General features: G+C 42.9%; 1 protein-coding gene across 7 annotated transcripts; it reads left to right on the top strand.

Annotated features, from left to right (window-relative positions):
- The first annotated feature begins 32,082 nt into the window (after positions 1–32,082).
- On the top strand, positions 32,083–60,797 carry CLK4 (CDC like kinase 4). Of its 7 annotated transcripts, XM_058440202.1 has the most exons (14): positions 39,789–39,876; positions 40,686–40,751; positions 43,251–43,309; positions 44,365–44,587; positions 45,714–45,804; positions 46,200–46,266; positions 49,286–49,402; positions 49,490–49,656; positions 50,243–50,337; positions 50,588–50,717; positions 54,960–55,042; positions 58,046–58,125; positions 59,489–59,579; positions 59,666–60,797. In XM_058440202.1, the coding sequence occupies exons 3-14, from the start codon at positions 43,257–43,259 to the stop codon at positions 59,804–59,806; spliced, it is 1,338 nt and encodes a 445-aa protein (XP_058296185.1). In that variant the 5' UTR covers positions 39,789–39,876; positions 40,686–40,751; positions 43,251–43,256; the 3' UTR covers positions 59,807–60,797. The 7 variants fall into 7 exon arrangements, with proteins under 7 accessions (XP_058296182.1, XP_058296184.1, XP_032014711.1 ...); XM_058440199.1 differs by lacking the exons at positions 40,686–40,751; positions 43,251–43,309 and adding an exon at positions 32,083–32,183 and having other exon boundaries at positions 39,716–39,876; XM_058440201.1 differs by lacking the exons at positions 40,686–40,751; positions 43,251–43,309 and adding an exon at positions 34,209–34,311 and having other exon boundaries at positions 39,716–39,876.
- The last annotated feature ends 10,971 nt before the right edge of the window (positions 60,798–71,768 follow it).

Below are 71,768 nucleotides of genomic sequence, written 5' to 3'. Positions count from 1 at the left end.
ACTCTAGCTGACAGAGTAAGACCCTGTCTCAAAAAACAAAACATAAGCATAATATACCTAATACTAATATCAAATAAAATTTAAGGGCTGGGCACAGTGACTCATGCCTGTCATCCCAGCACTTTGGGAGGCTGAGGCAGGTGGATCACCTGAGGTTAGGAGTTCAAGACTAGCCTGGCCAATATGGTGAAACCCCATCTCTACTAAAAATACAAAAATTAGCCAGTCGTGGTGGCGCCCGCCTATAATCCCAGCTACTCGGAAAGCTGAGGCAGGAGAATTGCTTGAACCCAGGAGGTGGAGGTTGCAGTGAGCAGAGATCACACCACTGCACTCCAGCCTGGGCAAGACAGAGTGAGACCCTGTCTTAAAAAAAAAAAAAAAAAAAAGCGACTTTAAGATAAAATATATTGTTAAAGACAAATATTTTATAATTATAAAAGGATCAATTGACTAGGAAGACGTATCAGTCATAAATATGTATCCATCTAATAACAGAGCTTCAAAACACATGATGAAAATGGAGAAGATCGAGAGAGGAACTTCTGAAATGGCTGAGTTAGGAGCTCCGCCCATCATCTCCACAAGAAGCAACAATAGAACTAGATAAAATTGGCAAAAACAGCTATTTAAATGGTGAAAATGTACCAAAGGCGAACAACAAATTGAGAATCATTTACTCAAGAAAATCTACTGACGCTTGGTCAGAAGATAGAGCGTCTAGGAGTTCAGCAGTCACTGCTCCCCTTCCCCCTGGTATGGACGCTGTGTCCAGCCGCAGGCCAGGACCTCAGGATCGGGAGCTCTCCTGTCTGTCCAGATGGGCCTGCCCATGTGTAGCAGAGCATGGAAAACTCAGTGCCTAAGGGTGCTGTAAAAAACAATAGGGATCTTCGTGGCAAACAGTCACATAAAGCCAACATTGCAGCTATCCTGAGGTCAAGATATTGGTTGGGACAAGCATCCAAATGGTAGGCCACCCAGGAATTTAACAGGGATAGCCAGTGGACAAGACAGCCAAGGAGGGACGTTTCAGATCCAACTTACCCCTGGGGGTCTGGAAAGATGTGTACGCACAAAGTCATGCTAGTTCAGGGCAAGTGAGGGAAGGCCCCAGTGATGGGTAAGTATGGGGTGTTAAAAGAAAAGCTTCAGCCAAATTAATTTAAAGAAGTTTAATTGAGCAATGAACGATTTGTGAATCAGGCAGCCCCCAGAATCACAGCAGATTCAGAGAGACTCCAGGGATGCCTCGTGGTCAAACAAATGTATAGACAAAAAAAAAGAGAAGCGACGTACAGAAGTCAGCAGTGAGGCACAGAAACAACAGGATTGGTTACAGGTTGGCATTTGCCTTATTTGAACACTTAGAAATCGGCAGTGAGCTACAGAAACAACAGGATTGGTTACAGGTTGGCATTTGCCTTGTTTGAACATTTAGCGATCTATGAGTGTTTGAAGTATCACCTCTGGGATTGGCCAAGACCCAGCCACTGTTACAGAAGCATACTCCCAAGTTAGGTTTGCAATCTTGTCTGCCTATTAAGCTAGGTTACAGTTTGTCCACAAGGACTCAAATATAGAGGTATGGAGTCCTTCTCAGGCCATATTTAGTTTGCTTTAACAGGGGCCTTTCAAAGAAGAAAAAATAAAAAAATTAAGTACAGATAGCAAATAAGCACATTAAAATATGTTGAATATCATTGGGCATTTGGGAAATGCAAATTGAAACCACAATGAGATATTACTACACACTTATCACAATAAAGTAAAATCCAAAAACAAAACACCAAATGCTGGCGAGGATGTGGAAAAGTTGGATTTGTAGTACACACCTGTTGGGAATGTAAAATGGTGCAGCCAGGCCAGGCGCGGTGGCTCTCGCCCGTAACTCCAGCACTTTGGGAGGCTGAGGCAGGTGGATCATGAGGTCAGAAGATCAAGACCATCCTGGCCAACATGGTGAACCCTGTCTCTACTAGAAATACAAAAATTAGCTGGGTGTGGTGGCATGTGCCTGTAATCCCAGCTACTCGGGAGGTTGAGGCAGGAGAATCACTTGAACCAGGGAGTTGGAGCTTGCAGTGAGGTGAGATCGCGCCACTGCACTCCAGCCTGGTGACAGAGCGAGGTTCCGTCTCAAAAAGAAAACACATAAAAAAGGTGCAGCCACTCTAGAAAAATAGTTTGGCAGTTCCTCATAAAACGAAACATGTATTTCCCGTACAACCCAGCCATCACACTCTTGGGCATTTCTTTCTGAGAGAAGAAAACTTGTGTTCATATAAAACTTGTACACAAATGTTGATAGCAGCTTTGTTTGTTTAAAAAAAATGAAATAACTTGAAGTCCTTCAATGTGTGTGTGAATGGCTAAACAAACTCTGGCATAACTATAGAGGAGAATACTTCTTAGCGATAAAATGGAATGAACTATTGATGTAATCACCAACCTGGGTGAATCTCAAGGCATTGTACTTACTGAAAAGAGTCAAGCTGAAAAGGTTACAAAGTGTAGGAGTCTATTTATATAACATTCTCAAAATGAGGAACTGTAGAGACGGAGAACAGATGAGTTCTTGCCACAGGACAGGGACTGAGGGAGAGAGAAAAACTGGCTAAGATGTCATATAGTTAACAGTATTGTACCAACGTCAGTTTCCCAAATTGGTTTTGTACTACAGTAATATAAAAATGTCACCATTGAGGGAAGCCGGATGAAGGACACAGAGATATCTATTTATTATTGCAAATTCTTCTGCATCTACAATTACTTAAAGAAATAAATATTTTTAAATCTCTCCCTGCAAAGGAAAATCCAAGTTGAATGACTTCACTTGCAAATTCTGCCAAATATTTGAAGAAAAAATATCAATCCCTTTGCAAACCTGTCCAGAAAACAAAGAACAGAACATGTGTCCACTTGTTCTATGAGACCAGTACTACCTAGTACAAAGCCAAAGACATCACAAGAAAACTATGCTAAAGATTAATATCCCTCATGAATCTACAAAAATTCTCAACAAAATACTATCAACCGGAACCCACCAACATATAAAGAGGGTCATTCACCATGACCAATTGAAATTTATCCCTTGTATACAAGGTGGGCTTAACACTCAAACGTCAATTAATGTAATGTATCATATTAATGGAATAAAGAAAATAAACCCATGATCATCTTAATAAAAACAGGAAAATAATGGACAAAATCCAACAGTCATTTATAATTAAAAACTCAACAAATCAAGAATAGAAGAGAACTCCTCGGCCGGGCGCGGTGGCTCGCACCTGTAATCCCAGCACTTTGCGAGGCTGAGGCGGGCGGATCACGAGGTCGGGAGATCGAGTCCATCCTGGCTAACACAGTGAAACCCCGTCTCTACTAAAAATACAAAAAATTAGCCTGTAGTCCCAGCTACTTGGGAGGCTGAGGCAGGAGAATGGCGGGAACCCGGGAGGCGGAGCTTGCAGTGAGCCGAGATCGCGCCACTGCAGTCCAGCCTGGGCGACAGAGTGAGACTCCGTCTCAAAAAAAAATAAATAAATAAAATAAATAAAAAAAGAAGAGAACTTCTTTAACTTAAAAGGGGACATATACCAAAAAACCAACTGCTGATATCATACTGAATGATGAAAGACAATTCTTTCCTCTTAAGGAAAAGTATCTGTTCTTACCACTTTCATGCAACATGGTACTAAAGCTTCTAGCCAGTGAATCAAGTGAGAAAAAAATATATTTAAAAAGAAAAGAAAGTAAAACTACCTTTATTTACAGAAAACATGATCATGTATATAGAAATCCTAAGGAATCCACCCAAAAGCATTAGAACTATAAATGAGTTTAGCAAGTGTTGTGAGTTGAAGTGCGTCCCTGCCCCGCACCCCGCCCCAAATGCCCTGCCACCCCAGTACCTCAGAATGTGAACTTACTTGGAAATAATGTCATTAATTAAGACAGAATCATACTGGAGTAGGGCAGGCCCTTAATTCAATATGGCTCCTTATAAGAGGAGATAAGATCTCGGCTCACTGCAACCTCCGCCTCCCGGGTTCAAGTGATTCTCCTGCCTCAGCCTCCCAAGTAGGTGGGATTACAGGCACCCACCATCACGCCTGGCTAATTTTTTGTATTGTTAGTAGAGACAGAGTTTCACCATGTTGGCCAGGCTGGTCTCGAACTCCTGGCCTCAGGCAGTCCTCCCGCCTTGCACCCCAAAGTGCTGGGATTACAGGTGTGAGCCAAGGTGCCCAGCCTCAACAGATTTCAAAAGATGGAAATCCTACAGAATATACCTCCGACTAGACAATGTTCAATTAAAATAAAAACAAGGTGTTATCTAGGAAAACCCCAAATATTTGAAAATTAAAGAATATACTTCAAAATATTCCATGAGTCAAAGAAGAAATCACACAGAAAATTAGAAGTGTTTTGTAGAATGAAGCTAAGACAGAGCTTAGAGGGGAATTTACAGCCATAAATGCTTTGGTTAGAAAATAATCTTTAAAATTCCTTTCTCTCTTCCCCTTCTTGTATGTCCATTTTTTATATGTTTCTCATTGTCCCACAGTTCTTAGACAGGCTCTGTCTTTTCCACTCCTTCTTCCTCTTTGCATTTCTCCAAGTGCACTGATCCTTTTCTCAGTCATGGCTAATCTTTTGATAAGCCCATCAAAGGCATTCTCCATTTCAATTATAGTGAGGTTTTTTTCTTTATTTCTAGCATTTCCTTTTGATTTTTTTCTTAAAGTTTCCATCTCTCTGCTTATATTACGTATGTGTTGGGAAAAGCTGAGTATTGGGAGAAGCTGAGGCAGGGCTTGCGTGTCTGACATAATGTAAAAGAGTCTTGGAACATGTCGGGGTCCAGGGTCTAAAACCCCTTGTGGCCTTTGGAACACCAAGCTCTGTGCTAAAGGGTGGAAGGCTGCCCTGTCACACCATAATCTAAGCCCAGGGCATAAAACCCCTCGTGGCTTGGATGGAATCCAGGGCTCCTGGCTCTGGAGTGTGTCTAGACTTGCTGGCTCCTTGCTCCTTGCCCTCCCAGGATCGATTGTATCTTGAATTAAAAGAACCTGCTCTCCATTATCTCAAGTAGCAGAGCAAATGCTAAACCATCACAGCTGTAAATCACGTAAAGCATGTGCTTAATGCAACGCGCCCTTTTGACGTCCACATTCTCACCACCTGTTTCTTTGTTGAATTACCAATAAACAGCACGGACTCCCAGAGCTCAGGGCCTTCACAGCCTCCATACGCTAGCGATGGCTTCGTGGTCACACTTCTCTCTCTCAGACTGTCTTTTTCTCAATCCTTTGACTCCGCTGGACTTCGTCGCCCCCACGACCTGGTGTTGGGTCTGATCACCCCAGTACATATGTGTTCTTGCATCTTGTCTCCTTTTTCCATTAGAGCTGTTGGCATATGATAGGTTTGTTTTTTTGTTTTTTTGAGATGGAGTCTGTCTCTGTTGCCCAGGCTGGAGTGCAGTGGTGTGATCTCAGCTCACTGCAAGCTCTGTCTCCTGGGTTCAAGCGATTCTCCTGCCTCAGCCTCCTGAGTCACTGGGACTACAGGTGCCCACCGCCACGCCTGGCTAACTTTTTGTATTTTTTAGTAGAGACGGGGTTTCACCGTGGTCTCGATCTCCTGACCTCGGGATCCGCCCGCCTTGGCCTCCCAAAGTGCTGGGATTACAAGCGTGAGCCACCGCGCCCGGCCTGCCTTCTAAAGTCTTAGGATTCGGTCTCAGCCTTCTAATGGGCCTGCCGCCCCTGGGCTGTGACCTTCACCACACTTCTCTGTTTTGTTTCATCTTCCCTTTCCATGAGGCAGGAAGGCTCGCGTGGGTGGGCACTAGGTATTTCCCTCCTTATTGCTCTAGTTACTGCTGCCACCCTTTCCCCGTTCTCCTTGTTTTCTGGAGTTCTAATAACATTTATATTGAACTTTTGATTGTGTCCCACATTTATGTTACACTCTCCTCTTCATTTAAATTTTTTTCTTTTAGTGTTTCACTATGGACACTTTCTATCATTCTATCTTCTTATTAGTCCCATATTCTTCTCTTTTCAATCTCTGCCATCTGTTCTATTTCCAATAAGTTCCTAATTATACATATTGTGTTTTTAGCTTTAAAAATGTCCATTTGACTCATATATGTATATATGAGTCATATATATAAATTCTAATTCTCTGTTGAAATTTACTGCCTTTCCATCTATTTTGTCATTCTTTTCTTCTGTTCTTCTAAACATATGATTATTTTAAAGTCTCTTTATGACCTGCGTGTCTGCTCCTAAGTCTGCTTTTATTCTCCTAGTCTTTATTCACAGGTTCTGTCTCTTTGCATTCCCATAATATTCACTAGTGCACTGGGCATTGTACATGAAAAACTGTAATAACCCCAGATGTCTTCGTCTTCCACCAGAGAGAGTCCGTCTTTCTTCCAGAAGGTAGACTGGGTGAAATCTGATCATCTGAGTTAAACAACAGACCGGGCTGAGTCAAATCTTTGTCGCAGTTCTGGCAAGATTCAGTCAGTGTCTGCTTCCTCCTGTTCTTTAGATTTGGCCTCCTGAGCCCAGTGCATTTGTGTGTTCTGGGGCTTAGGGAGTATGTGAATTTTTGCTTGGCCTCAGAGAGAATTGTGGCTTAGCTTTGTCTTTCCACTCATGCAGCTTCAGAGTTCTGCAAATCTCCCTACAGGGGGATCACGTTGCAACATCCAACGCTGGGCCGGCTCATCTGTCTCCTTACAGTGGCCTCTTCCCAGGCCAGACTTAGATTCTCAGCCTGTAGCTGATGCTAGATAACAAATGCTTCTATGGAAAAAGCATTTTTGTGATCAACAGCGTCAATTCCCCGTTCCGTTTAGGGCGCTCCACTCTCTCGTTTTGTTCTGAGACCCTGCCCTTCGCAGGCCTTTCTTACCTAAGCACCAAGAGACAGTGAGAAATTCCCCTCTGCTTTTTGGAGAAGAATGAATTTCTGCTTAGCTCTGAGAATGACAAATTTCCTTTCTCCTACAAAAGAACTAATTTTTCTTTTGCCATAGCAACAGGTTACTGTATGAGCCAGTGGAAAACCCATTCTAATTTATCAATAACAGGGTTTTTACTTATTTGCCGTTTACCAGTCCACACACTTCTGAAATGCAGCCAATCCATGATAGAAGGGCAGGCATCAGCCACAACCACAGTCTAGGCATCATGCTAAAATTCCGACAACTCCTAAGCACATCTGCCTCTGATGGTCCGCAAATCCCTGAACTCCAAACGAGATAGAAACCATTGTTCCTGACAACAGATTCCTCTTCACTGCCCGGAGGTCACTTAAGCCAGACTCCTGTCCACATGCCCTGTGGGAGAAAATGTGGGAAGCAGCTGTGTAGTGATCGCGAATATTTTTATCTAAGACAGACTGAACTCCAACTCAGTGGGCGTCCCAGAGTGTAGACAGGGCTATACTTTAGCCCAGCCTGGATCCCCAGCTCTGTGGCACGTAGCGACAGAAATGCTTAATCTGAAGTCTAAGGAATGCAGGTGGGTTGAAATTCATAACCCCTTTGAATCTATCTGCAAATTGTGTGTATATATATGTGCAGTTTTCTGGCAAAAGATTTCACAGCTTTTATCACATTTTTAAGAAGTTAGTGCTTCCAATGGCTAAGAATGTCTGCAAATGAATACATGAATAAGCATATCCTGCATCTGCATCTTCTAGGGTGCCACAAACATGGTTACTGAGTGTGGAATGCATTCACCCCTTCCCTTATCCATTCAGTCACACCGAGTGGCTCCCACTGTGAGTTCACAAGGAGAGGAACTTTGGGGTCTGGGCGTGAGTCGGATGTGTGCCCTGTCGCCGGGGAGCATCAGGGAATCTGAGATGGAGGCTGAGCAAGGGAGTGACTGGAGCAGTCAGAGGAGAGAGGAGAGAGGTGGACGATGCCCACATGAAGAGGAGGCAGCATTTGAAATGGGCTTCGTCAGAAGGAAGTCGGGATGCGAGGCGGATATTCCTGGCAGAGTGGGAAGATACAGCATCTGTTCAGGGAAAGGGGGCTGTTCTGTTGGATCAAAGAACATCTTATGTGTCAGAAAAAAGCAGGAGATGGATATGGGTTCGGAAGAACTGGATTCTAGCCCCAGTCTGCCCTAGCTTGTTGGGTGAGCTAGAGCCAGCCCTTCCCTCCCTGTGCCTCAGAGCCCTTCTGTGTACACTGGGGATGGTGGAGCATGCCACCACGACAGCTCTGTGGTCTGTCCACTCAAGACAGCAGCCTGGGGCTGTTGTTATTGCTATTATTACTGTCATTGCTCTTGTTCTTACTGCTGACCATGATGTCAGGTCTCCGTCAACTCAGCTCAGAAATTCTTGCTGTGACCTCCAATATGGTGTTGAAAAAAAAAATTCCTGTGACACCTCCACTTTGACGTCTAGCCATCTCAAGCTCAGTCCAGTCCAGAGCAGAACCGAGGATCTTCCCCAGCAGACCTGCTTTTCTTGTCCACAGCCTTTCCGGTCCCAGCTGGAGGCAAATCTGCTTTTTCAGTTGCTCAGGCTGTGAACACTCGTGCCCTCTGTTATTCCCACAAGCATCCAGTCTGTGAAGGAATGACGGCTGGACCTTCCAGATATTTCTCTTCTCACCCCATCCACTGCTCCCCATCTGGTTTAACCCAAGTCATTTCTCCCTGGCATTCTGTAACAGTCTCCTAGTGCGCTTTCCTGTGTCTACCTTTGTCCCTTAGTCTATTCCACGACATGCTCAGAGCTCTGCACATTCTCCCCTAAATCAAGCAGAAACCAAAGCCCTAACATGAACTTGCTCCCAGTTGCCTTTGAATTGCTCCTTGACCAGTCTCCCCTTTGTCACTTTAACCCCACGGGCTGCAGCTCCAACATACCAGGGACCGTTCCTCGCCAGAGCCTTTGCTGTAACAATTCTTTCAACCTGGAATGTGTGTCCTCCAGACGCACCGTGGCTGGCTCTGTGGCTCACTCCACGTCTTCAATCCTCGCTCAGCTCTTGCCTTCCCACAGACCTTCTCTGACCACCCATTTCCATGCTGTCACTGAACCTGCCCCTCATATTCTTAGACCCCGTTTGTCACTCCTCTTCTTCTCTAAGCCCTTATCACCTTTTAGCCTCACGCATTTTGCTCACGATTTATTTGCACCGTCTGTGTTGGGTCTCTTGCTAGGACATAAGCTAGAGGAAGAAGAGACATTTGTGTCAATCACCAGTGAGTCCCAGGCACTTGCAGGCTGCGTGGAATAAAGTAGATATTCAGCAAATATTCGTTAGAAGAGTGAATCAGTGAATGAAAAAGAGGAAACGGTTTAACAAGTGAATAATGGAATTAGAATATGACAAATCCCTGCACTTTACAAAGCTGTCCAGGAACAGCAGAAGTGAGTGGGAAGAGGCGTTTTCATGCTGGGACGATGCTCTACATGTTTCTTACGTCGCTGTGGCGCTCCATAAGACAAGGCGCACCTGTAGCTGCAGGAGCTACATTCCCAAAGGCCGGAAGACAGCAGTGCTTGGTGCACTGGGGGATGAACAAGGAAGTAAGCGTGGCTGCCCTGCAGTGGAGGGGAGAACGCTAAGAAATGAGGCCACGGGCTGTCAGGGCTCATGTTTTGCAGAGCCACGGTGTTATGGGTTGAATTGTATCTTCCCAGAATCCATATGTCAAAGTCCTAACCCTCAATATCTCAGAATGGGATCTTATTTGGAGATATGATCTTTATAGGGGTAATCAGATTAAAAGGACGCTATGACAAAACAAACAAAAATGAGGCCATTGGGGTTGGCCCCATATCCACTATGACTGTGTCCTCATAAAGATGGGAAGTTTGCAGATAGGGAGAATACCACGTGAAGATGAGGGTGGAGATCAGGGTGTTGCCTCTAGAAGCCAAGGAATGCCAAAGCTTGCCAGGAAACCACCAGAAGCCAGGCAGGAGGCGTGGAGCAAATCCCCTCTCACAGAAGGAACTGGCCCTGCCATCACCTTGATCTTGGACTTCCAGCCTCCAGAACCATGAGACAATACATATCTGCTGTTTAAGCCACACAGTTTGTGGAACTTGGTGACAGTGGCTCTTGGAAACAAACACACATGGCAAGAAGTTTTAGATTTCCTAGGCATGAGAAGGAGCCTCTGGAGGGATTAGGGGTGTGATATTTTATTGTTATTATTATTAGTTTGTATTGTGGTAAAAAAATGCAGAATATAAGCTTTATCATCTTCACCATTTCTCTGTGTACATGCGGTGCAGCAGTAAATATATTCACACTGTTGCACAACCATCAGCACCATCCATCTCCAGAACGTTTTCCTCTGGCAAAACTGCAACTCCGTACTTGTTAAACAACTCCCTGCTCCCCCTACCCCCAGCCCCTGGTAACCGCCATTCTGCTTTCTATAGAATGCTCTAAGCTAGAATGCTCTAGGTATCTCATATAAGTGGAATCATACAGTATTTGTCCTTTTGTGACTGTTTTTTTTCACTTAGCATCATGTCCTCAAGGTTTCTCCATGTTGTAGCATGCATCAGAATTTCCTTCCTTTTGAAGGCTGATTTGTTGAAAGATCATTCTGACTGCAGTGTGAGAACTGGTGGGAGGCAGGTAGAGCGGTTGGGCGGCCTGTCGGAGCAATCGTTGCTGTCTCTCCCTCTTCCCAGAGCCCGTTGAATGTGGCTATGGATGGTGAGTAGGGATGACAGCTCATCACTGCCCCTGCAGCTCCTTCCACCAGCTGCCTCTCTGGCGATGGGGGATATTCACGCAGGGTGAATTCTAACTCCCTCCTCAGACCAGCATCTGCAAGTCGATCTGGAATTTCCTAACCTGTGCCTGAGCTGCTGCAGGTCTCTGTGTTGCTGGCATGTGCCAGCTTTCTTTCTGGGGCTTGAATTGCTCACTGCCTTTAGCCTCCTGTGATGTATGTGACCACATCCCCACATGGCAGGTCCTCGTGGCATGAGCGTCACTGCATCTGCAGCTCCTTGGTCCCAGTGGGATCTGGAACATGGCACTTTGTCCCCTGAGGCCCAGCTTTCCTCATTCAGGCAGTGGGCCTGTATCAGCACTGATTCCATGTTAAAGAAGAATTTGTCTTGCTCGAGTGTAATTACTGCTTTGCTGAAGCTGGTAGACTTATTCACTAAAAACAGCCTCAAGAAAACAGGAACTTGAGCACAGATGAGAGAGAAATGCACTAACAATCCCGGGAGCAGGCTGCCTGGCAGTTTTCGACCACCAGATAAGAAGAGTCTGGCTGTGCCTGCAAAAGGTTATAAGACGCTCACCAAGACAGCAGTAATGAACTGCCTGCCTGGGGCTGTGCACATAGCTGCTGTTGCAAAGAATGCTTTGATCATCATTTGCACTTCCTCTAACTTCCCTTAAAAACCACTGATCTAGAGACACAACTCAAAGAAGTCTTTTAACACACGTCACTACCTCCTCCTGGATTGCCCACTTATCAAATAAAGCTAACTTTCTTTTACGGAAGCTTGTCTCCTGAGTTTTGGCCTTCAAGTGATGCGTAGCCCAGATGTCAGTTCAGTTACAGGTCCCTCCTCCTAGCTGGTGTCTTGTGTTTTTTTTTTTTCTAGGGTATTCTTTTTTTTTTTAATTTTATTATTATTATACTTTAAGTTTTAGGGCACATGTGCACAACGTGCAGGTTTGTTACATATGTATACATGTGCCATGTTGGTGTGCTGCACCCATTAACTCGTCATTTAGCATTAGGTATATCTTCTAATGCTGTCCCTCCCCCCTCCCCCCACCCCACAACCGTCCCCGGTATGTGATGTTCCCCTTCCTGTGTCCATGTGTTCTCATGGTTCAATTCCCACCTATGAGTGAGAACGTGCAGTGTTTGGTTTTTTGTCCTTGCGATAGTTTGCTGAGAATGATGGTTTCCAGCTTCATCCATGTCCCTACAAAGGACGTGAACTCATCCTTTTTTATGGCTGCATAGTATTCCATGGTGTATATGTGTCACATTTTCTTAATCCAGTCTATCATTGTTGGACATTTGGGTTGGTTCCAAGTCTTTGCTATTGTGAATAGTGCTGCAGTAAACATACGTGTGCATGTGTCTTTATAGCAGCATGATTTATAATCCTTTGGGTATATACCCAGCAATGGGATGGCTGGGTCAAATGGTATTTCTAGTTCTAGATCCCTGAGGAATCGCCACACTGACTTCCACAATGGATGAACTAGTTTACAGTCCCACCAACAGTGTAAAGTGTTCCTATTTCTCCACATCCTCTCCAGCACCTGTTGTTTCCTGACTTTTTAATGATGGCCATTCTAACTGGTGTGAGATGGTATCTCATTGTGGTTTTGTTTTGCATTTCTCTGATGGCCAGTGATGATGAGCATTTTTTCATGTGTTTTTTGGCAGCATAAATGTCTTCTTTTGAGAAGTGTCTGTTCATATCCTTTGCCCACTTTTTGATGGGGTTGTTTGTTTTTTTCTTGTAAATTTGTTTGAGTTCATTGTAGATTCTGGATATTAGCCCTTTGTCAGATGAGTAGGTTGTAAAAATTTTCTCCCACTTTGTAGGTTGCCTGTTCACTCTGATGGTAGTTTCTTTTGCTGTGCATAAGCTCTTTAGTTTAATTAGATCCCATTTGTCAATTTTGGCTGTTATTGCCATTGATTCGGTGTTTTAGACATGAAGTCCTTGCCCATGCCTATGTCCTGAATGGTATTGCCTAGGTTTTCTTCTAGGGTTTTTATGGTTTTAGGTCTAACATGTAAGTCTTTAATCCATCTTGAATTAATTTTTGTATAAGGTGTAAGGAAGGGATCCAGTTTCAGCTTTCTACATATGGCTAGCCAGTTTTCCCAGCACCATTTATTAAATGGGGAATCCTTTCCCCATTTCTTGTTTTTGTCAGGTTTGTCAAAGATCAGATAGTTGTAGATATGTGGCATTATTTCTGAGGGCTCTGTTCTGTTCCATTGGTCTATATCTCCATTTGGGTACCAGTACCATGCTGTTTTGGTTACTGTAGCCTTGTAGTATAGTTTGAAGTCAGGTAGCGTGATGCCTCCAGCTTTGTTCTTTTGGCTTAGGATTGACTTGGCAATGCGGGCTCTTTTTTGGTTCCATATGAACTTTAAAGTAGTTTTTTCCAATTCTGTGAAGAAAGTCAAACGGAGTCTTGCTCTGTCACCAGGTTGGAGTGCAGTGGCACGATTTCAGCTCACTGAAACCTCTGCCTTCTGAGTTCAAATGATTCCCCTGCCTCAGCCTCCCAAGTAGCTGGGCCTACAGGCATGCACCATCACGTCTGGCTAATTTTTTGTATTTTAGTAGAGATGGGATTTCACCATGTTGGCCAGGATGGTCTTGATCTCCTGACCTCGTGATCCAACCGCCTCAGTCTCCCAAAGTGCTGGGATTACAGGCGTGAGCCACTCATGTTAGTGATCATGGCCATCACTCAGCTGCTATCGAAAATGATCGGTAGGATCAGCCTGAAACCTACAAGGGCTGAGAAGTCATCTTTGAAGTTAGAAACAAAGAAGGGTTAGCAATGGTGGAGGACCTCGAAGTCAGCACTGGGGAGAGTGAATGGGGTAGACGCTGGGGAGGAAAAGCGGACTGCCCAGTGACTGCCACAGGAAAAGAGAACTTGGGGACCAGGTCTGGGGCCAAGAAGAGGACCTTGAATGGAGCAGCGGACTCAAGTGGCAGCTGTGGGAGGCTTCTAGGCACCAGGGCCTTCCTGGCTCCTGTGCTCAGCATTCTGCTCCTCAAGAACAGTCAGGACTGCCTGGGGTTCCTGGCAGCAAAGCTGAACTCCTCGGCCTCTCAGCCCCTCACCTTAACCCCTGTGGCATCTGAGTGACCCACTTATCTCCAGCCTCATCCAGCCCTAACCAGGCCCCTCTCTCCCTGTTGACTGGCCACCATCAGCTGAGGTTGAGCAGGCACAGGCTAATGCAGTAAGAGGTCTCAGTAAAGAATTAAGCATTTCACAAATGTGAGGAAGGAGGCTAGGTGCGGTGGCTCATGCCTGTAATCCCGGCACTTTGGGAAGTGAGGTGGGTAGATCCCTTGAGCCCAGAAGTTTGAGACCAGACAACATGGGGAGACTCAGTCTCTACAAAAATTAGCCAGGTGCAGTGACGTGTGCCTGCAGTCCCAGCTCCTACAGAGGCTGAGGTGGGAAGATCGCTTGAGCCCAGGAGGTCACGGCTGTGGTCAGCCAAGATTGCACCACTGCACTGCCACCTGGGTGACAGAGTGAGACTGTCTCAAGAAAAAAAAAATGCGAGAAATGGTTATTAGGATAATATATGCTCAATTCTGTCTACTATCAGTCTGCATCCTAAGACTTCAACCTCATCATGCCCATTTAGATGACACCAGGCAAAGATAATCAACACTCACCAAATATCAAGGGACGCATTTTGACACACATGAGCCCATTTCATCTTCGGAACAGTGCTACATGTTGACTATTATTACCTCCATTTGGCAAATGAGACAAAATGAGGTTCAGAAGTGTTTTGTGAAATGTCTAAGGACACGGACTAAAGTAAATCAAAGAACGCATATGTCGGCACCACCATCTGCCTAGCTTCAAAGTGTGGCCTGAATCCACATCACTGTTAGGGTGACCAGCCATCCTGGTTTGCCTGGGACAGTTCCATCTTTAGCACTGAAAGATCTGTGTCCTGGGAAGCCCCTCGGTCCCATGCAAGCTGGGATGGTTGGTCTCCCTAACAGTGTGCTGTTTCCAGGCTGATGACCGGATATGAAGGGGTGCAGAAAAGAGTCTACTAAGTTCAACACACAGTGAAAAGTACTGAAGCTCAGCAGGGCACAGGGGCTCACACCTGTAATCCCAGCACTTTGGGAGGCTGAGGCAGGCGGACCATGAGGTCAGGAGTTCGAGACTAGCCTGGCCAACATGGTGAAACCTTGTTTCTACTAAAAATACAAAAATTAGCTGGGCATGGTGGTATGCACCTGTAATCCCAGCTACTTGGAAGGTTGAGGCAGGATAATTGCTTGAACTCAGGAGGCGGAGGTTGCAGTGAGCCAAGATTGCACCACTGCACTCCAGCCTGGGCAACAGAGCAAGACTCTGTCTCAAAAAAAAAAAAAAGAAAAGAAAAGTATTGAAGGGCCGAAGGAATGCATGGCTCAGTTACTCAGGTATTAACAGCGTATTCTCTAGTGGGCTCTAGAGACAACAAGCAGAAGGAATTAGAGAAATGTGCTTCAGGACTCTAGGCGACCTGACTGTTGTCTAAAGATATGGAGGGAAAGAAGCAGCTCCCGCAAAAGAACAAGGCAAAGAAATGATGAGACTGTCTGCGACCTGACACGTGGCGCACCAACGAGTCTCAAAGGTTTTTGTTCTGAGCTCATGAGTTTTTGTTCTGAGTTCATGAGCCTCATGAGCATTGGAGTGTCCTGGATGGTTATGACAGGAGAATTCTCTCGTCCTGAGAGAATATAGATAAATCTTAAATAGAAACAAGATGTACAAGTATAGCAATGCTCCTTTTTTCTCCAAGTGCTCATGATTTGTACAAACATAGTCAAAGCTCCCAAAAATATGCTGTTCCTCAAACCTTCCTTCTTTATAACCAAATTTTGGTCTGGTCTCAGCAGGGTTATGTAGCATTTAGGAGCAAATACGCATCCCAGTAACCCCAGGCTGGAGGCCAATGTGGAGACCTCCTTGACCCCCATGGCCTTGCCCCGGTGCACGGGTTGGTGAGCAGGAAGGATGCCTGGACACTGTGGGACCACAGGCATGCAGAACATGGGGAACTTGGCCTCACAGAAGGTATCACAGAGGCTTCCAGCTGCAAAAGTGACAGAAAAGCTGACCACAGCCAGGAAGCAGCCCAGGACACAGGAGGAGGCAGTGACTGGCCCCTCACTGCCCTCCAGGCTGATGTGTCCAGGCTCAGATAAGGGCCTGCATCTGGGGAGAGAGGAGAGTTCACTAGCCACCCCCATAGAGCATCACGTGGACCAGGGAGCAGATGAAAATGCAGGAGTTAGAAGCTGTGGGTGCTAGGCCGGGCGCAGTGGCTCACGCCTGTAATCCTAGCACTTTGGAAGGCCGAGGTGGGCAGATCACGAGGTCAGGAGATCGAGACCATGGTGAAACCCCGTCTCTACTAAAAATACAAAAAATGAGCTGGGCAGCTGGGCGCAGTGGCGGGCGCCTGTAGTCCCAGCTACTCGGGAGGCTGAGGCGGGAGAATGGGGTGAACCCAGGAGGCGGAGCTTGCAGTGAGCCGAGATTGCACCACTGCACTCCAGCCTGGGCGACAGAGAGAGACTCCGTCTCAAAAAAAAAAAGAAGCTCTGGGTGCTATGAGCTGCTGGATGCTGCTCCCTGGCCTTACGGTTTTACAGGCCAGAACCCTGGTGAGCATCTTCTGGCATAGTGGAAACAGCTTCTGGGAATACGATTCCAAGGGTGGATGGTCTGGAGAGGCAGGTTGCTGTGGTAGGACTGTCAGAGGCGTCTGAGCCAGAGCAACTCCATGTTGAATACGGGCTGGGTAAAATAAGGCTGAGGCCTACTGGGCTGCATTCCCAGACGGTTAGGCATTCTAAGTCACAGGATGAGATAGGAGGCCAGCACAAGATACAGGTCAGAAAGACCTTGTTGATAAAACAGGTTGCAGTAAAGAAGCCTCTAAAACCCACCAAAACCAAGATGGCAACGAGAGTGACCTCTGGGCATCCTCGCTGCTACACTCCCACCAGCGCCATGACAGTCTACAGATGCCATGGCAACATCAGGAAGTTACCCTATATCGTCTAAAAAGGGGAGGCATGAATGATGTACCCCATGTTTAGCATATAATCGAGAAATAATTATAAAAATGGGCAACCAACAGCCCTCGGGGCTGCTCTGCCTATTAGAGTAGCCATTTTTTAATTTCTTTATTTTCTTGGTTTTTTTTTTTTTTTGAGACGGAGTCTCGCTCTGTCGCCCAGGCTGGAGTGCAGTGGTGTGATCTCGGCTCACTGCAAGCTCTGCCTCCCGGGTTCACGTCATTCTCCTGCCTCAGCCTCCCGAGTAGCTGGGACTACAGGCGCCCGCCACCACGCCCAGCTAATTTTTTGTATTTTTAGTAGAGACGGGGTTTCACCATGTTAGCCAGGATGGTCTCGATCTCCTGACCTTGTGATCCGCCCGCCTCGGCCTCCCAAAGTGCTAGGATTACAGGCATGAGCCACCACGCCCGGCCTAATTCCTTTATTTTCTTAATAACCTTTCTTTCACTTTACTGTATGGATTCACCTCAAATTCTTTCTTGTGTGAGATCTAAGAACCCTCTCTTAGGGTCTGGACTGGGACCCCTTTCAGGTAACGGGACCCCTAGTGAAGAGCAGGGAGCAGAGGACACAAAGGGAATGAGGTGAGGAGAATGTATTTAGGTTAGTTCAAAAGTCATTGCGGTTTTGCCATTAAAAGTAATGGCACCAATCTAATAGCTGAGAGACCAGCTGTGGCCTTTGACAATGGGAGTATCTCAGTGCTTCACAAAGACCCTCAGAACCAGGGCTGTGAGGAGAGAGAAGGACAGAGCTGCACAAGCTAGGTCTTCCCAAGGGTTCTAAGTCCAGGAAGGTGGTGGCCATGGGCAGGCAGCGATCCCTTGGCCTGCGGTGCTGGGCACTTCTCACACCTCACCAAACCTGGAAAGGACAACAGGGATGAGTTCAGAAATAGCATCTGGAGTCTGGGCATGGTGGCTCACACCTGTAATCCCAGCACTGTGGGAGGCCGAGGCAGGCAGATCACCTGAGGTCAGAAGTTTGAGACCAGCCTGGCCAACTTGGGGAAACCCCATCTCTATTAAAAATACAAAAATTAGCTGGGCGTGGTGGCAGGTGCCTGTAATCCCAGCTACTCGGGAGGCTGAGGCAGGAGAATGGTGTGAACCCCGGAGATGGAGCTTGCAGTGAGCCGAGATTGCGCCACTGCACTCCAGCCTGAGCAACAGAGTGAGACTCGGTCTTAAACCGTAGCTAAAGCAGCCCAACTTAAACGGAGTGTCTGCTCAGCTCTTCCTAATGCCTGCTGTTTCCTGTCTCCTCCTCTGGGCCTACAACCCACTTCTGTGGGATCATGCCCTTGAATCTTAATCTGCCTGTAACTCATCTCTTCAGACCAAAGACATCTGTTTCTTTTTATCTTTATTTACAGGAATATGATTTGATTATTTTGGATTTCTCTTCTTTAAACGCCTCGGTCTCTATGTAAAGTTACAGAAATCAATCCATTGCAGGCACTGTGCTGAGCTTTCAGGTCAACTGTCTCACCAAATACTCGTGGGAAGCCTGTGAAGGAGGCCTCAGGTGTCCCAATTTACAGACAAGAAAGCTGAGGCTCTAAAAAATGAAGGACCTCGGCCAGGCACGGTGGCTCACGCCTGTAATCCCAGCACTTTGGGAGGCCGAGGTGGGTGGATCACGAGGTCAGGAGATGGAGACCATCCTGGCTAACATGGTGAACCCCGTCTCTACTAAAAATACCAAAAAATTAGCTGGGCGTGGTGGCGGGCGCCTGTAGTCCCAGCTACTCAGGAGGCTGAGGCAGGAGAATGGCGTGAACCCCGGAGGCCGAGCTTACCGTGGGCTGAGATCGCACCACTGCACTCCAGCCTGGGGGACAGAGTGAGACTCCGTCTCAAAATAAATAAATAAATAAATAAAAAAGGACCTCATCCAGTCCAGCCAATGGCTACCCTTTGCTGTTAGAAGAAAGACCCGGGCCCAAAGATGCCCAGAGGATCCAAAATGAACTGGCCTGTCCAGCCTCACCCTGTACTTTTCTCTTCTCCCTCTTTATCCCAGCCTCAGACAGCAGCGTGTCCTTCCCTCTGCTTGGAATGCTCCACCCCAACCCATCCTTCATCCCATAACCCACGCTCTCCTCATTTTCAATGCGGCTTCCTCGGAAAAGCCTCCTAAAGAGCCTGATCAGGTGCCCTGGGCCACGCCCTCAACACCCACCATCCTATTCTCTTTTTCATCCTTAGCACCAGGTTTTGACCAGATACATATTTTATTCATGTTTGCCTCCACGCCTCCAGGAGAAAAAAGTCCACGCAAGCAGGAATTATGCCTTTTTTCCCTCACTGTATTTTCCCTAGCACTGAGCACAATGCCTGGCCTGCTAGTAGGTAATAATTATGATGTAAGTAATGAAGGGGTGAATGGATTAATTCTGTAGTCAGAAACGGCTTTTATTTCCAATTTTGACATTTAATGTACAAGTGAACTCACACAAGGGACATTTTCATTCTAAAGTTCAGTTTTATTATCTAAAATGGGGATCATAATACTGACTGTATAACATCAGCATATGTAGAAGACCCAGCAGAAGCTCTGGCAGGTATTAAACACCAGCAGCTGGCGGCCACCATCATTGTCACATCCATCATCTCCACTGTGACCATCGTCACAAAGGCTGCCTGCAGATGGGCACGGTGGCTCTCACCTGTAATCCTGGCACTTTGGGAGACCGAGGCAGGCGGATCACGAGGTCAGGAGTTCAAGATCATCCTGACCAACATGATGAAACCCCATCTCTACTAAAAATACAAAAATTAGCCGGGCGTGGTGGTGCACACCTGTAATCTCAGCTACTCAGGAGGCTGAGGCAGAAGAATTGCTTGAACCCGGGAGGCAGAGGTTGCAGTGAGCCAAGATCGTGCCACTGCACTCCAGCCTGGGTGACAGAGCGAGACTCCATCTCAAAAACAAACAAACAAACAACAAACAAACAAAATCAAAGGCTTCCCTGTGATTCACCAGTCAGGTCCAGCTCTCTCCCTCTCCTGGCTAAATTCTGGATCCAGTGCCTTCCCAAGTCTTCTGCCTGTTAGATCCTTTTCCACCTGAGATTCATCGTTCTCAGTTTGTGTTACTCTGACAACCTCAAATCACCTGTCCTGAAGATCACATTAATTAGGCACCAGCCCCATCTTCCCTCTGTGCACACAGGACCAGGAGGAAGACATGGACTCCCTAGAGCTTCCCTCCCTCGCCAGGCTGCCCACAGGAGGAGCCGACAGTCAGACATAGGCTTGGCCTCATAAAAATGAAACAATAAGGGGAGTTGGTCTTTGATACGCCAGGCTCTGGGGTTAGGTTTGGGGCATGTTCTCAGCATTAGTCATGATCCCACCTTTAGTTCCCAGGTGAGTAGGATCTCAAATTCTCTTCCTAATCCCACATCCAAACCTGCTCTCAAGGCTCTTGTTTCACTTGAAGTCCTCCTGATTCTGTAACAACCTACAGGGACACTTTCACAAGAGTTTTATAAACTCTGTAGTGAACAGATGGACGTTCAGACAGACAGATGTTTGGACCCATTGACATTCAGGAAGACAGGCAGGGGGACATTAGGACAGAAGAACATACATTCAGATAGACAAATGTTTTGAGACATGAACAGACATTTTGATAAACTGATGTTCCAACAGATGGGTGTGCCAACATGAAGATGTTCAGACTTAAGGATGGTCAGACCCGTGGATGGGTTCTCATACAAACACATTCAGAGAGATGGATGTTATGACAGATGGGAATTCCACCATACAGCAATTCCAACACATGCACATTCAGACACATGGATGCCCAGACGGACAGGCAGATGTTCAGGCAGACAGGTGTTTAGGCAGATGGACAGTTGCAGACAGATAGACATACAGAGAGACAGACACTGGAACATACAGAAAGTCATCTTGTCAGACAGACATTCCCACGTATGAGCATCTGACACACAGGATATCTTCTGTAGGCACGCCTATCTGCTGGAATGGCCTCTGTCTGCCCAAACTTCCATTTTCCTCACTGTCCTGTCATAATGTCTGTCTGTCAGAATGCATATCATCTGTCTGAACATCAGTCTACAGGAACAAGCATTTGAACATCCATCTGTCAAAACTGCTGTACATTGGCACACTCTTCTCCCAAAACACCTGTTTGTCTGAACATCTGTCCACCTGCAGACCTTCAGATGGATCCAGTCTGTCTATCAGATACTCAGCCTATCTGCTTGAAAAACCATCTGTGTGAATGTCTGTCTCTATGTCCACAAGTCCATCAGTCTGAATGTCTGTCATTTGTCTGAATGTTGTTCTGTCTCAACAGCCATCTGTCTGTCAGGGCATCTGGGCATCTGTCCAAATATCTATCTGTACATCTGGCCATGTGTCTGAATGTCCATGTCTCTGACACTCTGTCTGATGCCCATCATTCTGAACACCCCTCCATCCTCCAATAATGTCTGAATTTCTGTTTGTCAGAACATCCACCTGTAAAAACATGTGTGTGTCTGAACATCTTTGTGACTGAGCGAACATCTGTTTGAGCATCCACCTCTCTGAATGTTTCCTCCTGTCCATCTGTCCACCATCTGTCCATTTGAATGTCTTCTCAGAATGACTGTCTGCCAAAACACCCACCTGCCAGAACATCTGTTCACGTGTCTGAATGTCCATCAATCAGTATGCCCATCTGCCACAATGTGTGTGTGTGTGAATCTTTCCACCTGTCCCAAGGTCTGTCTGTCCAAATGTCTATCTGTCTGAATGTCTGTCCGTCTGTCTGAAAGTGATCTGTCTAAATGTCTATTGGCCTGCCCAAATGACCTCCTGTCTGAATGTCCATCTGTCCAAATATCTATCTGTTTAAGCATCTATTGGTCAACGTGTCCATCAGTATGAAGAGCTATCCAATCAACTGTGTGTCTGCATTTCTGTGTGTGAAAACACCCATCGGTAGGAACATCTGTCTGTCTGTCTGAAAGTCTCTCCTTTGGGAACATCCATTTACATCTGTCTGAACATGATTTTGTCGGAATATCCATACGTTGGAAAGTCCATCTCTGACCATCTGTGTGTCATAATGCCCATCTGTCAGAACGCTTATTTGACAGTCTGAATGTCCATCTGTTTCAACATCCATCTGTTGGAATGTCCGTCTGTCTGAACTTCTGTCCATCTGTTTAAATGTCAGTCCGTCCAAACATCTTATGAACATCTTCTGTTGGAACTTCTTGTGTGTCAGAATGCCCATCTACTGGAACGTCTGTCTGTCTAAACTTCTGTCCATCTGTCAGAATATCTGTCTCTCTGAATGGAACATCTGTCCATGTGTCTAATCATCTGTGTCTGATCATGCATATTTCTGATTCATGTGTCTGAACACCTGTCTGTCAGAATGTCTGTCCATCTGTCAGAAGGCACTTGTCTGTTTTTTATTTTTTATTTTTTGAGACGGAGTCTCACTCTGTCGCCCAGGCTGGAGTGCAATGGCACGATCTTGGCTCACTGCAACCTCCGCCTCCTGGGTTCAAGCGATTCTCCTGCCTCAGCCTCCTGAGTAGCTGGGATTATAGGCGCCCAGCACCACACCCAGCTAACTTCTGTATTTTTAGTAGAGACAGGGTTTCACTATGTTAGCCAGGCTGGTCTCCAACTCCCGGCCTCAGGTGATCTGCCTGCCTCAGCCTCCCAAAGTGCTGGGATTACAGGCGTGAGCCACCTGCCCAGCCAGAATGCACTTGTCTGAACATCTGTGTGTCTCTCTGAATGTCTGTGTGTCTGAACATCCATCCGTCAGTACGCCCGTCTGCAGGAAAGTCTGCTGAGGGGGGAATGTCTCAGTGGGGCCGTGTTTGAAGAGCACAGCACTCCTCAGTGCTCCGTGGCTCTGCAGCTCCTTTGTTTACTGTTCTGGACGGAGGGCTACCTCCCTTCTCTCACACATCTGGCTGCTGCAGGATTTCCATTTTTGCCATAGTGTAGGGTATGTGGCCACAAGGTGGTAATAAGTACTTTTTAGATTTAAGACCTGTTTTAATTTTTGTATGAATCGTCAGGATTCTGATTCAGGATTCTGTTTTACTGGTTTCCTTATATCACTTAAAAAAGCTGACCACTGGCACACAGTTCTGGCTGCCAAATCAGTTTGGAATGTGTCGTTACTGGAATGCAAAGCCGTACCTCACACTGGTCTCAAGTGGGCGAAAGCACCCTGGGTTAGTGCAGGAGGGAGCAGGCCTCCTCGGAACTGAGAGTGCACACACCGCGCCCACATGCTGCTCTCATCGGACTGTTCCCGGCAGACACACAAGCGATTAGGCACCAAAACAGCCAACAAAAATTGCCTCTATTGGAAGGGCATGGTTTACAGTTCCCAGATTCTTTTTTTTTTTTTTTTTTTTTTTTTGAGACAAAGTCTCACTCTGTTGCCCAGGCTGGAGTGCAGGGGCGCTATCTTAGCTCATTGCAACCTCCGCCTCCAGGGTTCAAGCAATTCTCCTGCCTCAGCCTACCAAGTAGCTGGGACTGCAGGTGTGTACCACCATACTCAGCTAATTTTTGTATTTTTAGTAGAGATAGGGTTTCACCATGTTGGCCAGGCTGGTGTTGAGCTCCTGACCTCAGATGATCCACCCACCTTGGCCTCCCAAAGGGCTGGGATTACAGGCGTGAGCCCTGCCTTTACGTTGTGTGCACCCAACCTTCACTGTGCTTTAACAAGTATTATTGAATGACTTTTGTTTTGTTTTGTTTTGTTTTGTTTTGTTTTGCTACAGGCACCAACACGGCTCACTGCAGCCTTGACCTCCCGGGCTCAGATGATAGTCCCACCTCAGCCTCCAGAGTAGCTGAGACTACAGGCATTCGCTGCCATACCTGGCTAATTTTTTTGTAGAGACCGGGTCCTGCCATGTTGGCCAGGCTGGTCTTGAACTCCTGGGCTCAAGCGATCCTCATGCCTTGGCCTCCCAAGTGCTGGGATTACAGATGTGAGCCACCTTGCCCAGCCTCACTTTTTTCTTTAACACTCCCAAAGGTCATTTCCCTAGTTGCTTCCCCAGCATCTACACAGTGGATGCTTAGCTGTGTGTGTGTGTGTGTGTGTGTGTGTGTGTGTGTAAAAGGGGCTGGTAAGGGATGTGTGTGTGTACGCGCATGTGTATGTGTGTGGGCATGTATGCGTGCGTGCCTGTGTGTGCGCATGTGTGTGCATGTGTGCATGTGTATGTAGAAAAGGGCTGGCAAGGGACAGCAATGGTTTTGTGGGTGGCCAGAGGAGGGAAGCAGGGAGCACTTTCCAACAGGGAGACAAGCGAGGGTCTCTGGAGGACGTGCATGTGGTCAGGGCCTGGATGAATGAGTAGGATATAACCACAGGAAGAACTGCCTGTTGGGCGACGGGGCCTGCAGGTGCCGAGACAGGGAGGCCAGTGGCATGGGACATATGACGGCGTCATCCAGTGTTCCCCGGGCCAGGAGAGGAAGGTGAAGAAAGGAAAGGAATAGGGAGGGAAAGCGGCAGAGAGGCGAAGCTGCCTGAGTGGGAAAGGCCTTGAGGGTCAAGCCGGGGAACTGGACCCCAGCCTGTGAACTGGGGTCAAGCAAAAGCTCCCACAGGACAAGAACAGGTTACAGGGGTGGCCAAGGAGGAGCAGAGCCTACCAACTTTCTAAAAAGGAGAGGAACTCTTAGCTTTTGGTGATGAGGCCAAGTAGAAAACCGGGCGTGGGGCTGCCACAGCTTCAAGAAGCCAGAAATCCAGTCTTTATAGTCAAAATTCCTGAATGAAAATGTCACCATCAAATAAAACAGGTTTTTTGGATCTTCAGTTCACACTCCCTCGGGCAGAGTTTTAGACGATGCAGACCAAAATGAAGGCTGTTGGGGCAGACATGACTTGATAGAGGTTTATTGGAAGCCAAATGTGAGGATAAAAGCAGGAAGACACACTAACAAAGTCACTCCAAGAAAGCTGGGCGTGTTCCAGAGTCCGCTACAAGGTGGAAGGCGTGGAAAGCTTTTCTAAGAAGGTTTAGGGAAGGTGGGGACTCCTCGTACCAGAGTTGTCCTTTTGCATTAGAGGTGCAACCCAGAGGTTACAATCATGGGCTGCAGATGACAACATGCAGGCTAAATTTTTTTTTCTTTGAGACAGAGTCTCATTCTGTTGCCCAGGCTGGAGTTCAGTGCAATCTCAATCTCACTCACTGCACCTCTGCCTCCCAGGTTCAAACGATCCTCCCCCCTCAGCTTCCTGAGTAGCTGGGACTACAGGTGTGCTCCACCACGCCCACCTAATTTTGGTATTTTTTTGGTAGAGATGGGGTTTCACCATTTGGCCAGGCTGGTCTGGAACTCCTGACCTCAAGTGATCCAACCGCCTCAGCCTTCAGAAGTGCTGGGTATGTGCCTCCGCGTGCCCAGCCTAAAACGTTCATGCAGGACAATCTGCAAAGCTTCGGGATTCAGAAACAGGTGAGTGTCGTTTTCAACGTCAGTAGGTTGTGTATTAATCAGTATGTTAACAGTTTGAGGAACTCACAGAGGAGCTCACAGGAAGATTTTTTACTCCTCCTGCGACAGGATATAAGCCCCGAATCCTAAGACCTTCACCTTCCCTGGTGGTTAATTCGAAAGCCTGCCAAATGTATCCTGAAGGTTACCAATGGCAAGATCAAAGATGAGCATGGGCCTGATGATAACGCTGGTGACTGGCATGGAGGTGGCATCAACCTAGGGAGGGCCTCAGCCAGCAAGCCGGAGCAGCCGACCCACAGGGAGTGGGCTGCATTGTTCAGGTGGGCCTGAGAGGAAGAGGAGGGGAACTGGAAGAGAAGTAAGGTTGCCAGACAAAATGCAGAACACCCAGTTAAATGTGAATTTCAGATAACTTTTTTTTTTTTTTTTGAAACAGAGTCTCACTCCGTCGCCCAGGCTGGAGTGCAGTGACGCGATCTCGGCTCACTGCAACCTCCGTCTCCCAGGTTCAAGTGATTCTCCTGCCTCAGCCTCCCAAGTAGCTGGGATTACAGGCACCCGCCTCTACAGCCCAGCTAATTTTTCTGTTTTTAGTAGAGATGGGGTTTCACCTCATCTCTGCTAGCCTGTTGGCAAGGCTGGTCTTGAACTGCTGATCTCAAGTGATCCACCCACCTCTGCCTCCCAAAGTACTGGGATTACAGCCATGACCCATTGCGCCCAGCCAGATAACACATTTTTAAGTGTAAAAAATGGTATAAAAAATAACTGATTGTTGCCAGGTGCAGTGACTCACCTATAATATTACCTAGCACTTTGGGAAGCAGAGGTGGGAGGATTGCTTGAGGCCAGGAGTTTGAGACCAGGCTGGGTAACATGGGGAAAACTTTTCTCTACAAAAAATATAAAAATTAGCCAGGCAGAGGCTGAGGCGGGAGCATCGCTTGAACTCAGAAAGTCAAGGATGCAGTGAGTTCTGATGGCATCACTGCACTCCACTCCAGCCTGGGCGACAGAGCAAGACCCTGTCTCAAAAAGCAAACAAAGCCTGACGTGCTGACTCACGCCTGTAATCCCAGCACTTTGGAAGGCCGAGGCTGGTGGATCACAAGGTCAGGAGTTCAAGACCAGCCTGGCGAAGATGGTGAAACCCTGTCTCTACTAAAAATACAAAAATTAGCCAGGCGTGGTGGTGGGTGCCTGTAATCCCAGCTACTCAGGAGGCTGAGGCAGAGAATTGCTTGAACCTGGGAGGCAGAGCTTGCAGTGAGCCAAGGTAGCGCCACTGCACTCCAGCCTGGGTGACAGAGTGAGACTCCATCTCAAAAAAAAAATAGGATTGACTGTGTATAAATATTTATTGGGATGAACATATTTCCACAACATATTGAGAAGAAAAGTTATAACATCAAACTTAACTAAAATCTTGAAAGTGTTGACCAAAACTAAGGCTGATTTGATAAAGTTGTATTGGAAGCCAAACGTGAGGATTGACCTGGGAAGACACACCAAGAAGGCTGGCACGTTCTAGAGTGTGCTACAAGGTGGAAGGCTTTTATAAGAAAGTTTAGGAGAAGGGAGGGGACTCCTTCCCAGAGGAGTCGTACCCTCTGCATTGCAGGGTACAGTATAGAGGTGACAATCATTAGCTACAGATGACTACATGCAGGCTACAATGTTCTACGTGCAGGACAATCAGTCGAACTTCAGGGTTCAGAAACAAATCAGTGTCTTGTTCAACGTCAGTGGGTTATGCATTAATCAGTATGTTAAGAATCTGAGGAACTCACAAGAAGATCCTTTGCTCCGGACAGAAGGTCATCAGGGACCACAAGACCTCCCCAGGCAGGTTAATTTGGAAGCCTGCCAAATATGACCTGTAGGTATTAGAAGCATTCCCTTTGCAAACAGTGATAAGGCAAGGATGCCCATTATCATTACTTCTAAGGGAGACAATCTGGTAAAATAGGAAAAAGAATATAGCCCTTGGATCTAGAAAAACCCTCACTGGTGATGAACTGGAATGAGTTCCAGGTGGAGGTGAAACATTGGCTAATGCAGTAGCTGGAGGCACTCGAATAGCATGGGGGCAATGGCAATTATAAGAATTGTGTAAGAGTTGTCTGCCTTTGGTTATTTTTAAAACTTCGAGGCCAGGGACAGTGGCTCACACCTGTAATCCCAGCACTTTGAGAGGCCAAGATGGGCGGATCATTTGAGGTCAGGAGTTCGAGACCAGCCTGACCAACATGGTGAAACTCTGTCTCTACTAAAAATGCAAAAAAATTAGCTGGGCGTGGTGGTGCATGCCTGTAGTCCCAGATACTCAGGAGGCTGAGGCAAGAGAATTGCTTGAACCCAGGAGGCGGAGGTTCCAGTGAGCCGAGATCATGCCACTACACTCCAGCCTGGGTGACAGAGTGAAACTCCATCTCGAACAAACAAACAAACAAACAAACAAAAAACTTTGAAGAAGGAAAATGACAAGCTCAGGTCAGTTAATTGTAAGTTAAAGCACACTGTAGAGACAGAGGCCTGCTGCGGCCATAGGGAACATTGTGTTGAAAATCAGACCAAGGATTTGACTGTCGGGTGGCAAAGCTGCAGAGGAAACGGAATGCCGAGCCTCAGTGGTCTCCTGTTCCAAGTTCAGACCTCTGAGGGGCACATCCCCAGTGTGTTTCATATATTGTCCTCCCAATCTTTCCTCAAGTCACTTACTGAGTCATACACGTGGCCTTGAAAATATGTAGGGTAGTTGTGGGTTTTTTAATATCTGCATAAGTGGTTTTGTAAATCGTGAGTTTTTTCTCCACTCAACATTAAGTTTCTTAGGTCTGTTCATATGCTATACATAAATCTCGTTCATAGCTTTTAACCGATATGTAGTATCCATATATATTTTCTAGTTATTCATTCCCCTAACGATGGATCTCTACATCGTTTCCAAGTTTTTCTTCCTGTGACAAACAAAACTTCCATGAGCATCCTCACAATTTCCTCATGGAGTTCAGAGAGACCTGCAGGAGGTTTTCATCCCATCCTTCACATGTCCGGCTTCTTCTTTTCCTTTAGCTTCAACTAAAACGTTACAGCTGCCAAGAGCCCTTTTCTGACCAGCCCACCTAAAATAAGCCATCCTCAGTTATTCTTTCAGTCCCTAGTTTGTTTCTTTCATAGCACATGTAAAACATTGAAGTATTTTATTTATTTCCATTTTTTTCTCTCTCCCACTGCAACCTAACCTCCATGGGGATAGGCACTTTGTCTTATATACTTTTATATCTTTAGCGTCAAGAACAGTATGTGGCATACGTAAGTGCCCAATAAATACAGAAGGAAAGAAGGAAGGAAGGAGGGAGGCTGTCGGTCAGCTGGAGTGCAGTGGTGCCATCTTGGCTCACTGCAACCTCTGCCTCCTGGGTTCAAGCAATTCTTGTGCCTCAGCCTCCTAATGTAGCTGGGATTACAAGTGTGCACCACCATGTCCGGCTAATTTTTCTAATTTTAGTAAAGACGGGATTTTGCCATGTTGGCCAGGTTGGTCTCGAACTCCTGGAATCAAGCAATCTGCCTGCCTCGGCCTCCCAAAATGCTGGAATTACAGGTGTGAGCCACCATGTCCTGCCAAAAGGAGAGAGTTCTTGAAAGAAAATTTGAGAATGATTCAAAGGAACTTGGTTGGTTGGGACCTAAGGAGAGAAAGGCCAGTAAGAGATGACCCTATTTAATGGGGAATGATTTGACACCTTCAGAATTGTGAATTCTGATACTAAATTTTAAGCTGTTTTCCCTTCTGTGCTGTACCCACCCTCCAGTATCTCAGTCCCCTCTTATCCTCAGTGATACGTTCCAAGACCCCCAGTGGGTGCCTGAAACCACAGACAGTACTGAATTCAGTTGGCATCAATTGGAATATGTTTCTGTTCATGTCTCCCACCCACAAATGTAATCCCTTTTCCATCTTCACTAAGCACTCATCAGGCACTGTGGCTGTAACTTATGCAGTTTGAGGTACAATAGCAAAACTAGCATGAATTTCTTTTTCCTTCACAATTTTGCAAACAGAAGACTTGCTCTCATTGTAGATCTTGGCAATCTCAGGACATGATTTTACTTTCTTTCCTTAAGCCAAGAACTTTCACCTTTCCACTTTAATGAAGCACTTTGCAGCTTCTCTTTGGCATACCCAAATTGCCAGTATCACTACTGCCATGCATTGGGGCAAGAATTATTATTAATAAGGGGTACTTGAACACAAGCACTGTGATATCGTCCCAGTGGATCTGACAACCCAGATGGCTACTACGTGACTGTCAGGTAGGGGATACGGCACGGATACACTGGACAAAGGGAGGATTCACCACACAGGCAGGAGGGAGCCAGGCCGTGCAAGATTTCATGAAACTACTCCCGACAGTGTGCAATTTAAAACATATGAGGTTTTATTTCTGGAATTGTCCATTTAATATTTTCTGACTGCAGTTGACTGCGGGTAACTAAAACCATGTGAGGTGAAACCGAGGATAAACAGGATGACATGGCTGGCTCTGTATCCTCACCCAAATCTCATCTCAAACTGTAATCCCCCTAATCCCCATGTGTTGAGAGAGGGACCTGGTGGGAGGTGATTGGATCATGGGAGTGGTTTCCCCCATGCTGTTCTCCCCATAGCAAGTGAGTTCTCACGAGATCTGATGCTTTTATAAGTATTTGACAATTCCTGTTTCACACACACTTCTCTCCCCTGTTGCCTTGTCAGGAAGGTGCCTGCTTCCTCTTCTGCCATGATTAGAAGCTTCCTGAGGCCTTCCCAGCCATGCAGAACTGTGAGTCAATTAAACCTCTTTCGTTTATAAATTACCCAGTTTCCAGGAAGTTCTTTATAGCAGTGTGAAAATGGACTAATACAGGGAGACTCTTGCATCCTCAAAGTTTTAAGCCTATTCCTCATTAAAGCCATGTATTAATAGGCTTTGGGAAATAAAGGACAAAGGATCTGTGTCCATAGTTGGCACAAAACTTTATGAAGTAAGGACAGCAATTGCAGATGAGATAGTACAGGGGAACTGAGAGATGGAACCAGAACAGAAATCAGAGTAAGACGTGACTGGGGCTACCAGAAAAGTTAACGGCCTCTCCAGAAGTCATCAGAATACTCTGAAGGATGCTGTACTTCCTATAATTACACGAAATAGGACACTGATATTTATACATTAAAATAAAGAGTAACCCTAGAAGATTTAGAGACAAATATGTTACATATTTTCATACTTTTATGTAGGATTCTACGTTGTTCCTTAAATATTTAGGATTTAGGTAAATATACTTTCTTTTTAATGGTTTCATTGGATGGTTGACAGTTGAGGATATTGGTAGTGAGGGCTGAGAAACCCTAATTTACTAACCTGAATGAGAAATGGCCTCTACAGCTGGGCGCGGTGGCTCACGCCTGTAATCCCAGCACTTTGGGAGGCCGAGGTGGGCGGATCACGAGGTCAAGAAATCAAGACCATCCTGGCTAACACGGTGAAACCCCGTCTTTACTAAAAAAAATACAAAAAATTAGCCAGGCATGGTGGCGGGCGCCTGTAGTCCCAGCTACTTGGGAGGCTGAGGCAGGAGAATGGCATGAACCCAGGAAGCGGAGCTTGCAGTGAGCCAAGATTGCGCCACTGCACTCCAGCCTGGGCGACAAAGCGAGACTCTGTCTCAAAAAAAAAAAAAAAGAAGAGAAATGGCCTCTAAAGAGGTCATTTAGCTCTTGCAAATGTCTCTGTATATACAGGCTTGTCCAACACAGACCTATAGACTGTCCAAGACAATCACAGTCTTTCTTTAGTCTGATATCTGATCTACAATGATAACATAGTCAACCAGGATACTTTTATAAGAAGTTTTAAATGCTGGGGGAAAATCACTAAGTAGATTCATCAGAGAAAACACATCTGGGAAAATTTTTTACATGTGATTTGAATCAGATCAGTGTTGGGGTACAATGACTTATAGGGTAATAAATGACAGACATTAGGAAATCAATAAGACATTTTAGGGACTGCTCTGAAACCCAGGGACTCCACATCAAGCCAATAATTGAAGTTGACAGAAAAAAATCTCAGTTCAATTCCTGATTTTCTATATCAATGGAGAGGGATGATATGGCTAATCCACTGCAGCTAAGAATCCATTACTGAGTCTGCTTAAATTGTTACTTCCTCTTTCAAGGGCGTTTGGGCATGAAATGGCAGGATATATGTTAAATTGTTGATATGCTACAGTTTCCAGAACCAATAGCATGAGAAGTCCTGAAGGTTACTGCAGTCTGTGTGGCAGGTGTATCCAAAAGGCATATTCAGCTGTGACTCAGCTCTGAGACCCTTTCATTGGTGGCAGCAGAAACTGACAAGGAGGCTGGAAAGACCAGCCTATCGTATTCCCCTACACAACCTCTGAGCTAAATCCCTCCCTGGACCCTTCCACTCCCCACCTCACATGTATGCTGCAAAGTGTGTTGTGAACCAGAGAATGCTTCTATCACCATTTGGTGCCACTGAATCTTGCTTTATAGTATCAGGAAACACTGGAGGCACCTGGGATGTTACTCATCTGGGACAGTGTGGGATGCCTGGGAGACCCTTTGTGACTCAGTGTTAAATAGCAAATAAGGCACTGAGACCTTTAGTGACCTCGATGTACTGGAGATAAACTGATCCATTGTGTCATTGTGAAAAGCCTTCGATGATATATTACCTTGGAGAGTGGTTTTAAAAGACAAACCTTTGATCTTGCTGAAAGATGGACTCAGCATGTTTGCTCTAATGACTAAGTGAAGTAAGTTGCTATATACTTTGTTGTGTAAGTTGAAGCAGTCAGTAGAACGGATTAAATGCAAGAGCTTTGGAGCAAGCAAGATCTGGGTTTGAATCCTGATTCTGGGACTTGATAACTGATCTAGGGCAAATAACCAATGATCACTTTATAGGATTCAGATGATTAAATGAGATCATGTATATGAAGTGGTTAGCATAGAATGAGCATTTGATAGCTAAAAGCAAGTCTAATTAGTAAATATCAGTAACCAGCAGCTAATAATAGAGGCTATAACTGCAAAGGTTTATACCTTTATAAAGGTTACTCTATAAGGTAATAAGCTTTTGTTTAATTTACACAATAATTTAGACTTTTACTCTAAAACTTGGCTTTCATATATGAGTATTTTTGATGTCTGAAGTTAAGCATGTAGTATACATATCCTAGAATATGTTATAAGAATATTCCTTTGGTTGCTCTTCAAAGCTAAAAATTTCTTTTTTTTTTTTTTGAGACAGAGTTTTACTCTGTCGCCCAGGCTGGAGTGCAGTGGCGCGATCTCAGCTCACTGCAGCCCCGCCTCCTGGGTTCAAGCGATTCTTCTGCCTCAGCCTCCCAAGTAGCTGGGAGCCTCCCAAGCACGCCACCACGCCCACCTAATTTTTGTATTTTTAGTACAGACGAGATTTCACCATATTGGCCAGGCTGGTCTCGAACTCCTGACCTCATGATCTGCCCACCTCAGCCTCCCAAAGTGCTGGGATTACAGGCGTGAGCCACCACACCCAGCCAAAAAAATTCTTAAACTAGTTGTTTTTGTTTTTGCTTTTGAGACAGTGTCTGGCTCTGTCACCCAGGCTGGAGTGCAGTTGCACGATCTTGGCTCACTGCAACCTCTGCCTCCTGGGCTCAAACCATCCTCCCACCTCAGCCTCCCGAGTAGCTGGGACCACAGGCATGCACCACCATGTCCAGCCGATTTTTTTTCTGTATTTTTTGTAGAGATGGGATTTCACCATGTTGGCTAGGCTAGTCTTGAAATCCTGGGCTCAAGTGATCCACCCACCTCTGCCTGCAAGCTGAGATTACAGGCGTGAGCCACCGTGCCCAGCCTTTGACTAGTTGCTTTGACACATCAGTTAACTCAAAGGTTTTTTTGGACATACTTGTTCTTGTGTAGAGATGAAACCACTGGATTAGGCAGTGTTTCTGGTATTGGTAGTAGATTCTCAGAAATTTAGATAAACCTTTTCATTAAGTCTTGCCAGGTAACTGACTTAATAGGAAGGGTTGAGGCTGCCACGTAAGGGTGGTAAGCTAACTGGTGCAGTGATGCTGGGATGAAATGTCTGCCTTTAACTCACTCACTTAGACCTTAAACCAACTGAGCAAAATAGCCCAAAGCAGCTTATGTAAACAACCTACAAATATTTACTGGGTTCTAGGCCTGAGATAAAAGACAATATAAATTAGGTCCTTGTCACCAAACTCAGCACAAAGCCACAGAGAGTGGCTAGGGGCACCATAGTGCTGCATCACATAGCATAGAGGTGCTAGTCATTCTCAGCTTCCTTCTGATCACTACACACTTTTAAACATTAGACCTTTTGGTGGCATACAAATTAAAACACTAAAGCAAGATGAATGTAATTACAAAGCAGACTCTACTATTGGGTAACAGTGTGTGTGACGTCTATAATATAAAGGTCTCTGTAGGTGGCATTTCAAGTGGCTGCTTTTTAACATAGTGTTGCTTTTTTGAGCAGAATTGTGGGCTGTCCTGACCACACTTTCTTATAACCTCATGAGGCAGGATCTCTCCTACTCCATGAAACAGGAGAACATTCTTTGGTGCCAGCTTGAATTTACATTCTCATATGCGGCAATTTGAGCCCCACTCTACCTTGTATTATCACCCAGACCAGTCAGCTCAACATTCTATCCAATAGATTCCCTTGAGACAGGATGTGTAATCAATTGTAGAACCAATACATTTCACTCTTTGGGCAAAATCTGTTAGCATACCAGGTAGCTCCAAATACTCCACTATTTGAGGACTTCACATCTAACCGGAGTAGTCAGGAGCAGGGAATTGGGTGGGAACTGATGTCAGAGACAGCATCTTGAAGAAATGGCCCTTCAAGGATGAGTAAGATTTAAATTTGTAGATGCAAAAATGGTGGCTATTCTAGATGAAAATAATATCATTTGTTTCATTTTGTAGCATAGTTTACCCTTCCAATTTTCCAAGTTTCTTTTCAACTTCACTTCTTGGAGTGCAATCTCCATGAAAATTCAACTTGTCATATCAACTTACTTTTTGAAACGCTGTACAATCTCCGAGATTCATCTAAATTTACCCTGCTTACCCAAACCAGATGGCACAAGTTTCTATAATGTTAGATCACTAAAGGTATTTCCGTTCCCTCCTTTCACCTGACAGGATAACAGGTCTCCCACATGCTATTGGGCTAATACCCGCAAGAGTTCAACCCTACCCTCCCAATTTTGATTTCTAGCTTTCCCTTTTATCCAGCGAATCCCCGTCAGAATACAGAAGCCAGCCCCCACCCCGCCCGCCGTCCCCCCGACGATCTTCAGTCTCACCTTACCTAAACCCTTTCCCTCCCCTAAGCCCTCCCTTGCTTTGACACCCTATTCTTGGTTCTCCTTCTCTCCAGATCATTCCTTCTCAGGCCCCTTTTCCTCTGGCCCTTAAGTGTTCCCCACAGGGCTCCGACTTTGACCCTAATATTTCTCATGTCACATACTTACACGGGGGAACTGCCTGCGGGTTCTTAGAACTGCAGAATACCTTATTTGAGGTAAGCAAGTCCCATAACGGACTATCACTAGCTCAGAGGCATTTTTCTGCCTTGAATAAAATCAGCCCGCAGGCACAAAAAAATGGGGAAAACTTCGTTAGGGAAACTTCCAGCTACCTTATCTGCTCAGGAGGTAGGGATCCTAACAGGTAAACCTTGTCAGGAGTCTCCATTGAAACCTCCGGGTTTTTGTTTTGTTCTGAATAGGAGCACGTGCCTTGAAAAGACGAGCACCCCTTGAGCTTGTTTACTGAGACAGCCTTTTTACCCGAATCCACCTTGGACTGGAAGCGCCACGTGGGCTGGACTACAAGCACCCAGTCCACGGAACAGCCCAGGCACCAGCCAGGCCCCGCCCTGGGCGGTTTTGGGGCCGTTGTCGCGTGCCAGCTGCTTCGGGAGTTGAGGTCCCGGGGGAGGGGGCAGGAAAAGCGTGACGGCGCGGCGCCCTCGGCTGGGAGAGCAGGAAACTGGGCACCAGCCGGCCCTGCTGAGAGGTGCCGCACTCAGGATAACTCCATCTCAAGGGGCAGACACGCCTTACACACTTAGGGCGGGACACGGGCGTTCCTTCCCGGCTCCACCCAAGCCCGTAGAGAACGTAAACACCCTCTCCGCCCAGAGGCCCCGGGACCGGGGTCGGGATGCTTGGGCCGCGCAGCCGCAGTGTGGAGGCTCGGGTCCCGCCCTTACGTCACGTGGAGCCCCGCCCTTAGGTGGAGCGGCGGGAGCGCGCAAGGCTCTGTCACGCAGGCGCGTTCGCGCGGCGTAGGTGGTGCTAGAGGCGACCCGCGGGATTGTAGGGCGACGGCGCTGCCGCCATTTTGTGGGGTGTTTGTCGCAGCGGCCGAGGAGGGAAGACGGCAGTTCGGCGACATTTCTCGGCCGAAGGGCCATTTGCTTTTGCGGAGGTAGGGTTGCAGATGGTGTGTGCTGGGCCAGGCGGCTGTCGGTCTTTAAAAGGTCTCCGAGCCAGGTGTCGGAGAAACGACCGCGTTAGGGGCCTGGGCTTCTGGAGCTGAGTTGGGAGTTCTGCGGGGCGCTGCTCGGCTGGTGCACGCCGGAAGCACCGAAAGTTGCTCGGGCGTCGCGGTTCTGCAGCTGACCCTTCTCTCAGGGCCCTGGCCGCTCGCGTCGCGGCTCCGGAGGCCGTGGGCTCGCCGTCCCCTGCTGGCTGGCGAGCGCGACTCTTGGTTAACCCTGTCGGGACCTCTTTAGGCGGCGGGCGCTAGGACCTGTCGGGAGACCCTTCGAGAGCCGTGTCCGGCTTTCGTGCTGTCGGAGATCAAGTCTTCTCCTGGATTCCTGGCCGGGGCCGTTTGTAGCGTTTCGGGGGTTTTCCAGAGTCAAGCATTTGCCCCTGTCTTGAGTGCGCCAAAGGCACTGGCCGGGTGCCCAGGAGCCGGGAGGTGGGGACCGGGCGTCCGTGCAAATCCAGGTGGCTGAGGGCAGTAGCTGCTTGTGAGAGGTGGAAATTTGCGGAGGCTGGTCCTCTGTACTATGCTGAACACAACATTGTTGCAGCGAACCTGCATTTCTGGTAGTTTTGCGTCTTATTATCCCTGGTTGCCTAAATAGCCCAGATACGCTTTATCCGATCCTTAGGAAACCGCCCCGCAAACTGAACTCGCCAGCCACTTTGTCTTGCTTCATAGCTGTCCTGTGCGATTGTGCTTTTTACACACCCCTACAGGCTTGTAACCCATTAAATGCAGTCCTCTTGGAGCCATCCAATCCTAAACTTATAACCTATTTCGATGTTTTTAAGCCATGTACATAGCGTAAAGTTGTCAAGAACTACAGGATCTTAAGGGCAGTAGCGATGGCTCCACATACGAGATCCATTGTGTCATTATTTTTTGAAAGATACCTAGTTATTCTAGCATGTAGGATCCTTTATTAATTAGAGGCAGTGTCATGATTCTAGATAGCTTTTCTTTTTTATGTGTGCGAAGGAACCTTACCACATAGAACGTGGGTCGGGTGATCTTTGTGCCTCCAGATAAAATATTTTTGAACATTGCAGGGTGAGTGGAGGAGGTCAGAGGCTGGGACTAACAGCTGAATTAAATTTGAAGTAGTGAACTTGAGAAGAATTTTGGACTCTCACAAGGGAGTTCGTTCTTATTTTAATGTTTGCATATTAACTGATAATTTCAGAATTCTGTTTTGCTGGAGGTTAGCTGGTTGCGGCAGACTTACAGTAGAAGAGGAAAAAACAAAACTGAAGAAGACACATAAGTCTTGAAAAAACTTCATAATAATGGAGGGTCATAATAATAACCCTCGGTCATCAGATGTGATTTTGCTTGCTATGATTTAAAAATCCTTAACCAAGCCGAGTTCCTGATGTGGTTAAAATACAACTTTGGTATTTGACGGAACGCTTCAGAAGAATTGCACTTGAAATATACATTTTTTTTTTTTTTTTTTTTTTTGAGACGGTCTCACTGTCGCCCATACTGGTATGCAATGGCGTGATCATGGCTCACTGCAGCCTTGACTTCCTTGGGCTCCAGTGATTCTCCCCAGTAGCTGGGACTACAAGGCTCAAGTCACCATGTGCGGCTAATTTTTTGTATTTTTTTGTGAAGGCAGGGTTTCGCCGTGTTGCCCAGGCCAGTCTCGAATTCCTGGGCTCAAGGGATGAGGCGCCACTGCGTCCAGCCATAAATTTTTCTTGATAGCTCTAATGAAAGTTTGTGTTTTGGCCTTTTGCCTCAAGTAAATTTGTGCTGTTATTCATGTCATGTTCCCATGTGGAAGTGACTCCATTTGTATCAAACCGGACTGAGACGCTAACAAGAGTTTTAGAATTGCTGTTTGACCTGATCAGTGCCTTCTCTTCCTCTGTAAAGTAAGCTAAGAGCCACATTAGAAGGATGCTTGATGAGTATAGGATTAGAATCAGCAAGAGAGTTAATTAAAATATCTGACTATCTGGTGGCAATCAGACTCTGATGGCGTGACACATACTTTCTTGTGGAATACCTCCCAGAAGAATTGAAGCTGCCTCACTTCAAAACCTTTAATCCATTTAAAATCATTTAGATTTCTACTTGCATTTGTTTGCTTATTATGTCATTTGGGCAAGCTAAATGAGGTTAACTAAGTGGGTTTTACTCCATTTTAGCTTTTTTCAGGTCCTTGCTGAATTGTGAAATCTTCTCTTTTTACCATTTAAACTCACCCTGTTTAGCAGAGTTTGGACCTGACTCTTAGAACTTAACTGCTTTGGAAAATAATTAAGATGGGGAGAGACAGATAGGGGTTATATTGTTTGAGCACAGATGCCGAGCCTGGAAGGAACCCAGGTGATGTATTGGAGGTTGTAAATAGAGTCAGATGAAAGTTTGCTTTCATTGTGACCATGCTTCAGTGTGCGTCCTTGTAGGTGGAGTTCTTTTTCAGAGTTACTCCAGATTTACTACAAAGAGATTTTAAGGTTAAGAATAACTGCTGGGGCCGGGCGCGGTGGCTCACGCTTGTAATCCCAGCACTTTGGGAGGCCGAGGCGGGCGGATCACGAGGTCGGGAGATCGAGACCACGGTGAAACCCCGTCTCTACTAAAAATACAAAAAATTAGCCGGGCGTGGTGGCGGGCGCCTGTAGTCCCAGCTACTCGGAGAGGCTGAGGCACGAGAATGGCATGAACCCGGGAGGCGGAGCTTGCAGTGAGCTGAGATTGCGCCACTGCACTCCAGCCTGGGCGATAGAGCGAGACTCCGTCTCAAAAAAAAAAAAAACAACAAAGAATAACTGCTGGATAAGAAAATGAACTTGTTGGATAGAGCAAATGAGTTCATAAAATCACATAAACATTAAAAAAAATTTTTTTGTAGAGACGGTTTCACTATGTGTAGCCCAGGCTGGTGTCAGACTCCTGGGCTTGGCCTCCCAAAGTTCTGGGATTATAGGCCTGAGCCACCGCACCCGGCCTAAAATCACCTATTTATATCTCTTCAGTTTCTCTGTTGAATATTGTGTTCTATCCACACAGAACTAATATTCTCAAAGCTTAGAGTCATTCCGAGATTCAGAGAAAAGAACTATGGAGAATTTGAGAAAAAGAAGCTTCATCATTGAATAACTCTTTACCGTTAAAACAAAGTCACCTCCCATATTTAGTATCCCTAAGTGTTTTTGTCTCGCACTTCAGTTATTTGTATTACAGTACTTTGCCAAAGCTGCATAACACTGTGATATTATTTCTCCTTAAATCAGCTCACATTTTAATGTTAACATTTTTAAAAGAAAATATGTCAATAACTTAATTGGAAAATCACTAATAAGTAGAAAGTAACAAAATAAAACAAGATAAGTAAAAACGATATTAATTTTTAGCTAAATACTCTTGTCTGCTGGAAACACTAGGCCTGAACCTTTTTATTTGGCCCCCCCTTTTTTTTTTTTTTAATTTTTAAAAAGGCAGTTAGTAAGTGTTAGTTGAAGACAAGCACCAAGCTGAGAATTTGTCCTGGATGTAATCAGAATTCAAAAAAAATGTCTTAAGGTATCAGTATTACCCACAATTTAATACTAGATTTCTATGCCTCTTAGCAGTCATCTGACATACTGGTGCCTTGGGAAGCATTACCACCTAAAAAGATTTTGGAGCCTGTAAGACCCTGTGTATTGGGTTTTGATACTTAAATAATATTAATATATAATAATTAACTATCACACATCTATAACCTCCACAATTCCCTTTTCATTTCTATCAACAGATGCGGCATTCCAAAAGAACTCACTGTCCTGATTGGGATAGCAGAGAAAGCTGGGGACATGAAAGCTACCGTGGAAGTCACAAGCGGAAGAGGAGATCTCATAGTAGCACACAAGAGAACAGGCATTGTAAACCACATCACCAGTTTAAAGAATCTGATTGGTAAATTAACTCTTGAACTAGTAGCATTTTAGCTCTTAATAGTTTTAAATGATTTGTCATTTGCTTGTATAGCTTTCATCTGTCAAATTGTTTTATAATTCAGTCAACAAATATTCATTTAGAAAATATTTGAGTACTTATTTTAGACTAGACTATAGGTGCTGAGGCTACAGCTGTGAATAAAACAAAGTTCTTATCCTTATGTATGTCTGTCTGCCTGGAAGTGGTAGGAGACAGTTGATCAGTAAGTGAATGTAAAATGTACTAAATAACATGGTGACTCCCAACTGCCAGTAACGTGATTAGGGAGATGACACACAAAAAGTTAAGTGGTAGTGATAGAATGCCCAATGAGTACCTTTAACTTCTATGTAGGAGGGAGACGGGTATGTTGTAGTGCTCATTGTTTCAGAAATAAGATAGGGTTTGATAGGGGAGCAGTTATTCCAACAGAGAAAAGCAGCATGTATTATTAGTCACTTACACCATGTTGTACAGGTTATATTTGTAGATGAGGCCAAGGGATATGTTTGTTTGGGATTTTTAGAAGCTGGCTTTATTTAGGAACTATTCTTTTGCATAGGTAGTAGCTAGTAATTTGGGAAATGGCCTCAATAAAGACTTGCCACAGCATGTGTCCTGTTTTATTGTATTCTTACCAGTGTAAAATTTGGAGGTAATATACTTACATAGAATTAAAGGAATCTTAAAGTTCTAAATGATTAAAGAAAGGCTAGGTAAGTTTTCACTCTTGAATTAATTTCCCTTTTTCGTTTGTTTTGCTGGTTCTGTTTTCTTGTTTTGTGCAGATGTTCCATTGGGACTGTTTACAGATTGCTTTCTAAATTAGCCAGCTGGGGTTACTTTAAAAAACAGTATGTAATTTCTTTCCTTCTCCACGTTAACAGACTTGTTCTGTCAAACTGAGCTTATTTGTAGTCAGTGCAGACAAATCATGCTTCGTATACATTGTTATATAGGGGGAAGGGGGAAGGTTTATGACAGGATTTCAAAGACCAGAGATAATTAATAATGTACAGTACACTAAAGAAAACTGTCTGTACCCCACTATTAATAAATACAAAAAACCCTAAGGCTTAATTAACATCATAGTACTGGTTATTCATAGGATAATTATACATTGTATATATACAAAGGAAGTGATAAGAGTGATGAACAGTTCATTTGTGCTCATAGTTAACTACATAAACATGATACTGCGTCCAGTTAACCACCAGGCCAATGCCTTCTTTGACATTTGTACCAGGTGTGTTTGGTGGTCAACGTTGACCATAATCCAGAATATTCTAATTTTTGAAGATCAAAAACTTTTGAGTGTTTTTATAAAATAACAAAAAACTGAAAAATGCAGAAAAGTATAAAGATGGTAATCTCTGTAGGAAATTAGTCCCCATTATTTAGCTGTAAAATTATAATTAAAAAAATCTTTGTGTCTAAATCTTTGCCACTGATTATTTCCTGAAAATACACTCCAGGAAGAAGCATTTTTAAGTTAAAGAGTGTAAACTCTTAAAAATTTCTTGCTACAGGTTCATATTTCTTTTTCTAGAGAGTTTGCCAAATTATACAACGTGCTCCTTCATGCTCTCACCAATCTTGGCTGTTTTGAAAGGCCAAGAATAATGTTTTGATTAAACTGAATTTTTAAATTTCTAACGAATTTGTCCGCTGTCATATATTTATTGATCATTTGAACATCTTTTTATTCTTAGCCTATTTATTAAAGTATTTTTTTATTGATTTAGAAGAGCTTTTTATGACATTTTAACCATTTGTCATATATATATATTGCATAGTGTCTTTTCTGTATGATTTGTCTTTTGGAGGCAGCCTGTGAATTGGTCTCCCTGTCTACAGGCTTAGTTAATCCATTCTGCATTAGAAAGACTGATGTGGCTGTAAACCCTACCTTTATAGATTGTGGTCGGAAGCCTGTAACATAAAGTATCAAGTCTTAAACTAGTGATTCTCCAACTTTAGTGTGAATAAGAATCACCTTGGAGGTATATTGACCAGATTTAGAGTCAGTGAGTATGACCTAAGGCCCAGGATTACCATTTTTAATAAGAACTCCATATTTGATACTGTTGATAAATAGACCGTCATTTGAGAAAGACTCTTCAGCCTAGCACGCAGGGTTTTTAACGATGCTATTCTCAGCTTACTTATTTGTCTACAGTCCCCTGTGTGAAAGTTACTCTTGCTGGGATTGTCTTTTTCCTGAGTAATGCGTAGACAAATCCATCTCTAAGCCATTGTGGCTAAAAGTGCCATATGAATTTAAGATGGTAATATGCCATTCTTCTCCCCTGGAATTTCTTCTGTATTCTACTTTGTCCAAATCCTGGCTTCCCTTTAAGATGCAACTCTTATTTCCATCTTTTTTGTAATTATTCTCTGACCATTTTAAACAGATTTTTTTCCCCATCTCTGACTCTAAGCACTCATGTGCTGTAACTTTTTAGAATTTCCCACATTGTTGGATTTTGTTTCATTTTTATGTGAGTAATCTCAAATTGTTCATTATTTGTTGGCAGGGACTTTGCCTTATATAATTTTTTTTTAATCTCCCACAGGACCTGTGTGGATGTAAAAACGAATGCCCTTACCCTCATCCGTCTTGGCTATTTGAAAGGCTATAGTGAAATATTCACTGGGCATTCAGTGGATATTTTAAAAAATTAAATCAGTCTGTTCATCCTGTCTACCCTGTCCATAGCCTGTGTAATTCCATAGACTTTGTTTATATAATCTCTCAGCCTTGGTCATTGACCATTATCTGTTGAAGAGACTCTCATCCTTTTCGTTTGTCCTCATGGTGTTCACTCCATGTTTTGTTACTCTCTACGTTGTTTATGGCTTAGCAGCTCTGATTCCATGCAGTATTCCCGCTAAAGATTGTTAGTGCTAGTTTTTTCTAATAGAAGGATTTTGGACTTTTACGGGAAGGATGCCCTTAAGAGTATGGTCACGTCTAGCTTATTGTATTGGTGGTCTCTCCCTGACAGTTCCAAGCCAACTGATCAGATCTCTAACCTAGACTACCCACGGTCTTACCCAAATATCCTGAGTTGTTTCTCCAATAAATACAACTTAAAGCTGATGCTAGGGAAAGAGAACCGGGTTTCTGTATCTCCCCAGCCTAGATTTGATGCTAGCCCTATTGGGTAGTAGTTGTAAAGATGCTTCTATTTCTGCCTAAACCAGCCCCCTGGGAAAAAGAATGACAGCGTATTCTGGGGAAAGGAAAGGGGTTGGTGAGGGCGATCTAGTCAACATCCGTCACTCCATTGCTTGTTAGGATTATTTTAGCCGATTTGTCTGACTGGGCAGGTGTCCCCTCTCTCCCTCAGTGCTCCATGTGCATCCCTCTTGAAGCTTCGCACTCTGTTGAAGAGGACACTCATCCCAGGTAGAGAGGGGGACGGGAAACTGGGCCAATTGAATCTATGTCCTTTTCTTTCCATCAGATCAAGGCCACTTAACTGGGGTCCATTGACATCCTGAGGTCCATGACCTCTGAAATTCCTTGCCAAGTTTTGTTTACGTGTTTCTTAGGGCAGAGAGTCCATGGCTTTCAGCAGATTTTCAAAGGGATCTGTAGATTAAAGCACTATGGCACTAGATGATGGTGTTTTCTGTTGTTTCTTAGGTATTTCTCAAACAGGAATGACAGGAAATTAGAAATGCAAAGGGAAGTAGGGTGGTGGAACTACTGTAATACTAAACTACAGGATCCCTTTCTTATTTTAGGAGGATATATTTTAGATGCCTTTGGCACATGAGGCAGTCCTCAAAAGCTATGTTGTCTATTTCTCAGACGAATAACAAGGCTAGAAATGCAAAGAATAGAGGAGACATGATAGATGATGTGTGTAATAAAATTGGTCTGTATAACAGTGGTTTGAAAATATTTTAGTTTTTGTCACTAATGTGTTATACAACCTTGGCAAGTCATTTTTCTTCTAGGGATCTTAATGTAGTCGTCGGTAAAATGAAAGGGCTGGAATACATTTAAGGCTCCTTATAGCTCTAATATACCTTTCATGAAGGAATTCTCTCTGTGCCAGGGATATCTAAAATGCTCTTACATTAAAAGAGAAAGGAATCCTTTTTGCCTGCCTCTGACTGTACCTCTGTGAGACACTAAGACAGCTTAGATACAGGTGCAGAAGGTAAAGGAACACTTAATCAAGTAAACACTAGACATGAATTAATGATTTGACTCAAGCTTTATTCCTTGGTGTGAAGTGCTTGACAGCAATCTCTGTAATGGGCCCATTTGCTTGTTTGTTAAAGTAAAATTATTTCTTAAGCTTTATGAGATAAATATAAATGCTAATTCATCTGTTTGAATTTTTTTCTTATTGAGTTAGCTGTTTAAAAATTTTTGAGAAAAACGTTTTGTTTGAACCACATTATTGCAGAATGAAGAGAATAATTGGAAATCTTTTAATGTGTTTGCAGTCATTATTTAGAAGCAAGGTCCTTGAATGAGCGGGATTATCGGGACCGGAGATACGTTGACGAATACAGGAATGACTACTGTGAAGGATATGTTCCTAGACATTATCACAGAGACATTGAAAGCGGTTATCGAATCCACTGCAGTAAATCTTCAGTCCGCAGCAGGAGAAGCAGTCCTAAAAGGAAGCGCAATAGACACTGTTCAAGTCATCAGTCACGTTCGGTATGATTGGTTTTGTTTTTAATTTGAGTGGCGTTTTATTTGTGTGTACTCTTAATGAGCTGATAAGTTTCTAATTTTATATATATATATAAAATACTATTTGGATCTATTATAATTGTATTTATATTACTTAAATCCTTAAAGGAAACCTCCAAATTCTTGTAGCTGATCTGTATATTTATTAGCTAGCCCTCATTTGCCCACATTTCCTCATACTCTGCAGACCAGATAATGAGTTTATTGATTTTAATAATAAAAATATTTTTGTATTTGTAACATATTCTTATGAAAAAATCATGCACCCATATCTTTTCTTTCATCTTAAGCATTTTCTTTTTTCTTAGAAACCCTTTATCTGGTACTTGAAAATAAACGTGAAACATTGCACTGGTGGATACCTAAATGTTACTAACCTGCATAGAGCGTAGTTCCGTAGTACGGTGCATCATTGTCTGCGATGAATTCTTTTGAAGTTGTGAAAATGGGTGCTGAATGGGAAACATCCAAAAAGTCTGCCCCCACCACCCCCCCCTTTTTTTTTTAACACTCAGACATCTTCACCTGCTTGAACAGTAAACGTTGAATTAGTTTCTCCCCAAGTTTTCTTCAGTAAAACCAGTTTTTATTAGATTGAACATTGAAATTAACTAGCTTTTATTTTCCCCTTTTATTTTAATCATGTATATTTTAAAATATTGTTAAATTAGAATAATTTCAAATAGTCTTGACATTTTAAAACATTTTTTTGACAAACTAGACATCTCAATTCACAGCATATGCTATTTATAGCAAGAGATAAGTAAATCATGACATTGCATTCTTTAAATTTCAGACTTCAAGTAAATCAGTATTTTAAAGAGACAATTGTGTTGTTTTTTTCTATTGCCACTTTAAGTATCTTATCTGAAAATCTGTTCCTTGCCATGTTTTTCTTCTGTAACATAAACTGTGCCCTGTGAATTTCTGGGGACTGAATTTGAAATTGCTCCTGCCAACTGTTCGTGGCCTGGTGCTTATCTGAATGCCTGAATATCTCCCCGCTGAATGAATTGCGTATTCTGCCCTGAATTCACTCTGATATATTGATTGGCTGGACGATCTTGGTGCTGCCCACTTGCCGTTCCAGAAGAGCCACCGAAGGAAAAGATCCAGGAGTATAGAGGATGATGAGGAGGGTCACCTGATCTGTCAAAGTGGAGACGTTCTAAGAGCAAGATGTATAGAATATTTTTCAACACTTTTTAAACTTTGCAGAAAGAATAATCTTTTTAAGAATAGTTTGTCAGCGGGGGGCTAAAGAACTCTTCATTGCTTTTTTATTTTGTTTTTTGTGGGTTTGTTTGTTCTTTTGTATTTCTTCTTTTCTGTAGAATTTAAATATTTCTATTCTAAAGTTCCAAAATAATCAGTGGAATTTGAGATTAGAGCAAGAAAGATAGCTCTATCTAATTGTTTTTGTAGCAGCTGAAACTAAAATAATTTGAGTGCTGAAACCTTAGTTATGCTTTGATAGAGATCATTTGAAAATATTCCACACTTAAGCATTCATTGTTTGAATAACTAGACAATTTGTACTCAGGTACTTACACCTCTTTTTCCCTCCTCACTTTAGATGAAATCGTGGACACTTTGGGTGAAGGAGCCTTTGGCAAAGTTGTAGAGTGCATTGATCATGGCATGTAAGTTTGTTTTTTTGCTTTTCGAACATTCTGATATTTTTGGTGGGGAAAGATTCATAATTTAGATGAAATTTTACTTATTTATTTATCTGAGATAGGGCCTCTGTTGCCCAGGCTTGAGTGCAGTGGTGCTATCTTGTCTCACTGCAACTGCCGCCTCCCGGCTTCAAGTGATTCTCCTGCTTCAGCCCCTCGAGTAGCTGGGATTACAGGCACCCGCCACCACACCTAGCTAGTTTTTCTGTTTTTAGTAGAGATGGGGTTTCACCATGTTGGCCTGGCTGGTCTCGAACTCCTGACCTCAAGTGATCTGCCCGCCTCAGTTTCCCAAAACGTTGGGATTACAAGCCTGAGCCACCGTGCCTGGCCAAGATGGAATAGATTTTAAATGGTAGCCACGTGTTTTGGGGGGTACATTACTCACCAAAATTTCTTGAACTGTGTATGATTTATTTACCATGAATGTGGATCTTAAGAATGCTGACTGCCGGGCACAGTGGCTCACTCCTGTAATCGCAGCACTTTGGGAGGCCAAGGCAGGCGGATCACCTGAGGTTGGGAGTTCGAGACTAGCCTGACCAACATGGAGAAATACATTCTCTACTAAAAATACAAAATTAGCCGGGTGTGGTGGCGCATGTCTATAATCCCAGCTACTTGGGAGGCTGAGGCAGGAGAATCACTTGAACCCGGGAGGGGAGGGAGGTGGAGGTTGCGGTGAGCCAAGATTGTGCCATTGCACTTCAGCCTGGGCAACGAGTGAAAATCCATCTCAAAAATAAAAAAAAGAATGATGACAAATTTCAACAGTGGGAAATCATTGAAATTAAAGTGGATGTTCAAGTGAAGGAATTTCCTAGAACTCCAGAACTGAGGCCCTTGACCCTGTATACAAGATTTGGCAATTTCGGATTACAGAGGCAATAAAGCATGTCTAATCTTAAATGTTAAGAGTTAGCTTCCTAAACTATAAAGAAATTTTATTATCTAGGGCCTAGAGAATAAAGTTTGTGATTTGACCCTTTCTGCCTCATTTTACTGTTTTCCTCTAGGGCCCCTATTTTGTGGCTTGAAAACTTTTGTAAGTGAAGCTCTTAGAACTTTCGCGAAACTGCACATTTCTAAAATGACAAAATTTTTTATCATAAATTATTTGGGAAGGATGTAATTTCCAACCTGTTGTAAATATTAATATTAAAAAATAAAACTTACCTCTCTCTAAATGCATTTCAGGGAATCTAAATACCATAGCAGCTTGATACCTACCATCATCCATAAACAAACTCTTCTTGAATACTTAGAAATGTTTTATTACTGAATTTATTGTCATTTCACTTTCCATAAATACTATCCTAAATTATCCCCACATTTTGCTTTTCTGCAACAAATATGTGAACGTAAATTGAACTTTAAAGTATTCTGAAATATTTTCAGACTTACAGAAAAATTGATCAAATAGTTCAAAGATTCCCATATATTCCAAATGTTAACCCATTTTCCAAATGTTAACATTTTATAAGATTTACTTTATCATTATACATACATATGTTTTCAAATTTTGCCAACTGATCTGCAGACTTTATTCAGATTTCACCAGTCATCCCATTAATGTCCTTTTAGAATTTCTTGAAAGTCTAAGTCTTGGTGTATATAATGAAATGTATCTTAAATTTTTTTTTTTTTTAAATGAGATGGAGTCTCACTGTGTTGCTCTGGCTGGTGTGGAACTCCTGGCCTAAAGTGATCCTTCTGCCTCAGCCTCCCGTAGTGCTGGGATTACAGGTGTGAGCCTGTAGTCACGTGTGGCACACACCTGTACCACATCTGGCCTGGAATGTTTCCTTTATTGGGGCAGTTGAGGCCTCTAAAAGAATGAGTACATGTGGCCATAGATAAATATCTGACTGTTTAGCATTGTCTGTTTTCTTTTTTCGTTTTTATGGATACAAGCACTGAGAAAACTTTCTGGTCATATAATTAAATAGATAGGAGTAGAAGCTTTGTCACAGTAATCTTATTAGAGTTCTTTCAAGTCTTGAGGTATATGCCAAACATTAAAAAATTTTTTTAGTGACTTATCAGTTCACATTCATTGTTGAAAGCAATGAATTGGAAACCCACTGGATGTGGAAAAAGGTTTTGTATCCAGCCATTAGAATACGTGTTTGTTTGCCCCAAATGTTTTTTATAGCCTAGGGCATACATCTTGTTACACTAGTAAGAGATGGTTATGGTTTTGTAAAGTGGAAGGGTCATGGTGAAAAAGAAGGCTTGAATGCTGGCTCATCTGTAGGTAGATTAGGTTTAAAAAGGAAGATAAAAAGAAATTGAAGATTTGAAACATTCATGCTCTATATGTTTTAGGAAGCATTCTGACAGATGCCCCAGTCTACAGCCCACTGCCCTCCCCTGTAGCTGTTTCTGTAAACTGGCATCAGTGCATCTGCTAAGGGTTTTCTGGGCTTCATTACTTAGAGTTGGGGTCTCCTTTACCTGTATGTTTCCCTCCCAATCTGACAAACTCCCAGCTATCTTTCAGGACTCAGTTATGTGGCACCTCTTCTGTGAAGAAGTCTAAGTTGTTTTTGTGTCTGTCTTTTCCAGTAGACTTTGAAGTACGTAGGGACACACCCCGTCTTTTAATCACTAATATCTATGCACTGCCTGGCACAGAGTAGGCCTAGCCTGGTAAATGAATGAATGCTTTCAACAGTAGCATGGCCTATTTTTGGTTTACATTTGTATGTATCTTTTAAAACTGTTGTTGTATAAAATGTAATTAAATTTAAAATTCTGGGAGCAAACGTTAATACTCATAAGTATTAAGAGAATTATCACTTCATATAAAGTATTTTATCAAAATGTTTGGAGAAGATGTTATATGGAATCTGCTATATGTTCTGAAAGATTATGTTAAATGGCATAGAGGAATTGGTAATTAAGATTATGCTTTAGAGCATAACATGGCTTCAACTCACTCTTGTACATTTATCATTTTTATCTTAATTTTATTTTTCAGGGATGGCATGCATGTAGCAGTGAAAATCGTAAAAAATGTAGGCCGTTACCGTGAAGCAGCTCGTTCAGAAATCCAAGTATTAGAGCACTTAAATAGTACTGATCCCAATAGTGTCTTGTAAGTATAACTTTAACCTAGGAGCCATCATATTACATGAAATATTCAGATTTCTGTAAACTGAATTATTATTTTGCTCTGTTTTAGCCGATGTGTCCAGATGCTAGAATGGTTTGATCATCATGGTCATGTTTGTATTGTATTTGAACTGCTGGGACTTAGTACTTATGATTTCATTAAAGAAAACAGCTTTCTGCCATTTCAAATCGACCACATCAGGCAGATGGCATATCAGATCTGCCAGTCAATAAATTGTAAGTACACTTGATAAATAATTTTATTTGTTTATTTATTTATTTATTTATTTATTTTGAGACGGAGCCTCGCTCTGTCACCCAGGCTGGAGTGCAGTGGCACTCTTGGGTCACTGCAAGCTCAGCCTCCCGGGTTCACGCCATTCTCCTGCCTCAGCCTCCTGAGTAGCTGGGACTACAGGCGCCCACCACCACGCCCAGCTAATTTTTTGTATTTTTAGTAGAGACGGGATTTCACAGTGTTAGCCAGTATGGTCTCGATCTCCTGACCTCGTGATCTGCCCCCCTCGGCCTCCCAAAGTGCTAGGGTTACAGGCGTGAGCCACCGTGCCCAGTGATAAATCTTTATTTTTAAATATTTTTTATGTTTGTACCTCCTTAACAATTAAGATAAATCTTTAAGCACCAGAAAACTTGTTTTTATTATACAAGCTATATATTCAAATGTTGTCACTAAAAAGCAGGCATTTTACAAGTGAAGATGAAACGTCTCTTGACCGCTGTATCCTTTGCCAGTCCTCCTTTCCCTGCTAGTACAAATCAAGTTTGTAAGTGGAACTAATAATGTGTTTTTGTTCTCTTGTAGTTTTACATCATAATAGATTAACCCATACAGATCTGAAGCCTGAAAATATTTTATTTGTGAAGTCTGACTATGTAGTCAAATATAATTCTAAAATGGTAAGTTAAAGACTTGTTTTAATTTTGGGGGTTGTCTTTAAAATTAATTTAACGTGATGATCTTTGGATGAGGAATTTCACCTCTGAGCCTTATTGTATCCTGATGTTTAGCCAAAAAGAAGTAATCCTTCTTTGCCTTTCTCATGAGCTTACTTTGACAATCAAGAAGATAATTCATGTGCTGGCCTTTTGAGTAGTGCTATAAAATACATCTATTGAATTTCATATTTACTCAACTGTATCTCTCTAGAAACGTGATGAACGCACACTGAAAAACACAGATATCAAAGTTGTTGACTTTGGAAGTGCAACGTATGATGATGAACATCACAGTACTTTGGTATCTACCCGGCACTACAGAGCTCCTGAGGTCATTTTGGGTCAGTAGACACCAGGCTTTCTGATATTATAATTGAATAAGAGATTTTTGTTCTTTACAGCTTTATTGGTGGGGTGGAGAAGGATGATCTTCTTAGCAGGATTCAGGAAACGTTTTCTATTTTCATAAAAAATGTGTGGACATTGCTATAAATACTTTTCCTGAGTGGTAAACATGTGATACTGTCTGCGAAAGATATTCCAGGTGGTGGTTATTTTTGAACAAGTAAATCTTAAATGATCATAAGAGAACAGGCTGTGTTAGCTAAATGCGTCAAAGAAACGTGATTTTGAAGTTATATGAGTACCTATTTTCATGCCATCACAAAAGCACATGGCTGGTAAAAATACTGAGGAAACTGGTTGGCAGATGTCTAGATACAGGATGGATAAAGGTCAAGAGAAGAAAGAGGGGCTTCTCCAAGAGGAGAGCTCCTGTGATAACCCTTGATGTGAGAAAGTCTGGAAAAGAAAATGAGTTAAGGTGCAGAGTTTTCAAATAAGAAGGGACTTATTAAGGGAGTGTTCTGCCTCAACATTTATAGATCAGGTCGTGTTAATAAATCAGGGAAGTCAGAGATTGGCTTGGGAGCTTGGAGACATTGGGAAACATTCAGATCAGGCATATTAAGAGAGTTGAATGTGCCGGGCGCGGTGGCTCACGCTTGTAATCCCAGCACTTTGGGAGGCCGAGGCGGGCGGATCACGAGGTCAGGAGATCGAGACCACGGTGAAACCCCGTCTCTACTAAAAATACAAAAAATTAGCCGGGCGTGGTGGCGGGCGCCTGTAGTCCCAGCTACTCGGACAGGCTGAGGCAGGAGAATGGCGTGAACCCGGGAGGCAGAGCTTGCAGTGAGCTGAGACTGCGCCACTGCACTCCAGCCTGGGCGACAGAGCGAGACTCCGTCTCAAGAGAAAAAAAGAGTTGAATGTAATAAGCTGATTACTTAGCCTAAAGTTAGGTCCAACGGAGGTTAGATTGTAAAGCATTTTTGTGGAATCGTATTTTAATACTTTTTACTTTTTTTGTGTGTCCAACAGGACTTGGTAGTTCAGAATAGGAGTGTAAAAGCAAACTCATGATATTTACCTAGAGTAGAGTAGTAAAGTGGTGAGGAAATCAAGAATGCTGTGCAGCTCTTGCCCACAGAACTTCCCTTGATGATGGAAATGTTCCATTTCAGCACTGTCCCATATGGTAGCCGCTAGTCACTGTACGTGACTGACTACCTTGTAGTGGGGCCAGTGTGACTGAGGAGAACTGAGTTTTGAATTTACATTAATTTAAATTTCAGATTTAAACAGCCACATGTGGCTAGTGGTTACCATATTACCATATTGAACAAGCACAGCTCTAGAGCTTGTCTTTTAAATGCATAATAATAGGGTTTCTGCTTAGTACAAATTGAAAGGAGCTACTGTATAAAGGTAAAATAAAGCAATATGGGAAGAGATAGTGGACAGAGAGGTATTTTCAGAGATTAGAAGGCAATAGATTCCTCATTTTAAGAATCAGATTTTTCCCCAAATATTTGGCATTTTTTCTTTGTTACTGGTATATGAAACAGTGGTGCATCGTACAGTATGCTATCCTAGATTGAGTAAAATATAGTATATAGTAACCCTTTTTTTTTTTTTTTTGAGATGGAGTTTCACTTTGTCACCCAGGCTGGAGTGCAGTGGCACCATCTCAGCTCACTGCAACCTCCACCTCCCAGGTTCTTGCGATTCTCCTACCTCAGCCTCCTGAATAGCTGGGATTACAGGTGCCCACCACCACACCCGGCTAATTTTTATAGTTTTTAGTAGAGATGGGGTTTCACCATGTTAGCCAGGCTGGTCTCAAACTCCTGACCTCAGGTGATCCTCCTGCCTCGGCCTCCCAAAGTGCTTGGATTACAGGCGTGAGCCACCGCGCCTGGCCAAGGATTTTTTTTTTTTTTTTTTATAACAGAGACAGGGCCTTGCCATGTTGCACAGGCTGGTCTCCAACTCCTGGGCGCAAGTGATCCGCCTGCCTTGGCCTCACAAAGTGCTGGGATTGTAGGCGTGAGCCACTGCACCCACCAGAATATGGTCAATCTTGTTAATAATAAAGTTCCAAATGTGGCCAAGCAAGGGATAGTACAAATCTGAAATTGGAGTCACTGGCCTTGAGGAGAAAGAATGAGGAGATTGGGAGAATAGAAAGGTCCTTTGTTTGTGGAGTGAGGGCGAAGGCATGATTCAGTTGGAGAGGAAAATGTAGTCAGGTGCTAGAGTTGAAGTGGGTGGTTGGCCTCATGTTGGGTATAAAAGCTAACTCATCCAAGAATGAGATGATTTAGAATGGTGGACGGCAGAAGATGACAGTCACCTGCGAAAAGACTAAATTGGGAGATAGGCATGGTTGAAAAATAAAACTTTTTTTTTTTTTTTTGAGACGCAGTCTTGCAGTGTCGCCCAGGCTGGAGTGCAGTGGCACGATCTCAGCTCACTGCAACTTCTGCCTCCCGGGTTCAAGCAATTCTCCTGCCTCAGTCTCCCAAGTAGCTGAGCTTACAGGTGCCCACCACCATACCCAGCTAATTTTTTGTATTTTTAGTAGAGATGGGGTTTCACCACGTTGGCCAGGCTGGTCTCCAACTCCTGACCTTGTGATTCGCCTGCCTTGGCCTCCCAAAGTGCTGGGATTACAGGTGTGAGCCACCGTGCCTGATCGAAAAATAAACCTTTTATGAGGTCCAGGCTCTAGCATTTACGGATTTTATGTGTGTTAATAGGTAAAAACCATGCTCCATTATTTATTTATTTATTTTTTTTGAGACAGTCTCTCACTCTGTTGCCTAGGCTGGAGTGCAGTGGTGCAATCTCAGCTGACTGCAGCCTCTGCCTCCCGGGTTCAAGCGATTCTCCTGTCTCAGCCTCCTGAATAGCTGGGATTCTACAGGTGCACACCACAACGCCCAGCTAATTTTTATATGTATATATTTTTAAAATTTTTATTATTTTTTATTTTTATTTATTTATTTATTTATTCGAGATGGAGTTTTGCTTTTATTGCCCAGGCTAGAGTGCAGTGGCGCAATCTCGGCTCACTGCAACCTCTGCCTTATGGTTTCAAGCCGTTCTCCTGCCTCACCCTCCCAAGTCGCTGGGATTACAGGCGCCTGCCACCATGCCCAGCTAATTTTTTTGTATTTTTAGTAGAGACGGGGTTTCACCATGTTGGTCAGACTGGTCTCGAACTGCCGACCTCGTGATCCACCCTCCTCGGTCTCCCAAAGTGCTGGAATTACAGGCATGAGCCACCGCACCTGGCCCATGCTCTGTTATCCATTTGTTCAAATGATGGACACTGGAGCGGGCGGTTAACAAAAATGACTTAAGTCATTATATATTGACTTGAATATATTTCTTCTTTTATCTTTAACTCCAGTGATAATGAAAGTAATGGAAATGTCTTTGAATATAGATTTTATACTTTTTTTTTTTTACTAAATATTTGATCTTTGAAATATTAAAATATCTGTGTGGTTGGTTCTTTCTCCTTCCCAGTCAGTAGAGATTTAAGAAGGCTAGATGTTTTATTCTGATCTGAATAATACTGTCATTGAGAATTCTGAAGGAGAAAGTGTATAAAATCATGTATAGACAGCCCTGATGTTTATATATAGATCCCTCTCTGAGCTCCAATATGTCTGTAATTTCTGCTTATAGGTGAAACTGCTTATAATTCCCATTATATTTTTTATACAATTTGTGCAAAATGGTAATATTTCTCTTAATGAAAGAAGTAAACTCATGCATCAAGTTGATGATAATTGATAAGGGATTAGTAATTTCATCCTGAGGATAATTATAAACCTATATTTGTGCTAATAAAATATAAAAATTCTTGGACTAACCGCGAACTGAGCATAATGATGCTTTCAACAGCAGCGCTCTCCCATTATATAAACAGTTCAGAGGCTATGGAATATTTGCACAAATTGGTTGTATACTTGGAAAATGGTAGCCCCCTTTTATTTTACATAACATGCACCCCTCTCTAGTTAAAATACCGTGTCTTGATGTGAGCATATGGACTATGCAGTGTGTTGAATAACATTTGCTGTAAAACTAGAAATATAAACCCTGAATTTGGTGTCATATTCTCCCAAATGGGTTCTGTAAAGGGAGCACTCATATAGAGAAGGATTTAATGTACTGTCAATTAAAAGTTGTTGCATAGTAAAATGTTTCTCTTTGTCTTAATATAGCTTTAGGTTGGTCTCAGCCTTGTGATGTTTGGAGCATAGGTTGCATTCTTATTGAATATTACCTTGGTTTCACAGTCTTTCAGGTACGTGGCTAGTAAATTCCATTTAATAATTCATAACAAATTGTAAACGTTAAAGGTGTGCTAAAGTTTTGACTTCCATATTGGAAAATTGCCATACATCATTATTCTTGAGATTAAAACTTAGGCAAAATGGTCATTCTTTAAAACCACAGTTGAATGAAATGTTACTATGAGTGAGTGATCATAGTTAATTTTGCATGTGATTAGTGTTTGTAACACATGGTTCATGTATGGTTCATACTATCTCCTTTTTTAAATTGTAGAGCTCCTTCATAAATTTGCAGTAGTGTTAATGTGGCCAGTTTTCAGTTCTAGTTATGTTGACTATCAATATGGCCATGAACGAGTCACTTATTCCTTTTTATAAAAGAATTCAGGAACAACAAGGGATTGTATTTTACTCTTAAGTACTAAGCATCTATAATGTCTTAAGCGTTTCTAAGTATAAGTACATAAAGGTGAAGAGACAAGATCTTCCTCAAGTCATGCAAAAGACATTGGAAAACTATTGCAGTACAGTGTAGCATTTGCTGTGATAGAACCATGTAGAAAGTGTAGGCAGGGAGGGCCAGGCGCGGTGGCTCACACCTGTAATCCCAGCACTTTGGGAGGCCGAAGTGGGCGGATCACAAGGTCAGGATATCGAGACCATCCTGGCTAACATGGTGAAACCCCGTGTCTATTAAAAATATAAAAAATTAGCCGGGCGTGGTGGCGGGCGCCTGTAGTCCCAGCTACTCTGGAGGCTGAGGCAGGAGAATGGCATGAACCCAGGAGTCAGAGCTCGCAGTGAGCTGAGATCGCGCCACTGCACTCCAGCCTGGACAACAGGGTGAGACTCCGTCTTAAAAAAAAAAGAAAAAAAGAAAAAGAAAAAGTGTAGGTAGGGAGAACCCAGGAAAGGTTAATAATTACTTTCTTTAGAGAAGGCGTCACTGAGAACATAGGAAGAGGAGGAGGAGTTAGAAAACTGGAGTGCAATGGGCATATAAGGAAGAAGAAACAGTATCTGTAAATGCATAGAGGAGTAAAGGAATATATTCTACTCAGGGAAGAATAGCGTTGTCAGAGTGTCTTGTATAAATGGGAAAATTGTAATAGGCAAGGATCAATTCATAAAAGACCTCGCAAGGTATTGGTTTGATCCTAGAAGTCACTAGAAGTCAGTGGATTCCAAAAGTAGACTGGTCCAAAGTGAAAATGGTTGTCCAGGGTTGCCATTCTGACCCTTATTTAGAGATTATCCCTCCTTTTTTTTTTTTAAATGTCTCTTTTATGTAATGATAGTCATAGTTGTTGGTAGTTTGCTTTTAAAAATAAAAAGTCCTTAATTGGTAAAACAAAAAGTAGGAAACTCTACTTTCTTTTCCACTCTGTCCTTAAGTTGTACTTACATATGAAATCTAAATTTTTTTTTTTTCCCCTGAGATGGAGTCTCACTCTGTCACCCAGGCTGGAGTGCAGTGGCACAATGTCGGCTCACTGCAACCTCTGCCTCCCGGGTTCAAGTGATTCTCATGTCTCAGCCTCCCAAGTAGCTGGGACTACAGGCACGAGCCACCACACCCCACTAATTTTTTGTATTTTTAGTAGAGACAGGGTTTTGCTGTGTTGACCAGGCTGGTCTCGAACTCCTGACCTCAAGTGATCTGCCCTCCTCGGCCTCCCAAAGTGCTGGGATTACAGGTGTGAGCCACTGCACCCAGCCTGAAATTTAAATTCTTGAAAGCTTTAGGTGATGCAACCACTGAAGAACTTTAAGTAGGGTCATGGTATGATCAAGGTGTTGTGTTTGGGGAAGAGGGGCTGGAGATCCCAGCTAGTACTGTTGAGGTTGATTTGAAGTTAGAGCAGTGCAGGGGGCATGCAGCTATGATGGGCTCAGAGTCACTTAGGCGGCTATTGCAAAATGATGAATTCCCTGTTTGTGGGGCACCTCACCAGATTTCTGTTTCTGTCTAATCTGTAGAGATCCTGTTGAAAAGTACTCTGAGTTTATAGATAAGTTTGATGTCTTAGAATCATGGTTATCGATCAGTTCTGGGAGGTATTGTCTGGCTTTGCAGTGGTGAGCTGTAGGGTCAAGAAAAGTTAAGCAAAGTGAATGCTTTCTTCAATCTGACTGATATAAAATGGATGCTTCAGGTGATTTTGTGATTATAAATCACTTTGAGTTTTAAATGAAGTATATATTATTTGAGAGGTGGTTTATATTTTAACTCCACCCTGCAAAATACTCTTAAACTAAGGAATTTCTCTAAAACGTGAAGCTAGTATTACTTATTCCTGTCATGTATCACAACGATTTGGAAGCAATATGCAAGGCACAGTAGTTGATAGATTTCTTTTAAAAGTGTTGCATACAGCCTCTGCTCTCCAGAACAAGGGTTAGCAAACTTTGGCCCATGGTGAAATCCTGCCTGGTGCCTGTTTTTACAAAAAGAAGAAGAATATGCAATAGGGACCACTCATGACCAGCCAAGCCTAAAATATTTACTGTCTGGCCCTTTACAGAAGTTTGCCAATCTCTGCTCTAGAAGCATACCATTCCAGCTGTAAGTTTGACAGTTTTCTGTATTCTACTTTAGCCAAGCCTCTGTTACTGTCTTAATTTAAGGATATGTGCTTTGACATGGGTTGATAGCTTAACTTTCCTCATATATGAGCTATATGACTTTGAGGTAGTATCTTAACCTTTTTGAAATTCATGTTCCCACATACCTAGCTCAGAATTGTTTAGAGAATTGTTGGGACTGTATGTATGTCTATTGCCTGGGAGTAGTAACTGTTAACAAGTGAACTATTCATTGGGTACTGGATGTTAATTTTGGTTAAGCAGCTGATTAAAATGAGGAGACAGTTTTTCTGGTAACCTTGCCCAGTTATTCTTTAAACAGTGTAAGAAATACAAATAAAGAAGGAAACTGAAATTTTAGATTAAACAAGTTAATGTGTTTGTAGGGAAATGGAGAGTGCTAAATTTCTTTTTCTTACATTTTTTAGACTCATGATAGTAAAGAGCACCTGGCAATGATGGAACGAATATTAGGACCCATACCACAACACATGATTCAGAAAACAAGGTATGTTTTAAGATTGAAGCCTTTTGTTGGATACGTGCGATAGGATATATTCAAACTACAGAAAACCCAACGTTGTTATAATGCTGATTCCAAGGACTATAGATTTTGACTTTTTTTTTTTTCTGTACTGGTGGTAACTTCTAACTGCATCTTACTCTTTTTTTTTTTTTGAGATGGAATCTCACTCTGTCACCCAGGCTGGAGTGCAGTGGTGCGATCTCAGCTCACTGCAACCTCCGCCTCCTGGGTTCAAGTGATTCTCCTGCCTCAGCCTCCCGAGTCGCTGGGATTACAGGCGCCCACCACTATGCCTGGCTAATTTTTGTATTTTTAGTAGAGATGGGGTTTCACCATGTTAGTCAGGCTGGTCTTGGACTCCTGACCTCAGGTGATCCACCTGCCTCGGCCTCCCAAAGTGCTGGAATTACAGGCGTGAGTCACTGCACTCGGCCATGTTTTTAAAAACTAATATAATAAAAAATATTTACCTTGTGATCTAGTGCAGGGGTCCCCAACCCCTAGGAACTGGGCTGTACAACAGGAGATGAGTGGCGGGTGAGTGAGCATTACTGCTGCCTGAGCTGCACCTCCTGTCAGATAAGCAGTGGCATTAGATTCTCATAGGAATGTGAAGCCTATTGTAAATTGCGCATGTGAGGGATCTACGTGGCATGAAGGTTCCTTATGAGAATCTAATGCCTGATGATCTGAGGTGGAAGTTTCATCCCAAACCATCATCCCTCCTCCCCAGATCTGTGTCTGTGAAACCGGTCCCTGGTTCCAAAAAGGTTGAGGACCACTGATCTAGTAAACAAAATGGCTTTTCGGTTTTTTGGTTTTTTTTTTTAACTCAAGTTTATGTTTGCATAAATGTTTTCTTAAGGTGACATAAAAATAATACATAGAATATCGAAAAGCTTGTGTTTTGGAATCATATCACTCTAAGTGTGAAATTTATTCTGTCCTTAACCAGCTGTATATTCTTAGACAAGGTGGTATTTCCAAACACAGCTTCATCACAGAAGCCACCTAGGGAGTTATTTAAAGATTTCCAGCCCCATTCTAGATCTAGTGAAAACAGAATTTACAGGACTGGATCCAGGCGGCCCCTAGTTTTAAGCTGACATTGTTCCATGTGTGATAGTTAGGAACAACTTAGTTGAGATACTAAAACCTCACAGGGTGGAGGATATAAGGTGTCTGATATATAATTGTTGCTGAGGTTTTTAAAAATTGTATGCATATGTATTATATAAGTCTATACACCTAGAGAGAGCTGCTTACCATGTCTCCCCTCATGGGTGCAGGGTAAAGATACAACTCTTGTTATTTTACTAATCCAGACTTTTTTTTTTTTCTGTAGAAAACGCAAGTATTTTCACCATAACCAGCTAGATTGGGATGAACACAGTTCTGCTGGTAGATATGTTAGGAGACGCTGCAAACCATTAAAGGTAAAAGAAAAAAGATTAAAGGTTAAATAAACCACAGGTTTGCACTATTACTAATGTTTTTTAAAACAAAAACATTTCTCCCCCAGGAATTTATGCTTTGTCATGATGAAGAACATGAGAAACTGTTTGACCTGGTTCGAAGAATGTTAGAATATGATCCAACTCAAAGAATTACCTTGGATGAAGCATTGCAGCATCCTTTCTTTGACTTATTAAAAAAGAAATGAAATGGGAATCAGTGGTCTTACTATATACTTCTCTAGAAGAGATTACTTAAGACTGTGTCAGTCAACTAAACATTCTAATATTTTTGTAAACATTAAATTATTTTGTACAGTTAAGTATAAATACTGTATGTTTTGTATCAATAGCGTAATTAACTTGTTAAGCAAGTATGGTCTTGATAATGCAATAGAAAAATTAAAATTAATTTTTCTTTTTGAAACTACCATTTTTAAATACCTTTGAAATATCCTTTGTGTCCAGTGATAAATGTGATTGATCTTGCCTTTTGTACATGGAGGTCACCTCTGAAGTGATTTTTTTTGAGTAAAAGGAAATCTTGACTACTTTATATTCTTAAAGGAATATTCTTTATATACTTCAAATTTAGAACGTAACTTTAAAAGTTTTTTTTTCTGTAATTGTTGAACGGGTGATTATTATTAACTCTAGATAAGCAGGTACTAGAAACCAAAACTCAGAAAATGTTTACTGTTAGAATTCTATTAAATTTTAAGTGTTGTATTCTTTTTCATTGGGTGATATCAGGGTGATAAGCAGACATTCATGGAAAGGCATGCAGTTTGTCCATTGTGACAGTTTGTTTAATAAAACCACATACACACTTTATTTAAGATTAAAATCTAACTGGAAAGTCAGCTTGGAAAATGGACATTTCCAAGTATGTTTGGTGAGTCACAGATATAAAAATAGAAATTCTGATGGGAGGTTTCAGTTTTTAATACCAAGTCCTTAGGAGTCTTAACATTGACCAGCATCTGTTTATCGAATGACATAAGTATGTAAACCTATAGGAATTAAGGTTATTAGGCAATTTATGTTTGTGATAATTCTTACAGGAGAAAGAGGATTTGATTGGAAATCATTTTGGGAAGAAAGTGCTGCTGAAATTTCCAGAATTTAATTGATTGGTTAACATAAACTTTTTGACTCTAGGGTTTGTGGTTGTTGTTCTTTTACTGTCCTTGTTTTCACATGAAAACTATATGGAGCCAGGCACAGTGGCTCATGCCTGTAATCCCAGCACTTCGGGAGACTGAGGCAGGCAGATCACCTGAGGCCAGGAGTCTGAGACCAGCCTGGCCAACATGGTGAAACCCTGTCTCTACTAAAGATACAAAAAAATTGCTGGGTGTGGTGGCGCGTGCCTGTAATCCCAGCTACTCAGCTACTCGGGAGGCTGAGGCATGAGAATTGCTTGAATCCAGGAGGCGGAGTTTGCAGTGAGCTGAGAGTGCACCACTGCACTCCAGCCTGGGCGACAGAGCCAGACTTCATCTCAAAAAAAAGAAAAAACAAAAACCCAGTATGTAGTAAATTACTTACTTGGGCAAAAGAAAAAAAAGTCTGTTGCTATGGTTCAGTCAGCCAGGTAGGAATATTTTTTGTTGTAGAATTCCTAAGTGCTTATTTCCAGATGTAGGTTAATTTTTGTTAAAAGTATCCCTATTTCATAAGTGCATTACACAAATATTGGAGTTTTATCTGTTTGTGTTTTGTTTTGTTTTTTAGACTGAGTCTTGCTCTGTTGTCCAAGTTGGAGTACAGTGGCGTGATCTCGGCTCACTGCAACCTTCTGCCTCCTGGGTTCAAGTGATTCTCTTGCCTCAGCTTCCCGAGTGGCTGGGATTACAGGCATGCGCCACCAGGCCCTGCTAATTTTTGTATTTTTAGTAGAGGCAGCGTTTCACCATGTTGACCAGGCTGGTCTCAAACTCCTGACCTCAAGTGATCCTCCTGCCTCGGCCTCCCAAAGTGCTGGGATTACAGGCATGAGCCACTGTGCCTGGCTAATCTGTTTATGTATTTTAAACATAAAATGCATGGGATTTTCTTGTAGGACAAATAATGAAACCAAGCTTGGTTTCCTATGTTACTTAGGGGCAACATTTGTCAGTACAGTAAGGCTGTGTTCCTAAAGTAGACTAGGAGTTTAAGAAAGCTGAAACAAAAAGTTTATTGTAGAATGACTGCATACATTATGTTTAGGCCTCTGATGTAGTCCAAATACAGTGACTGTATGTGATAACTTTTTTAAAGCAGCATTTGATGTTTAAAAACAAGGTTTTTCCTGAGTCTCGGAGCTCTACAGATTAAGGTGTTTGCTATCCTTTATTTTCCCTTTCATTTTCTTTTTTCCAGTGCCATTGTACTACCCAAGCCTCCTGTTCTTTCCCCCAATAAGTGCTTCAAGTTCCCAAATTAGTGTTTACTTTCTTTTAACAACTCATTCTCAGAGTAGCTGATCTCAGGATATAGGAAGAAAGAAAAATATTCACATTATTTCTTACTAAGAAGTTATTGATTGCTAACCCCCTGTCTCTTCTGAAAGTTTACGTTCTTCACAAAGGGTATTTGCTAATTTCTAGGCCTAATTCATGGAACTTCAGGAATTCAAAGGAAACTTTAAAAAATTAGGATAGATGAAATGCTTAGAGGTTAGGGTGGTACCTCTGGGATCATTGAGTATCTTTTGCCAACCTTCCTTCCCCTCTTCTTTGAGCTTTCAGGTTCCTACTCTTAATTGCCTTTTTTTCCTTGTATTTCTGAACTCATTTTCTCAAGTTCCAAGGTTTTTTTTTGGTTTTTTTTTGTTTTTTTTTGACAGTGCCTTGAGCTTCAACACTAAAAGGGAAAAAGAATGGCCAATGCACATGAATCGTTTGTAATTTAGGTATTTTTCTTAATAATTTGATACCTCATAGTTTACTGTTTGTGGAAATTCCGTTGAAGTCAAGCTTGATTTTCTTACGAGGCATTTGTAACGTGCAGCTAAATCGATTATTTCCAGTTTGCTGCTGCTACTCATTTTCTTGAGGTTTTTTATTCATCCATGCATTCATGAAAATTTTCAGAGTAGTTGAATTAAATTGACTCCTGCTGACGGCAAGGGGACAAACTACTAACAATTTTATACTTCATAAAATTGAAAACTACTCCTCTGAGTACTCTAGAAAGGCTATATACTAGAGAAATTGGAAGTGACTTGGCCAAATCTCCCAGCAATTGTGACTTAAATTCAGGTTTGCCAGATTCTAGCATTGTGCTTTCCTGTAATAATACATTGAGTCAGAACGATCAGTTTGATTCTTATTCACAGCTCTACTCTGAAAATAAAGATTTATCGCTGGGCACGGTGGCTCACGCCTGTAACCCTAGCACTTTGGGAGGCCGAGGGGGGCAGATCACGAGGTCAGGAGATTGAGACCATCCTGGCTAACACTGTGAAATCCCGTCTCTACTAAAAATACAAAAAATTAGCTGGGCGTGGTGGCGGGCGCCTGTAGTCCCAGCTACTCAGGAGGCTGAGGCAGGAGAATGGCGTGAACCCGGGAGGCTGAGCTTGCAGTGAAATGGAATAATAAAACCCAGGTTTTTGCCGGGCGCAGTGGCTCACGCCTGTAATCGCAGCACTTTGGGAGGCTGAGGCGGGCGGATCACGAGGTCAGGAGATCAAGACCATCCTGGCTAACACAGTGAAACCTCGTCTACTAAAAATATAAAACATTAGCTGGGCGTGGTGGTATGTGCCTGTAGTCCCAGCTACTCGGGAGGCTGAGGCAGGAGAATCTCTTGAACCCAGGAGGCTGAGGTTGCAGGGAGCCAAGATCGTGCCACTGCCCTGCAGCGTGGGTGACAGAGCGAGACTCTATCTCAAAAACAACAAAAAAAACCCAAAACCCCCAGGTTTTTATTACTTGTATTTCATTTATTCAAAATTTTCTTTACTGAGTTAAACATTGCATGGCCATTTGAAAACTTCTGTTTTAAATGATAGGCAGATACCAATATTTAATCCTTTTGACATCCTGGAATGAAGAAACACTTTGGGAATAGGTGACGTGGGTTTTTAACTGTCTTCCAGTTTCAAAATTGTGATTCCCACAACATTTGGTGCAAGTGAAATACTTTACACATCTAGTACTTGATTAACAAAAGCTACATTTTCAAATATTGTAGTCAGAAGAATTCATTATCAATAATAGCCGACAATTGTAGTCTTACTAGAGTTCATATTTGCAAACAATTCTAATTCTTAAAGTTTTTTTTTTAATCATTTGATCACTGTTTTTAAGAATTTGATCTCTCCACCCAAATCCCTAAAAGGTCTTAATATAGTTTTTTGCATATGGTTGGTTGATTGGTTTTGTTGGAGTTCATTTTGTTTGTTTTTAGAGATGGGGTCTCGCTTTGCCACGCAGGCTGCAGTGCATTGGTGCGATCATAGCTCACTGCAGCTTCAGACTCCTGGGCCCAAGCAATCCTTTCACCTTAGCCTCCCAAAGTTGCTGGGATTACAGGCATGAGCCACTGTGCATGGCCTGTTACGTTTTTCAAGTAAAGGGAATGTAACGTTCAAAAGTCAGGTTAGTTTCATAACTGTCAATCGAGCCTTTTGGGATATAGTTAAAGAGTAAATTCCCCTAATATGAATATACTCTGTTTAAGCCATTTGAGAGAGTTGGCCAGTTCTGTTAGGGCTTAATTTTTAAAAAATAGAATGCAAAAGTCAAACAGAATAATGAATTTCTATATACATATAGCCCAGCTTCAGTAATTAAAAACATTTTGCAAATGTTGTTCCTTCCCCCAACTTAATTTCCCTGTTGTATTTAAATACAAATGCCAGATACCGTATTACGTCACTCATAATTTTTTATTATGAGTTTATCATTTTAATTAAAATAATTTGATGAATTATTTTTATTTTGATTATGAAATAGTAACAATATGGTATAATATAGTATTTCATTCCTAAAATATTTTTAACAGATAAGTTTTTTCTCATGATGTCACTATCATATCTAACAAAATCTTAGTCTGATATTCAGTCCATATTTAAAGTTTCATGAATGTCTGAAGAAAATGCCATTTATAGTTGATTGGTTTGAATCAGGATCCAGTCAAGATAGGGGACTAGCAGAATGAAGGTCACTATGATGAAATATTGAATATGGGAAATGCTTTAAGACAAATTGACCCAGTTTTATTACCAAAAAAGTAGAATGAGGTTGGAGGTGGAGAATATACATACAATGATTAAGAGCCCTGAGACATATTAGCATGTGTGGGCTCTGGTCCTGATTCAGACAAATTATAAAATGATATTTTTAAGCGGAATTTATTCTAACAAATACAGTAGGGATGTTAGAAATATGCAATATTGCAACTTTTAATAAAATAATGGATCCAGGCACCTAATCATCAGATGCTGAATCATTGGGTGAAAATTGGAGGATGTATTAGTCCGTTTTTACACTGCTATAGAGATACTACTTGAGACCTCGTAATTTATAAAGGTAGGAGGTTTAATTGACTCACAGTTTTGCATGACTGGGGAGGCCTCAGGAAACTTACAATCATGGCAGAAGAGGAAGCGGGAACATCTTACATGGCGGCAGGAGAAAGAGAAGTGAAGGGGAAGGAGCCCCTTGTAAACCATCACATCTTGTGAAAACTCACTATCATGAGAACAGCATGGGGGAAAGTACCCCCATGATCCAATCACCTCCCTCCCTCCCTTGACACATGGGGAGTATATTTCGAGATGAGATTTGGGTGTGGACCAGGAGCCACACCATATCAGGGGACTTTATCAGGAGGATTGGGCTGGCAATGGCTGAACTCAGTGATCAGTCACAACCTAAGATTGATAACCCGACGGTGTACTTCCTGAGGTGATGAAATGAGAAGTACGCAGCACCTGTGATGTATCATTTTCTTAAAAAGTTGTACCTGGGATTAAGCCTCTAGGTTGAAGCTGTAATATAAAGGTTTTAGCTCTTTTTGCCTTTCATTTCTTTCTTACCATCTGATTCCTTGAGGTAGCAATTTAGTGTATTGAAAGGACTTGGATTTTCTGCACCATGGTTAGAACCTTAGTCCCAGATCCTCTCTGACACTCAACCAAGTAAAGAAATTTTACTTTGTTACTTGGGGTTACTTAGAAGTAATATCCATGTTACAGCATGATTAAAATCATCTAGCAGATTACCTGGCATTTGGTAGTTCCACTAGGAAGTAGCAGTTACTTTTTCTATAAATGTTTTAAACCCAATTTTTTGTTTGTTTGTTTTGTTTTTTCTTGAGATGGAGTTTTGCTCTTGTTGCCCAGGCTGGAGTGCAATGGTGCGATCTCAGCTCACTGCAACCTCCGCCTCCTGGGTTCAAGCGATTCTCTTGCTTCAGCCTCCCAAGTAGCTGGGATTACAGGCGTGTGCCACTACGTCCCGCTAATTTCTGTATTTTTAGTAGAGATAGGGTTTCAAAATATTGGCCAGTCTGGTCTCGAACTCCGGACCTCAGGCAATCTTACCTGCTTCGGCCTCCCAAAGTGCCGGGATTACAGGCATGAGCCACTGCGCCTGGCCAACTTCTTGTTTTTTAAGTAATGTTAATTGTTCTTGATGGCACCAGAAATTACTGTCAAGAATTCTGTTTTTAACAACCTAGTTTGTATTGCAGCATTTCACTGAAATTGGAAGGAATAGAACTTTCAAAGAAATTTGTATTTAACAATCAAGTATGTTCACTATTCAGATTTTTTTTTTTTTTTTAACATTCACTCCTTTTTTGGTTTTAACGGTTACAATTCTGGGGAGAAATCATATTAAAAGACTGAGGAGGCTAGGCACGGTGGCTCATGCCTGTAATCCCAGTACTTTGGGAGGCCAAGGCGGGTGGATCACTTGAGGTCAACAGTTTGAGACCAGCCTGGCCAACATGGCAAAACCCCGTCTCTACTAAAAACACAAAAATTAGCCGGGTGTGGTGGTGGGTGCTTGTAATCCCAGCTACTCGGGAGACCGAGGCAGGAGAATCGCTTGAACCTGGAAGGTGGAGGTCGCAATGAGCTGAGATTGTACCGTTGCACCCCAGCCTGGGTGACAAGAGCAAAACTCCATAAATAAAACTTAATAAAGAACACCTGAATTAAATACCCTTTGAGGCTGGAATGTCATAGGCCAGCAGTCAGTGTAACAAAATGAAGTAAAGATTAATAGATTTTTGGAAGATCCCCTGCCCCGGCCACCCAGGTGACTTAAAAATTTTTCCACTATAAATAGAGTTTTTTGTTTTTTTTTTTTTCTTTTTTTTTTTTTTTTGAGACGGAGTCTTGCTCTGTCGCCCAGGCTGGAGTGCAGTGGCGCACTCTCGGCTCACTGCAAGCTCCGCCTCCCGGGTTCACGCCATTCTCCTGCCTCAGCCTCCGAGTAGCTGGGACTACAGGCACCCGCCACCACGCCCGGCTAATTTTTTGTATTTTTAGTAGAGACGGGGTTTCACTGTGGTCTTGATCTCCTGACCTCGTGATCCGCCCGCCTCGGCCTCCCAAAGTGCTGGGATTACAAGCGTGAGCCACAGCGCCCGGCCAATAGAGTTTTTAAAACAAAAAAAAATCAAGTGTTTTCAAAAGCTTCTTGGTTTACTTCTAGCTAAAGACAACATGAGCAAGTATGGTTTTGAGAATGACAAAAGCAAGCCTTTATGATATTTAGAGTATCTCATTTATAGGGGAGTTTACTTTTAAAAGATCTCGCTATTTATACTTTTCAGATTACTCTAGAAACATTTAAATATTTAGTGTCCTCACAACAACTGCATAACATGAGAACAATATGGTTTGCTTGCCAGCAGAGTTCGTTGGATTCAGACTCTGTTGTCACCTGTATTATGTGGACAAGTTGCATAATCTCTGTAGTCTCCTCATCTTTGAAGTGGAGTACTAACACCTAACTTCCTGAGGGTTGTGAGGATTAATTGAAATTATTTACATGAAGTGCTAGTGAATAGTAGCTATTGTTTTCACCATTTCTTGATCTATTCCCCATAGATTTATACTGTACTCTATAGCCTACAAATTATTTTCCTGTTATTTTGCTTTTCACCCTATAGGAATTATATAAATGAGTGAGTGCAGACAGAGATTATCTCCATTTTAATGTTAGCACAATGCCTTTTTCTATGTGTGTACTTCTAATTTTTTGTGTCTTTAAAATGTTTCTTATAGGCAGTATATAGTTGGATTTGCTTTTTTATCCTATCTAACAATCTGCCTTTTAGTTATGTTTGGACCACTTACATTTAGTGTAATTATTGATGTGGTTTGGTTTAGATATGCCATCTTGATATTTTCTGTTCCATTTGTTCTTTATTACTATTTTCCTCTTTCTCTGCGTTATTTTGGATTATTTTTCTGTAACTCCACTTTATTTCCTTTGCTGGCTTATTAGCTGTAACTATTGTGTGTGTTTAGCAGTTGCTTTAGAGTTTATAGTGTACATCCTTGTTAAAAACCATTCATGTTAAAAACCCACTATATATATATATGTGTGTATATATATGTATATATATGTGTGTATATATATGTATATATGTGTGTATATATGCATATGTGTATATATGTATGTATAGGTATGTGTATATATGTGTGTGTATATATATATATATATAGCTTTAAACCATTGATTACCTTTAAAAGAGATTTAAATAATAAGAAAAGAAGCCTATATTTACCCACAGAGTTAGTATTTTCTATGCTCTTCAGTCCTTGTGTAAGTTCATATTTCCATCTGGCATGGTTTTCCTTCTGCCTGAATTACTTCCATTAACATTTTTAAAATTGTGGGTCTGATGGTGGATGAATTTTTTCAGCTTTTGTATGTCTAGGAGTCTCTCTTCAGCCTTTGTTTTTTGAAAGGTAATTTTGCTGGATATAAAATTCTAGGTTGACAAAAGATGTTGCTTACCTATCTTCTGGGTTGCATTGTTTGCAACAAAGAAATCTGCTGTTACCCTTGTTACTGTACTTATGTCTCTTTTTCTGGTTACATTGTTTTCTTTCACTCATTTCAAGCATTTTGATTATAATGTGGCTTGTGTTGTTGTCTTCATGTTTCTTGTGCATGGGTTTCTTGAAATTATTGGATATGTGTGTGGGTTTATAGTTCTTATCAAATTTGGAAATTTTTTTCAGCCATTATTCAAACATTTTTTTCTGCCCTCTCCCCCAGGGACTCCAGTTATACATGCATTAGGCCACTTGAAGTGATTGCACAGATCACTGATGCTCTTCACTTTTTTCAGTCTTTTTCTCACTGTTTCATTTTGCTTATATTGATATATTTTTAAGTTCATTGATCTTTTGCCCCAAAGTGTCTAATTTGCCTTTAATGTCATCCAATATATTTTTCACCTCAAACATTACCATTTTAATCTCTAGAATTTTAAGTCTTTTTAAAAGATATCTTTCATATCTCTACTTAACATGTTAAATCTTCCCTCTAGTTCCTTGAACATATGGAATACAGTTACAGCTTTTAATAGCTTTGCTTACTACTATTTCTGTTATCTCTGTCATTTCTGGGTTGGTTTTGATTGATTGCATTTTCTTCTATTATGGGTCATATTTTCTTGCTGCTTTGCATGCCTGGTAATTTTACCTTTTGTTTTACTTTATTGGGTAAAATTCTGTATGCTTTATTGTGGGACATGATTAAGTATTTGAATCAGTTTGATCTCTTCAGGTTTGGGTTTTAAGCTTTGTTAGGACCAGGGCAGCAATTAGTCTAGGGCTAGTATTTTCCCCACTATCGAGGCAAAAACCTTTTGAGTAACTCTACCCAATGTTCTCTGAGTTACCAGATTTTCCACACTGGTTGGTAGGAAGAACTATGCATGGCTTTGTGTGAGCTGTGGGGTTTGTGTTTGCCAATTATTAGAGTCTAATCCTTTGGGGTTATTCCATCCTGGCCTCTGGTAGTTTCCTCACACATGGATGCTGATGAGTCCTCAGGTGAAGGCTTCAGGGGGACCAGTTGCAGATCTCTAATTCTCTGTGCAGCTCTCCCCTCTCCTGTCCTCTCCTCTGCAAATTCTAACTGCTTTGGCCTCCCTGGACTCAGCTTTCTGTCTTCACCTTTGGCTGGCTCTACCGGCACTGCGTCCTGGAAAATCTCTCCAGAGTAGGAACCCAGGGCAATCCTTGGGTTCACTTTGTTTCCTGTCTCCCAAGGATCACTGGCCTTTGATGCCTGATGTCTGGTGTCTCAAAAACTGCTCTTTCATACAGGTTTTTTTTTTTTTTTTTTTTTTTTTCTTTTTAGTTGTTTTAAATAGTAGGATAGTAAATCTGGTCCATGTCAATATCTCTGTTTTAAAAACAAAAAGGTGGCCAGGCATGGTGGCTCACACCTGTAATCCCAGCATTTGGGAGGCTGAGGCAGAAGGATTGCTCGACCCCAGGAGTTCGAGAGCAGCCTGGGCAATATAGTGAGACCCCCACCTCTAAAAAATAATAATAATAAATAAAAAATGAGGGTCTATAGCTTGTTTCAGTTTATACTGTGAGAAATTAGTGGAGCCAGAACTAGAATCTGGGCATTGAATCAAAACTTGGTGCCTTTTTTAACATTGCCTTCTTAAAAAAATTTTCTTAAATAGCATTACCTTAAAAAAAAAAAAACAGCACCCTTTGCTATCCCTTTAAACCTTGTGGCTTAATTTAAACAATTTTCTGCTGAAAATTTTTATAAACTGGATTACATATCCATGCCTTCTTGAACAGCAGTTTGAACATATTTGAACCTTTTCATTATTAACATTACTTCTTCAGTGGTTGTCCACCCTATCTGACCCAAATAATCCCTATTTTATAAAATAGTTTGATATGCTTCTTTTATCTCCAAGAGTCTGAGCGTTTGTAGATCATCAGGTCAGGGTTGCTACACATTTTTGTTCCGGTTGCAATTGCGCAAAGGCGTATCATGAGGTGCCCGGCCTATTCTTTCCTGCCCCCATTGTATGAAAGCAGCCCTACCTCTTCCTCCTCATTAGGGTCAATTGCCTCTGCCAAATGGTGCCTTCTTGATGTCAGGTCCCTCTATACAGAGTTCAAACTGCCCTGGGTGGCAGCAATAGCTTGTAGTTTAATGGAACCCCGACTGTGTCCCCTGGCAAGAATGTAACCCCTTTGAGAACTAGGACCTCTAACTCTAATAGCATAACATCCCCCATGGGGTCATGGGGAGGGAGGGCTAGTGCTTCTACCCCTGGGTTCGTGGACCCACGTATTCTTACTGGGAGCACAGCATCATACAGAGGCTCCTGATTTAACACACACACTACATCCTGAGAGATGGCACCAAATCCTTCAGGTAGTGGTCTCTGAGCTGGTGCTTCATCTGTGCCTTCAGAAGGCAGTTCCAGTATTCTGTGAGGCTGATTGCTCCTGACCAGTGCAGGATGCAACACAACCAGTGGATTCCTTGGTCCATGGGTTCAGCCCCAGACCTTTACTGTAAAATGGGTGCCCTGGTTGGGTGTGGTGGTGTGTGAGATCCTGTACCCGTGGGTTGGGCATTCTGTAAGGATAGCAATGCTGGCTGAGGCTCTGCAGGCAGGAAAGACAAGCCCACACCTGGTGTTGTCCCTGTGAGGGGCAAACCACTGGCCCTTGCAGGAAGGAGGGAATCCAAAGTAGTTGGTTTGCCACCAGGTGGCCAGTTAGTCTCCCTGAGGTGTACTTTGTTTAGTCTATTGCTGACAGATTCGCCATTCATAGGCAGCAGTAGCGGGATTGGTGTAAGTGCTGTCTACCTGTTAGGTGATGCTACACACGATAGGTTAGTGGATATTCTTTTATTCCCCCTCAAGATCTGCCCTTCACCCTTCTGCCTCTGCTCTCTGCCCTTTAGGAGGCTGGCCCCGTGCCCTGGAAGTCTGGTCGTTGGAAGGCCCCAGTAGATCAGAGAGCAGGAGAGAGCGGTTGAGTATTTATTCTGTGAGCTCCCTCCCTTTCAAGCCATGGCTTTGCAGAGGCTGTTCCCCTTAACCAAGGGCCACAGGTGCTGTGGAGCAGCCCTCTTCTATAGCTCCAAGTTCCCCAGGGTTCCCAGTTAGGAATGGTAATGGCCGCCCACTGTCAATACCCGCAAAGTGCTGCTT

This window comes from Hylobates moloch, unplaced genomic scaffold, assembly GCF_009828535.3.
Source record: "Hylobates moloch isolate HMO894 unplaced genomic scaffold, HMol_V3 SCAFFOLD_6, whole genome shotgun sequence".
NCBI lineage: Eukaryota > Metazoa > Chordata > Mammalia > Primates > Hylobatidae > Hylobates > Hylobates moloch.
Note: the sequence above shows the minus strand (reverse complement) of the source record. Positions and strands in the feature narration are given on the sequence as shown.

Excerpts from the sequence above, each read along its gene's own strand:
- CLK4 (XM_058440199.1), top strand. The coding sequence starts at position 39,716 with ATGCGGCATTCCAAAAGAACTCACTGTCCTGATTGGGATAGCAGAGAA. Across the intron at positions 39,877-44,364 it reads CAGTTTAAAGAATCTGATTG|TCATTATTTAGAAGCAAGGT; the intron begins GTAAATTAACTC and ends ATGTGTTTGCAG. Across the intron at positions 59,580-59,665 it reads GACGCTGCAAACCATTAAAG|GAATTTATGCTTTGTCATGA; the intron begins GTAAAAGAAAAA and ends TTTCTCCCCCAG.